The sequence below is a fragment of the Ixodes scapularis genome, unplaced genomic scaffold (genome assembly GCF_016920785.2).
Source record: "Ixodes scapularis isolate PalLabHiFi unplaced genomic scaffold, ASM1692078v2 PGA_scaffold12__126_contigs__length_90152505, whole genome shotgun sequence".
In the NCBI taxonomy this organism is placed as follows: Eukaryota; Metazoa; Arthropoda; class Arachnida; order Ixodida; family Ixodidae; genus Ixodes; species Ixodes scapularis.
Genome location: NW_024609838.1, coordinates 56,591,671 through 56,663,759, shown reverse-complemented (window position 1 = coordinate 56,663,759; position 72,089 = coordinate 56,591,671). Strand labels below are relative to the sequence as shown.

At 46.3% G+C, this 72,089-nt stretch overlaps 2 protein-coding genes across 2 annotated transcripts; both read right to left on the bottom strand.

Moving 5' to 3' along the window:
- Nucleotides 1-49,506: 49,506 nt before the first annotated feature.
- LOC115327994 lies at nucleotides 49,507-58,895 on the bottom strand. Its single transcript, XM_042289209.1, has 5 exons — nucleotides 58,824-58,895; nucleotides 58,471-58,687; nucleotides 57,209-57,429; nucleotides 52,381-52,594; nucleotides 49,507-49,628 (listed from the first exon to the last, which is right to left on the bottom strand). Exons 1-5 carry the CDS (start codon nucleotides 58,893-58,895, stop codon nucleotides 49,507-49,509), a joined length of 846 nt encoding a protein of 281 aa, XP_042145143.1.
- A 4,219-nt stretch (nucleotides 58,896-63,114) lies between these two features.
- LOC121835220 lies at nucleotides 63,115-64,147 on the bottom strand. Its single transcript, XM_042289208.1, has 2 exons — nucleotides 63,896-64,147; nucleotides 63,115-63,362 (listed from the first exon to the last, which is right to left on the bottom strand). The coding sequence occupies exons 1-2, from the start codon at nucleotides 64,080-64,082 to the stop codon at nucleotides 63,115-63,117; spliced, it is 435 nt and encodes a 144-aa protein (XP_042145142.1). The 5' UTR covers nucleotides 64,083-64,147.
- Between the last annotated feature and the right edge of the window lie 7,942 nt (nucleotides 64,148-72,089).

Sequence of the window (72,089 nt, the reverse complement as noted above, 5' to 3'; positions counted from 1 at the left end):
ATCGTCACTGATGACGTCACCGGCATCGACATCGTCATCGTCATCATCACTGATGACGTCACCAGCATCCACATCGTCATCGTCATCATCACTGATGACGTCACCGGCATCCACATCGTCATCGTCATCATCACTGATGACGTCACCGACATCCACATCGTCATCATCATCATCACTGATGACGTCACCGGCATCCACATCGTCATCGTCATCATCACTGATGACGTCACCGGCATCCGCATCGTCATCGTCATCATCACTGATGACGTCACCGGCATCCACATCGTCATCGTCATCATCACTGATGACGTCACCGGCATCCATATCGTCATCGTCATCATCACTGATGACGTCACCGGCATCCACATCGTCATCGTCATCATCACTGATGACGTCACCGGCATCCACATCGTCATCGTCATCATCACTGATGACGTCACCGGCATCCGCATCGTCATCGTCATCATCACTGATGACGTTACCGACATCCGCATCGTCATCGTCATCATCACTGATGACGTCATCAGTGATGTCACTGATGTCGTGACCGGCATCCGCATCGTCATCGTCATCATCACTGATGACGTCATCAGTGACGTCACTGATGACGTCACCGACATTCGCATCGTCATCGTCGTCATCACTGGTGAAGTCATCAGTGACGTCACTAATGACGTCATCGGTACCCGCATCGCCACCGTCACTGATGACGTCATCAGTGACGTCAGTGATGACATCATCGGCATTGGGGGTCACGTGACCCCCAAGGTCCATGACCCACTCCCTGGTTAGTTTAACCCCCACCCCAGTGCCCTTCCCTCCTCCTCCTCCTCAAGAGCTGCGCTCTAATTCGGCGTTACAGGGAGTTGTAAGCGGCTTTCATTTTTTGTCATCGGCTATTCTACATATTTTAGTATGACATATTTTTAAGTGAGAAAAAGTATTGCAAATATGCAGTCCAAATTTGACCATAATACAGAAGTCTGATAAAGATAACAGTTGCCATTCTCCATTTTCCAAATAAGTGCTCCCACCTATCGGAACATCTACACATGTGGTGCGTGAGTGGGTTCAGGACTGAGACGCTAGAAAATGAAGCGCTCACAAGGCTTGTCTGGCCCTTCCAACCATGCGGGTACATTCATCGCAAATCCCAGATTTTTAGACAAAATGATTTAGAATAAGCAAATCTTGTCTACGCCCGAGGTAGAACATTGAATTGTGATTCCCCCATATTGTGCCAACCATCCTTCAACCTGCGGTACCACCTGCAAATGAACTATGTTGTGCTGCGGCACGCGTCCATGCTGCCTGCTTGAGAAGAAAACCACTGCTCGTGTTGAAGACGACATCCCACAATGTACAGGCAACAATGTTTAACGAACTAAAACAAAATTGATATCATTCACTAGACACAGATAGGCTTACAAAGTGTCGACACCATGATTGTTGTTGTGGGTTTTACTCCTGCATACAAACATAAGTGACTTCCCCTTTCCTCCGATGTACAGTAAAACCCCCTTATCTTCGTGGCCCCTATTTCTTCTCGAATCGGTCACAGAGGACATAATCGCAGCCACTGAATTATGCAAAATTAAAGGCCGCGAAAATTAAAGGTTTGCCAACATTAAAGAGTTTACTGTTCTTCCGTGTGTCACATGATGTTAACATTTCAAGGAGGCTGAAGGTATTGGTTTAAGAAAAAATTGACCTATGAAAAAAAATGCCCTTCTCCAGGTTAGGCACGCGAGGTTCTTTTGCACTACCTATAAGGCGGCAAGTTTGTTTCGGCAGAGCTTTTGGTTAAACGGAGTCACAAAAATAGCTATACTTGGAGTCAACTATTTTGTGCTGCATTATAAAGCTAGAGTAAATTCCACTGTGCTTCTGCACAGCACTGTTTGTTGCGAGAGCATATGTGGTTTAGTGTTGCATCCCATTTGCATGATCTAGAGAAACTAGCGCTGACAGAGTTGGAGCACTCAAAAAAAAAGAAACAGCCGACTGTGGAAACATTGAGAGATGCACACATGCGAACTGTGCATTTTTTAAAAGTGGATTTGAGCAAAGGTAAAGACAATATGTATACTTACGGCGGCCATACTTGCCTTTCCCAAGCATGACCACTTTTCCCTCGGTAGCACCATCCAGTAAGCACCAGCAACACGCCCATGAGACGCCGCCGACTCATGGATTGAATGACGACCCGCCTGAGGTCTTGGAAGGAAATCCGGAACACTGCTTAAGGCCAGATGTTGTATCTGGAGGGGGCAGGGACTAAAAGTAAAAATTAACACATTTATCTGAAGCGCTACATTCCTATAGCATAAACTCTAGGATAGCAGTATTTTTTTTAGGTCAGTGATGCATTTTAATTAAACACAAATGGTTGGTTTATATGATGAACCAGCAGCCCCTATTTTCCTTAAGTGTAACGGAGTGTCTAACGTTACGTCCGACGGAACCCGAAATAAAAATTAAAGTTACGCCCAACGTAATTGTCAAGCATTCGAGTTGCGTCCGACGTAACCCAAAATAAAAATTAAAGTTACCGTATTTACTCGAAAATAGGTCGAACCCTATTTATTGGATCCACCAAAAACAACAACAACAAAAAAATGCAAATATAGGTCGACCTTTTTTTATTTTTAAGAACAGGGGAAATTTTGGGCAAAAGAAAGAAAAAAACCTTTATTTACATCACTCTCAGCTAAATCACGGGGCGATGCCAAAAACTTCATCACCGTCAGAACTTCTGGACATGTTATCATCGTCCGAAGCTTCGTCAGCTGGGTAGACATCCTCGCAAATTCGCAGCAATACTTCACTGACACAATTTTAAAATGACGACAAGAAACGAAAAAAGGTGCGAAGCGACGGAAGACAAACTACAAAGACGCAAGCAAAGCCGCCGTGTCGCCATGAGCAACACGCGAGCCGAGCCGCCTCAAGCAACTAACAAAAATAACATTTTTTTTTTTTTGTGCGCGTTTGCGAGGATGGAGGGTAAAGTGCATGGCGCATCGCGTTCCTCTCCTTACCCGTTGCCCAGCAAGGGGAACGCTAGAGGCGCGATGTCGAAATCCGACGCCTGCCGCGGGCGGCGAGCCATTTCGGCAACCAAAAGCTTTTTGAAACAAGAAGCGGCGCGGCTCTACGGCAACGCCGGCTCGGTGACTCGATAGCTTCATACCTCCGGTAGGGTCGCAAAATTTGGTCGCGAATGTAGGTGTCGAAATTCTTTAGTCACAATTTCCGAGAGAAAAAGAAAAAAACAAGGTCGACTTATATTCTAGTAAGCACGGTAGTCAGCCGCTCGACGAGACACACATTATGAAAGCGATTGGTGCGAGCGACCAAGGCGATGAGCGACGTTTTCTAGAACCCCAAGAACCGAGCGGCGCAAGCAGTGAGAGTGAGAAATCGTCGCTCGGCGCCGGCTCTCGTAGCTTCTCGCCGTCGCTCGTCTCGTTGATCGCTATATTGCTAACATGCCCTTCAGAAAGGCGCTCTAAGTGCTTACCACTGCATTGGGACCAGCCTCGCATCCAACCGTAACCAGTCTTGACTTTTTTTTTTTAGCCACCCAGGTAGAAGTTAACATCGTACATACACCGCTTTAAAGCATGGCTCCTCGTTCATTGCTCGATTTACATTTTCGGCAAATGACCGCAATGAAGCACAATTATTCTAGTTCAAAATTGTCACGAACACTTTGCACGCATGCTTATACTGTAGCGCACCTAACGTAATTTAAAAGTAGAACGAAAACGGGACGAGATTCGCTTACCGCTTCACGGATCCTAGGCCTTCCGATCCTAGGCCTAACGGCCGTACTTGGAAGTCGCCTGCGGTCCGGCGATCGGACGAGTCGAGCCGGCCTGGCGCAGGCTGACCACGCCTGGTTGAACTATGAGAGGCGCCGTCCAGTTGAGAGCCAGAGACGCAGTAGAAACGGACCGCAAAACATCTGTCCCGTAACCGTAAACGAGCCAACGAACCCCCACACCGCTCTATCTTCGCCATCTCCGCGACGACCGGAAGTGGAAGCCGCGAAGTTAGAAAAGCCGCGGCAGCGGAAGCCACTGGACGGAAGCTTTCAGTTTCGGTTTCGCTTTTCTCCAACGCAGGCTACGGTCGCTAGGGTTACGGGCTGGTGGGTTTGTCGGGTTTGTGGCTGGTTGCGACGACGCGAGGGGCCACGAAAAGACGCCAAGTTGGCCGAGTACGAGTCACGGCCCACGATACCAGCAACGGGCCGTTTGCAGCTGTCGACCGGCGATGCGGTATCCGCGGCTTGGTGTCACGATCGGTTTGTTGCCGTGCACGTTGACTCAAAGCTCGAAGTTATGCAGTTCCGTTCCGGCACCAGCCGCACCACGTTTTCCGGTGCATCGCACGTGGAGGCCTTTCGACGCATTCACTGAACGTAAAGATCGTGCCCGCTGTCTTCGGTGCTGTGGAAGAAGTTGGGAGACGGAAGGCGTTTAGGACTCCAGGCCGGGCCGCCGGTTCACTCTGAACGAGAGGCGACGTGTGTGTGCACGCTTTGAGGAAGCCTCCACGTTTCGCCGCGCTAGACCTCGCCGATCGCGACCGGACCAACCGGACCCCGAGTCCGAGAGGCTCTTGCGGAGCCAGGAACTGCACCGAGGTAGGAGCTGCTCGTTCTGCGCTACCATGCAGTGCTCTACAGTGCTCGGAGCTCTCGGTGTCATTCGTGCTTGCACCGAAGCCTTTGTGACCCCTTCGGACGCGCAAGTCGTACTTCGCAAAGGTTTGGACGGGGCCGCCCTCACCGAGCAGCTCCGCTACATCCCGCTTACTTATGATCGCAATAAAAGCTTGCGTTCTCGGGAAAAAATTGCGGGACCGCTCTCCGCGCCGCCGACGAGGTTGGCCGCCCCCATGTTGTCAGCTGTTCACTCGCTCCCACAGCGAGCGCCTTCCGATAATCCTCCCCGTTCCAAAATGCGATGCGCTTTGCGCGTTATGCCGTTTACGTGACCGCATATTGAATGCGGCAACTGGATTCAATGCGACGAAGTCGCATTCGTGTAAACGTGGCTTATGTTCTTTTTCGACATGTATGGTGTATGTAACGATAGCGGTGGTGAACGATGGACGTTTTTGTTGAAAGATGGCGGTCGTCTTTCTGCATCTATGATTTGGTTATACCGGTGGTCCTGTGGTATAAGCGTTTTGTTGGAAAGTCGGCAGTCGCCTACGTCATCCGACGCAAAATCATACCAGCCACACCGAATCAGATCGGCAAGCAAAGTGGCTGCCAGTATAGACAGACCCGGGGCCATAGCGGTGCCGGTATCTCCAGTTATGCAGAACGCCAAACCAAACTAGCTGCATCCATAACACAAAGAAATTATGGTGGTGTCATACCAGAACTGAACAAGCAGCAGGTTAGTTTCTTGTACGTTTTTCCAATAGGGAATTGCTAAATCAGTATAGTTTTCTTCTTTTCTTATCTGGAATTGGTCAGGAATAAATTGGTGAAATGCTTTAAAAGTTCTATTAAGTGTACCCCCAATTATATTTGAAAGCCTGCTTCCAAGTTTAATCCGGGGTACAATTTATAGTACTAAAGGCCTGCATAAAAGCATACTAAAATTCTGCTCAGAAGTGTACTAGAGGAAGTATCCTAAAAGGATGGCGAAATGTTACTTCTGAAGTGCGTAAGAAAAGTACTAAAATGCCTCTTACAGGCATGCTTAATAGTACCCTAAAAGGATAGCGAAATGTTACTTTTGAAGTGCGTAAGGAGTATACTAAAATGCCTCTTACACGTATGCTTAGAATTATACTAAAAGTATGGCGAAACGCTACTTTTGAAGTGCGTCACAAGTATACTAAAAACCGGCCAATTTAGATCATCAAGCATACTTCTGGAAGTGCAAATAAAGTATACTCTAAGAGTCCCGGTTTTTCGCTAAGGGGACGGAAGACCAAATACAAAGACGCAAGCAACGCCGCGAGTCGATTCGCCATGAGCCACAAGCAAGCAGAGCCTCCTCTAGCAACAAACAAAAATAAACTCTTTTTTTTTTGAGCGCGTTTGCGAGGATGGAGGGCAAAGTGCATGGCGGATCACGTTCCTCTCCCTCCCCTTCCCCGTTGCCCAGCGGGGGGAACGCTACAGGCGCGATGGCGAAACCCGACGCTCAAGGCCGCAAGGGATGCGCGCGAGCGGCGCGGTTACCGCGGGCGGGACGTCGGCTGCGGCTGTTTTTGTGCACCCAAAGCTTTTGGAAAAACGGGAAGCGGCGCAGCTCTACTGCAACGCCTGCATGGTGACTCGAATGCTCCATGCCTCCGATAGGGTCGCAATATTTGGTCGCGAATGGAGGTCGGAATTCCTTGATCACAATTTCCGGGAAAAAAAAAAAAAAAAGGTCGACTGATATTTGACTAAATACGGTGGTCAAACGCGCGACGAGACACATATTGTGAAAGCGATGGGTGCAAGCGACGAAGGCAATAATCGACGTTTTCTAGAAACCCAAAAACCGAGGGATGCAAGCAGCGACAGTGAGAAATCTTCTTCGCTCGTCGCCGGCACTCGTAGCTTCTTGCCGTCGCTCGTCTCGTTGACCGCTATATTGCTTACATGCCGTTCAGAAAGGCGCTCTAAGTGCTTACCATTGCATTAGGACCAGCCTCGCATCCAACCGTAACCAGTCTTCTTTTTTTTAAGCCACCCATGATTAAGTTAACATCGTACAGACATCGTTTTCAATCATGGCTCCTCGTTCATCGGCTCGATTTACATTTTCGGTAAATGACAAACCGTGATGAAGCACAATTATTCTAGCTCAAACTTTTCATGAACACTTGGCACGCGTGCTTACATTGAAGCGTACCTAACTTAATTTAAAAGTAGAACGAAAAGGGGACGAGATTCGGTTACCGCTTCAAGGATAGACAGACGCCTTCGGATCCTAGGCCTACCGGCTGATCTTCGCATTTCGAAGTCGTCGACGGTCCGGCGATCGGACGAGGCGAGCCGGCCGTGCTGCGCTGACGCTGCCCAGGCTGACCACACCTGGGTGAACTATGAGAGGCGCCGTCCAGTTGAAAACCAGAGTCGCAGTAGAAACGGAGCACCAAACCTCTGTCCCGTACAACGAACGAGCCGACGTCCCCCAGTCTCCGCCATCTTCTCCGTGACGAAGGGAGCTGGGAAAGCGGGGAAGCCGAGCAGCGGAAGCGGAAGTCACTGGGCGGCCGCTTTACGTTTCGCTTGTAGCCGACGCTGGTATCGGTTGAGGAGTCGTGCGGTTGCAGCTGGTTGCGACGAGAGGAACCACGAAAAGACGCCGAGTTGGCCGTGTACGAGTCACGGTACGAGCAACGGGCCGTTTGCTGCTGTCGACCGGTGACGGGGTATCCTCGGCTTGGTGTCAAGATCGGTTTGTTGCCGTGCACGTTGGCTTTGCTATGCAGTACGGCTGGTGCGGCTGTCGAATACTTTCGTTGCTCATTATTCGAGACAGTCGCCCCAAGACATCGCCATGAAGAGTTTACCGAGGAATTTGTGGGAGCTCAGCATCGATCTATGTTCCGTTTCGACATGTATGGCATGTGTAACGACACCGCTGGTAGATGATGGACGTTTTGTTGGAAGATGGCGGTCGGCTTTCTGCATGTATGATTTAGTGATACCGGTGGTCCTGAGGTATAAGCGTTGCGGTGGAAAGAAGATGGTCGCCTACGTCGTCGGACGCAAAATCATACCAGCCACACTAAATCATATCGGCAAGCAAACTGGCTGCCAGTATAGACAGACGTGGAGCCATAACGGGGCCGGTATCTCCAGTTATGCAGAACGTCAAACCAAACTAGCTGCTTGCATAATAACAAGAAATTATGGTGGTGTCATAGCAGAACTGGAGTAGCAGCAGGTATGTTTCTTGTTCGTTTTTCCAATAGGGCTGACAGTGCGGTGGAAGCTGCATGGTCGTTTGACCAGTCAACTGTCGATTCTGCACAACGTGATCACCGCCTCCCCGCATACTCACGCGGGGGGAGCGAGGTCAAGCGATAAGAAGCTTGAATCATAGTTGGCAAAAAAGTAGCCTGCACCGCACTGTCAGCTTTGGCGTGAAGGGAATCTAGGACATATATGTCCTAGATTCCCTTCACATAATATATGTACCGTATTTTACGGGCTATAGTCCGCACCCGGTATGTACTCCACAGGGGCAAAATCGGGGTCGAAAGTAAAAGTTCGTGCTTAGATAATTTGATAGTTCGCACCCTGTGCATAGTCGGCGTGCGGTGCATAGTCGGCATCTTGTGCTTAGTCGGCACGAAAATCGTCTCATAGACGGCACACCTTAACAAATGTCTGCTTTTTTAGCTCACAAAGAGGCGAGTATTATAAACAAATCATCGTCAACATACTCTTTCACTCACAAAATCCATCACATCTCCTCATAATGAACGATCTTGAAAAACAAAACTCGTACATAGTCCGTACGCGTAGATAGTCCGCACAGTCTAAAATTTCAACTTTTAAACATGTACGGGCCGCGGACTCTAGCCCCGAAAATACAGTATAAAAATAAGCAGACTGCTAAATATAAAGTCAGAGCCAGCAGCGAGCTGCAGAGTGGATGTTTACAATAATTAACCCTCCCAACTGCTTGACAAATTTCCCGTCAAATTATGAGGGCGGCCAATATCTTCGTGTACCTCTTGGAGACTCGTGAATTGGGTGCACTGGAAACTTCCGTTTTCGAAGCCGCTAAAACGTCGTTCAATGACATTGCATCGTCACAAAGATGTTAGTCGCTCGCTTATGTTCTCAGGCTGCATGCATATTGATGCAAATTAAAACAAAACGCAGAAACTAAGCGTCTATAAAAGCTCGCACTCACGGGTTCTCCTAAGAGATAAGGCGCAGGACTCTGGGTAAAGGCACCGCCGCTACAGCACGGATAGATAAACACGTGCATATTATAACGAAAACAAAACGTGCTGAAAACAAAAAAAATCCTGATGTGTCGGTGCACGCCGTGTTTTCAGACCGCGGATTTCGAACACGCTCGAACGCTACTACGCGTGCTTGGGGTTTCCGTCTTCAACCGAAAGCACTCGAACCGCGCACATGGAGAAATATGCGATTTCAATACGTAAGCAAGACATTGCAAGGATAAAGTCACATTGCAAACCTTGAAGCGGGCGATTTAGTCGTCGATGAGAGCTGATGAGGCTCTGATGCGTCACAGAACACTACACCGACCACGATGTCAACGGCCACCGAGGCGAGTTTGACGAACGCCTGAGAGCGATAGCTGTGACAACGTCTGTTTGCGGCTGCGCGGTACCGACGCACGACACGGAGCAAAACAACAGATATGGGAAAGAGCAGGCTGCAACAACGAGGTGTTGCAACAACGCACCAACACCTCCATTCTGCGAGAGAGGAGGGTCGAGAGAGAACTGCGCGGCTGCGCTGGCTGCGCGGCGGAGTTTCAACTCCTTGCCATCTGCGCATGCTTGCACTCCTGGTATTTCGGCTTTTCTGAAAGGCTCGGCTCTCGCGCCAAATAAATAATAAGGGCATCCTCGTATTTTGAAATGATGAGGGTGCCCATCTTTTTTAACGAAGGAAAAACACGTAAATTTGACGTCAATTTTTTTACCGTGTACAGAAGACCTGGCCTGTACACATAATTTTTATTCATTGAACAATCATACGCCGGTAATTTTGTAGACGTCTCAATTAACCTATTAGGAGTACCGATGGTGTCTTCAATCTGTGTTTGACGTAAAACGATGTTGTGGCCTACTTTGTAGAGAGTTTGTATCACGGTGACGTAATTGCCGCGAGTTCGACATCAAACGGACACTTCTGTTTTGAATATGTCTCACACTGCCCTCGCAGGTATTTAACCTGCTGCTGTTCATAAAACCCGCCGCTAAGCGGAGCACATAGCTACTCAAGCGATCACGAGTAGCACTATCTATTCATTGCAATCAATGTAAGCACCATTTTCACAAAACCCGACAACTCTTCGTAAGGCTTGTGCAAATAATGGATTTTGAGTTTGAAGCAAATTCAAAGTGAACAGTAGGTTTGGTCGAATAATTTTGAATTGAATATTGAAGAGTTTTTTGCACCTTTCTCCACGCCTTTTCCTACTGTTACACCATGCTTAAACAAAAATTCAGCTGGACTCGCGAAGGTTGTTCCTAATTGCCCACTCATGAGCTCCGTTAAATTTAATCTAGCAATATTTATAGACTGCGGCCTCAGAACGTTCAGTACTTACATTGGGATGGAAAGCAAATGACAGATTTGACATCAAATTAAACCTATAAATGAGCCCAGTCATACCTAATTCAGGAGATTAAATATATTTTCTTCCTATAGGAAAACTTTTTTTAATTCTGAATTTAAAGAAAAAACACAAATAATGAACACATGTTTTTAGAACATCGCTGCCTAACGTATGCCCTTGTATAATAGGCACAGTTAACTTTTGAAGATTTTACTACAATGTAATATCAACGATCACAAAGTTTCGTGTTTTTTATGTGCGTTTTTTATACACCAGGCATGCAAGCACCATACTAGCTTGAAGGTGTGGTTTAATTAAAATTTAAAAACATGGACCTAGCTGGTATCCAAATCTATAGCAACACTAAAAGGTTTTCAGCCTAACAGGAGTACACAAGTCTCTTGGAATACAGAGATAATGCAAAAGCACAAACCATTCTTTTTTCTCTTGATCGATTCTTACAAAGGCGATGCTTCACCTCCACTCGAAATTTTCTTACATCTTCTTGAGAGTCTGAAAAATGTGCAATCTTATATTACATTGTGGCCCATTAATCACAGCACGTTCAATTTCGAATAAAATATATAACATTTGACCAATGTTATTGCATCATCTCCAATGCAGAAGTTCGAAAATGCTACAATAATTTGGAACCTAATGCCGGTGGTGAGGGTTTCTCAGCAATGGTGACAGGTGCTCATATTGAATTCGAACAAGGGAATTTCATCAGCAAGGGCAGCATTTATATAAAAGCTCGCATTCCGAGATGGCCACCTTGGATGGCTATGAAACGGTTCACAAGCCGAGGTGGCCATCTTGCATGACTATGAAACGGTTTACAAGTCCTTAAAATGAATGTACTTCATGACATCAAAAATAAAAAAGTGTGTACCCGTCCTTATTTCCTGTTTTTTTTTCACTTTTGAAATTTGCGTTTTTTAGGTAAAAGGGGCATTCCTTTACAAACGGGCCCACGTGCACCCAAAGCATCGATCGTTTAGAGAAAGGCCCTCGATGTCTAAACCTTTCGGGACGACCGTATACACTTTAATTAACAAAACGTATGCGACTCCGTTAAAGCTAGAGAGCAAGCATGCATGCTACGACAGGCAGCCCTGGCTTCCACGGACGAACGCAAGCAACAGACATATCTGAACTACGCTCGCGGATGCTTTTTGTCTGCGCTCTTCATGAAACAATATTAATGAGCTGCGACACAGCGGTAAGGCCAATAGCCCACACCAGATAGAAAGGTATAAACCTTCTAGCCTAAACCTCTCGGACCTAGTCAAGTGCATTTCAGTATTGCAGCACGTGGTTCCGACAATGAGTGCATCGCTCTAAAGAGTGCTTCGGCTGTATATGCAGTTAAACCAAGCACTCGTACATCAATCGCCGTATTTCAGTTCCACTCACCTGCCTTGTAGAGTACTTTCCCGTCGTAGAATCCTCCTTTCGTTCGAGCGTCTCCGGCCCAGTAGACCTGGTGCACCTTGTCGTCTTCAGCTACGCCGCTAAAGTTCCTTATGTAGTCGGAACTCACGACAGACTGGGTCTTGTCGAGGAGAAATTCCACGAAAACATAAGACAGTGTAGAGCCCGCGGGCAAGCAAAACGGGTCGAGAGCGATCTTTCATGGAAGTTCGGCGAAGCCTCTATGGGCGAAGCGAAAGTGGCGTGTTCGGCGTTTGGGTGGGCAAACTAAACGAGTCGAGAGCGAACGAACTACATGGAAGCTCGGCGAAACCTCGAAGCGAAAGTTGAAAGTGGCGTGCTCGGCGTTTCGGTGGGCACGGCCTTTCGGTGGGCAAACTAAACTAGTCGAGAGCGATCGTACTGCATGGAAGCTCGGCGAACCTCTACAGACGAAGCGAAAGTAGGAGTGGCGTCGGTGGCGTGTTGGGCGTGTTCGGCGCACCGGCAAGGTATATGTACATGGGTAGCGAAGCTTCCATAGAAGCCCACATGTCGAAACAATGGCGACCCTGTATTGTATTGTATTGCATTCTGCGCGCAATCTCTTTGAAACGAGAGTCGAAGTTCGACACGCCAAAAAAGTTAAAAAAGAAAAAAAAAGGAAAGAAAAGAAAAGAAAAAAAAAAGGGGGAGAGGAGGGGGGAGGTCGTCCGGGCCCACCACCACGGTAGTCCGATCGGTACGCGCTGACTTCTTGGTGCGCAAATCACCGTCGCACTTTCCACCACGCCTCCAGTCTTTGCCTAGAACAGGCCATGTGGTCATGTTCATTCGTGAAGCCAAGCGCCTGCTCGATGCGGGAATCCCCGAAGGGCGCTGGCAGGAGCTTCTGGCACGTGAGCAGCAAATGCTCGTTGGTCTCTTCGACGGTTCTGTCTGGTGCGCAGGGCACCACCGCGGGCCTCGATGAGTAGGTGACTTCCCAGCGTGTTTCTGCAGAACGTCATTGGAGCGATCTCGGTCTTTAAAGATGCATAAAAATGCATGCTAGTACGCTGTTGCATTCCCAATATCCAGCGCTCCCTTTCGACAGCCTTTATCTGCGTTTGCACTTTACGCACCCAATCTTTTTCAGCTTGATGCTCATCACTCATGCAAAAGGCTCCAAACTTTGTGCCGAGGCGGGTGACACGATTCCTCCGCGTCGAATGGATGTTCTTGGGGTGAATGTAGATGAAAAGTCGCCGTGCCCAGCGGTCTTCGTCCATATGCCGGAGTCGCGCGAAGTACTCTAGCTTGCTGCTGGCTTCTCGCGCCTCGAAAGATGACCATCCGACGTCACCTTCAACAAGCTCGTTGGCCACTTGTCCATCTTATCCCAGCGCTTGACGTCCGACATCTCTTTGGTGTCGTTCAATATATTCACGAAGCTCGCTGTGTATGCCAATGACAGAGTTTCCAAAAGTCAGCCCGGGTACCGCCACGGCCTTCCAAAGTTCCCTGGTAACGACGTATTGGTCGGAGCTCCAGAGGCACCATCTTCGCAGTATGTTTCGCTTACGCACTGAGGACGTCCTGAGGTTTTGGTGATGCTCAGCGAGGTAGTTTTCCGTAGTTGATAGTGTCACGCTATGGTACCTGTACTTGGTGCAAACAGGGATCGCCGCACCCTGTAGGATGAATGGTACAATGCTCTCCTCATCGCGGGAACAAATAACTGTCGCTGAATTGTCAGCATTGAAGCGTAATTGGAGTTCATCCGCCTCGGTCTCACATCTGGTCATAAATTTCCTCATGTCCCCCACACTGTCGGCTATCAAGACAAGGTCATCAGCGAATGCAAGTCCAGGTAGCCGCCATGTAATCACCTCCCCGTGTTGGAGATGCGTCAAAGAAAAACCGATGGCCGTTTTCTCCGGCGCTCTTTCCATGTTAGATGCATACAACATGTACAGTGTCGGCGACAATGAACAGCTCTGTCGTAATCCTTTTTCAACTGTAACCTCGTCTGATTTCACCCCGTTGAAAGATGCCGTTACAACATTTTTATCGTAGAGCTGCTGGATTAACGTCACCCAGGTTTAAGGCATATTAAGCTGTTTTAATCTTTTCAGAAGTATGGTATGAGGATTGCACTCATATAATTTCGCTATATCAAGGAAGCAAGTAATCATTGGTCGCTTATTCCTCCGTGGAATCTCAATGCATTGCGTCAACTTAAAGAGATTATCTACCAAGCGTCGCCCCACGTCTAAAATCGTTCTGCAACTCCGTCAGTATGCTGCTTTCCTCGGCCCACTGTATTATACGCCCATTAATTATGGTCGCGAGCACCCTGTATGCAACCGGCGTGACCGTGAGTGGTCGGTAGTCTTGTAACAGCTGCTTGTTGCCGCCTGTCTTTCGAATGAAGGAAACTCGACCACGTCTCCAGTTGCTGGGAATCGGGTCATCGCCGCAGCAGATTTGAGTAAACATGTGTGCCAGGTGCTCTCGTGCGTCGGGTCCTAGACCTCTGAGCACCTTGGCCGAGGTTCCATCCAGCCCCTGTGCTGTGCTGCCGTTTAGCCGCCCTAGTGCACGTTCTACTTGAACACACCCCACGACCGTTGCATTTTGGTCGATTGTTGTACTTTGCGGGGCATCCTCTAAATGCGGGATTTCATCCCTCATGCCTTCTTAATTGCAGTTCATTTGTTCCGTCCCAAAGGGAGTGTAGAGATATTCACCCATAAATTCTTTTATGTTCTTTACCTCACTTCCATTGTCCGGATACACCAGTTGGGGGGAGCTGTCTTTTCCATCAAGACTACCATTGTAGCGACAGACCTTCTCTCCGGCTTTTTTTCCGCCCTTTCGGATGTCTGCCATCTCCTTGCAGTCATATGCTTGTTTTTTTTTTCTTTTCAGCAATAGCTTGTGTTAGTGCATTGCGTCTTTGGTACTCCTCCCAGAGCTGCAATGTCTCTGGACCTTTTCGAAACGACTTTAGTGCTTCGCGATGTTCTCGGTTCGCGTCTTGTCGGTACCGAATAGCTCTCCCGATTTCAACGTCCCACCACGGGACAAGCGGTCTTTTTCCTTGCGCGGTCCTTGCCACCGAACGCTTGGCAACTGCCTGCCTAAGTTTCCTGGCGTATTCTTCATACGTTGCGGCCTTCATGCGTTGCTCACTTTCTTCGAAGTATTGACATGCAGCCTCGATATCCCCCTCGCGCAGCCGAAACGTCAATGCGCTCTTTGGGCGACTGCGATGCCCTTAGATTGCTCCGAAATGCAGTAGTATGGTACTATGTTCGCTGCCAACGCTCCGTTCACCATTGTGGTCCACAACTATTTTTTGAAGGCGGTTTGACAGCCTCTTGGAGGCGAGGGCGTAATAATGCAGGTTTTTTTGTCCCGCACCATCTATGTATGCTTTCCTTCACACTCTTCTCTCCGGTTTAATATCTCCAATTCCAAATCTTCTGCCAATTGTCTCAACATTTGTCCATTCTTGTCTTCGCGCCTGTCCAGCTCAACCAGGTGGCCATTAAAGTCCCCCATCAGTAGCACGGAATGGCTTCGGTCCAAACTTTGGACGTCATGTCGAACGCAGTCCAGAACGGCCTTTCTTTCATCTTGCCTGTTATTTCCCACCGACAGATAAATGGCACGTACCGCTGTCAATGCGTTCCCGACTTGTCCTTGCACCCATATGTGTTCTCGGCACGTTTCAAATTTCCTGGCCCATGCATGCCCTTTCTGAGGCCATAGTAAGCCCACACCCCCTCCCCGTCGGTTGACTTCAACCCTGTTACGCCCAGCCCAGCACCTTGAAGGGTCCACTGGGGGCTCTTCAGCGTCACGCAAGTGAGTCCTAGCAACCCCAAATAAAGAGAATTGTTGTTCACTGAGTATTATATATAACTCTTTCCACTTCCGTTGACGTCTTGCACCATTCAATTTAAAAAAAAAAAACAACGATAACACTTCCGTTTCGTCTCGTCCGACCAGGAGACAGCGGTAGTTCGGAAGTCCTGGTCTGCTTGTTATCCATACCCCCTAACACTGCATTCCCGCCAATTGTTGGCGGACTATGCGATTCACCATTTGCGCAACCTCCAGCGGCGTCATGCTTGCGTGGTGCTGGACGTAGCCAGGGAAAAGGGGTGACTCCTGGTATGCAGGTAGACCCATTCTCACTGCTGACATTGGATAACTCTCTCTTTCTTGCATGATCACCCTCGACCCTGTCATCATGCCGCTCTGGTGTACAGGAACAAGGGGTACCCGTATCTCAGGAAAAGTAGGAACCTGGGACAGTTGTTCGCTTTGGGGTTGCAGTATATACTCCGACTGGTTGCTCAGCGGAGGTTGGTGTCCTTTCACCTGAGCCTTTAGTCGTAGATCCTTGACGGGAGGCACTCCAATATGGGGGGTCCAACAGTCATCCCTGGGATGTCGTAAGTGACGCACTTTTTTGCGACATTTCTGCGTGTCCCATTTGTGGGTAACTCCCATACCGCCACGGATCGCTATGATACTGGCTTCCGACCTTGTCCCTTCTTCTGAGACCTAAAAAACGGCTTGCCACTGCACCTAGTCGTTCTGTCACCACCCGGATACCTTCTTCGCCATATTGAAGTCCGTCCTTTTGCATTGCTCCCTTGCTTGTCAGCTCACGGCTCAGGTCGATGAACCCTGCTTTGATGCTCTTGCATAGTTGCTTGCGCCTGGCTCGCCGCATGTATCCGTTTGCCGCTTCTGTCGCTCTCCGACACTGAGCAGATTGCCAAAGATGCCTTCCGGTTGGTCCATTTCATCCTCAGTCGCTCCAATATTGCTTCCGGTTGTTCACCCCTGAGTATGTCATTTACTCTCACATGTAGTATATACAGACGTGGCACGTTTCTAGCTTGTTCTTCATACGTTTCGAACAGTTCATGCACTACCTGCGTCGTGGCAGTCCTGTTCATTACAAACTCCGAGCTTTGGGGGCCTCTGATTTCTTCAATGAGCGCCCTAGCAATCCGTGCAACATTGCCATCTCCAGCGATAATTGTTTCTCGTTGTATTCCCGGCGGAGGTCTGATCTGCTCATCTTTAATTGTCAGCTGTATGCTGTCCATTCTCTTCTCGGCGATATCGGGGACATGTTTCTCCGGGGTGAACTTGACCGTGCAGTCTCTGAGAGCTTCGGAATTGTGAGGGCTTCCTTGCAATTCGTCAGTGTCGCACTGTGTCTTAGTGTTCCTCAGTGCGGAGAGGATTTCATACTGCTGACATCGAGCTAAGTCGGTGTGACTTCCCTCACAAACTTCATCTTCTGTTTCTTTGCCCACATCTGTAGAATTTTTGATTTCATATATTGCTTCAACCGCAGGTGGGTTAAGCTCCATCTCAGCGCTAGGGCTTCACGGCTTTTTCTCCAATTTTTCTACCCGTAGTTCTAGTTCAGCTACCTTGTCTCGAAGATGACATACTTCCTCCCACAGATTCTGATGATCCCTTCTTGCTCCGTCTTCAAGCCGCTGTATCCTTTCGTTCATGCTTTTCTCTAGTTCCCCTAATCTTTGCGCATATGTCCTGTTGACTGCGTCATTCATTGTATCACCTCCGTTCGTCTTGACCTTCAAACCAGTGATCGTCTCAAAAAAAGCTTGTCAGATTCTGGACGATGTCTACTTCTGCTGACCGAACGAGGGGAACCGTTGCGGTCGGCGACTCCGGAGCGGTGAGAAAAGGCATGTCTTGGCTCACCTCGATCCCTGGGTATGGTCGGTCTGGAGTCCTAGGACACTCCGTTTCACTGGCGTCGAGCAACCCGGTGTGAGCCATGCCTTCTGTCAGTGTGAGCAATGTGTCAGGTAGCGGTGCATCTGCGCTTGTTTCATCATGGCTCTCCACGCATGTCGTTCCCACTCTACACCAGCCAGCACATCCTCGGTTCATTCCGTGGCGGCTTGCAACCACTCAAGCAATTCAATCTTCGTGCCGACAGTAAATAGATGGCGCTGCTTTAGCGCCATCTATGAGTCGTGGGGACACTTCCGGCGGAACAAAAAAAAATGGAAATGACGACACTTCCGAAAAAAAAAAACGTGACGTCTTGCGTACGTGCGGTTTCGCGCGAAAATTAAACAAAAAAAATTCCAGAGACTACAGGTAAATTGAACGACATATACACCAAAAAGTCTGAAACATAGCTCTGTGTTTGAGCTTTGTTTGTTACTTCTTAGTGTGTGTCGTTCTTTTTACCAGCGCTCTCGGTTTTTTCATGGGAGTAGTTTACTCTATACTGGATAGTTTACACCCTTATTTGGCCTTGCTTTTATATTGTGTTCGACACTTTTTTTTTTTTCTGGAGCCGACTTTGCTAGCCGACCTGCTATGAGATTAGTTTCATTTCGTCCCAACATCGTGTCTTTGCACTCTGGTTAAACTCGAGCCACAGCGTTTTGCTCTTTGTTCCTCTAGGATCCCTCGGAAATGTGTGGGAAACTTTAAAGCGAATGATGTAATTTCATGAACAAAATGAGTGAATAAAATTGCTGGAGTGTGTTACGTATGAAATACACTACAGTAACTCTAATGACATTCCAACGTCACATTAACAGTCGCGTTTTATTTATTTTATTCACTTGCAATCATTCAATCAGATTACTCGCTAGAATCATACAATCGGTATTCACTTTTTTGAAGGTGTAATGGTGGAATAAAATTAGTAGATTGGTACATAAGGCACATTTACTAATAAGACTATGGACAATCGTCTGGATGTCGTGAGGACATTGACAGTTTACAGGCAGCCACTAATAACTGAGAGGTTTCACAGTGTTCCGAGGAGAACTGTGGTCACCAGAGTAATACACAGAAAAAAACTACACTTGTCTACGCAGCCCTTGGGCATTGTACCATAATACTGAAAATATTTTAACTTGCATCTGCTGGTGCTGCTACACTGCAACGCAACGATTGTTTGGCACGGTTCAAGGAAGTCAAGTGGAGTAGACCATATTGGAGCCCTGTGGTATGCTGCACCTTATAAGCCAGTGTTGCTTCACACCTTTAAACGCTATATATGTGAATCAGTTCGAAGACTACATTACTCCTCAAGAAACAGAAGAAAATCAAAGGCACGAATAGAACATGCCTACACTGCTTTAAGAAGTACTCTGGGTGGTCTCACGTGCGTAGCCCGTGCACTTACTGCCTAGCTTTACACTTCGCTGCTGTATCCATCTCTGGCCAAACCGGCTAACATTGCTCATTCTAAGCTGTGCTCTAACGAGTGCAGCGACAGCAGGATACACAGGAACACGGACACTCTCAACAGCTTCGGCAACTGTCCTCATCTAACGTTGTCGTTGCAGCCTTCTTTGCAGCCTCTTATTACGCTCTTGAAGATGTCGCACCTTTGTTCTCAGGGCGTTCACCTTCTTCTTGTCGATGCTGCGGCTTTGGCCGGGTGCTGCAATTTGACAAATGAACCAGATCAGGTCTCCAAGAAAAACTTGCATTGGCCATCAATTTATTAAATGTGTAATCTATTCACACTCAAAAATACTCCTAAATGATTTGAAGTGTCTTTAAAGAAGACCAGTAAGTATGACAGACTACACATATGCAATTCAATTTAAGGAAAGCAGCAGTACACCTTTATTTCGGACTAGGCGCTTCATGTTGACCAGAGACCTGGTAGTCGTAAAAGACAAGAACGCACACAGAAACATGCAAGTCAGAATAGGCATCCAAACTGTGAAATGCATTTTTTAAAGCTTGACCATACCTTACTTATGCCGATGGCACTGTAAGAATGAAGCGCTCGCACGAAAACAGGCAACTAATGTTTGGCAGACAGGATGGGACAATGACAGGATCAGCATCACACACATATGACCAGGGCAGCTTTTCGACAACTATAAAAAAACACTGCCTTACATGAGGTTTTGCGGGAAGACTTATGAGTCAGTGAAACCGGTTGAGGTGTTTTTATTTCATGGTGTTATTACCTGCGTGTGGAACATTTTTTTTCTGTTTTTGTGTGCTTAACAATGACGATATACCGTGAAACACAAAAATGTGGTGAGCTCTGAATAAATTTTGATTTGAAGCTGCCAGCTGCCCGGTCTTGTGTTGTGTGACCCCTTGCGCCATCAACTCTCAAGATAAAATTTAATATCCGCTGGTGTTTTTCGAGCCTTGGCTTTTTATTTTTGAGGTCTGACCTTTTAAAATTTCGCAAAATAAACTGCAAAAGAAAAAAGTTTGCATCATAGAAAGCACTCGCATTGGTGAGAAGGCCCAGGAGCACAACCAGAGAGAGAATTTCTAGGCGACGGTGAAGAAACCACGATCTCCATGTCAGCCACGTTTCCGCTGGACTATTGAGCAGGAGCAGCACCTTGACGTAAAGCGTAACTGTGATCAACTGAAACAAAAAATAAAGAAAGGTTTTTACAAAATTGTAACTAAGAAAGCAAGTTCAACAAAACGGAAAGTTTGTCGAGTTCGTTGTTTATCTTAGCTGGCAGAAACAGTGCCTCTCTGCGTACTTCTACAGCGCCTGCATATATACTCCTTGTTTCTTGTCCTTCGTCAAGTTACGGTGTTTCTACCAGTTAAAAAAGCAAGCTCACAAAAAAATGGGAATAAAAGGATAGCACAAAGAATATTCGGCCACCACTTATTATGGGCAGGGTGGCCAGTTGCGCTTACTATAAGCGGATTTGGGCTTCTTTTTTCACCGAGTCGCTGGTAGATTTTTTCAATCCCTTTGCGCGTTTTTTGGGCTTACTCGCGTTTTTCCCGCAAACATTGTCATTTATTGCTCGTCATGCTCATTGACAGCGTGTTTGTCGTCAAAAACGCGAAAAACAGCATGATCGTTTGGTGCCGCCATTATGTGGCGCAAGCTACTGTCCGACACAAAGTACAAAACAATTACTATCCAATCACAAATGTTTTGGCGCCTTGCCCATCTCGCCAGTCGGCAGTCGCGGTCGTCGTGTCTTGCCATAGTATTTTGCGCAAAACGCCTTCGAAGTAGTATGTCAAAAGATATTGTAAAGGGTGAGAAAAGGAAACAAGGACTGGCTGCGACCAGTCACCGGAGACGATAAAAAAGGAGCGTGCAAGTGCGAGATCATCAAGCCGACCTCGCTCAGCACATGGCAAGAAAAAAACACGTGAGGAACTCTCGGCCACTTCCCAGTGCACGTTTGACTACCATTGGCTCCACCAAGTCGTCGCCTACAAGAACGATACCAGACGTGGAGCTCAACAATAGCGTGTTACTCAGCGTGCCATGCCAATATACGGCGGATAGTGGCATGGCACGCTGACTTCGTTTTTGAGCGAGTTCGCCTTCGTATTTAAGCCAGTTCGCTTTCTCATTTAATTATTGATAAACTATTTTCCATAATGTGTAAGTTTATTGAACTTCCGCTTGTTTTGGGCTTCTTCACGAAGGTCACGCCGCTTTTTTGGGGCTTGATTGGGGACGACTATTTGCTTATTCGCTCGGCCGTATCTGGTCACTTTGATTATGGGCCCCCAGTGAACTGCTACCTAATAAGGTGCACGACTATGTCTGGCCCAATGAAGCCGCGGAAATCCACTGTGCAAATTCAATGTGAACTTAGCGAAGGACAAGAGGTTGAAGTCCTCCCTGTATCCTTCCATTCGAACGCATAAAAACGAAATTCACCTTCGTTCCATGACAGGGTTATTTTAGAAGACTGGTGGTCAGGGTGGCCACAGGAACTCTACGAGTCTGAGCGGCCGGAGTACATGCAGCTCAATGAGGCTGGCGGACTTCTCTCTGCAAATTTAGCGTGAAGTTAGTCATGGAGCAGTAGTTGAGTACCTTCCTATCTGTCTATTCCAACACACAGCAAGGAAAATCACCTTGTTCCACGAAAGTTCCATTTCCGAAGACTGGTCGTCAGGGTGACCACAGAAGCTCCGTGAGTCTGAACTGCCGAAGTATGTGTAGCTCAGTAAGGGTGACAAACTCGCCTCTGCAAATATACGGTGAATTCGCCTATTTTAACACAAAATGTAAATCACTTTCTTTCATAGGCAGCTTTATTTCGCAAGACTGGGTGCCGGCATGGCGAAAGATGCTCTGTGGACCGATACTGACGTTGATTATGTCACCTCAAATAAAACATGTCATTATAAACGATCCTAAAATGAACTTCTATCAGTACCTCTGTCCATGTTCTACCAGCTTTTTTGAGCTTATCTCACCTACTTCTATTGCAAAATGCTCAGGTCATGAAGACCATGAGGTAATGCAGTGGTGCTGGCAGTTGATACCACTTTATGTTAGTTACAATGAAAAAAGCTCACCCTGCACAACTGCTGAACCTGGAGAGATTTTGCTGGAAATGTCGCAAAGTGTTGTCTCTGCAAATAATATAAAAAATGTTATGAGCCCACAGTAGCCCCATGTGGTAACTATTTTTCTAAGAACGGGTTAATCATGCTTAGTCACAAAGTGCACGGAAAGTTTATTGGTTTGCTTACCTTTTGTGGGAAGCACACGTGACAACGCATTGTGACGGAGGTGTTCAGGCCGCAGGAAAGCTGACACCTCAAAATGTAGGGAGCAAACTACACTGTCTCGTGGCTGCCATGGAGTCTTCCCCTGTAGACTTCGGTTGTTGCAGAACCGAATCCAGGCTTCGCGCCTGCAGATAAGGCATGGTGCTATGTCGGCGCCGTGAATACCTACGAAAAGAAAATGTAGCCAAAGTGTCCACAAACCAAAGCAAATCAGAGCGAGCGCATTAACAAATGCATGACATCAGCGCTCTGTGTACATCATGAAGAGTAAAAACACGAGTCTTACGCACAGATGCCCTACTATATATCTGTGTTGTACCACTGATACCTACGCCGATGATCACGACACTAGGCTGCCCAGAGCCAGGCCGGTACAGGTAAATTTGAATATTGTGGGCAATTTTATAATGACGGCGCACAACGCTGCGAAGTCAACGCTCCTAGTATAACATATTACGCCTCCAGGTGTAGTTTCTTGTGCACATCCAGACAGCCCTAATAATTTTAGGTAAAGCTAACAAGAGTTAAGAGAAGGCCGAACATGCGGGCATGACATCACAAAGCAGGCATGTTACTGGGAGTAGCTAAGTCTCACCTTCGAGAGTCAAGGGGAAACCGGTGCAGCGAGATGCCAGCCATGCGGATGTCACTTTCACATACTTCCCTGAAGCACCGTTTCTTTGCGGATCGCGCTGCGCTCATAATTCACATTGAGCCCCTTGGACGCAGTAATGTCCAAGGTCCAATTGCACGACTCCCAAGTTCCCGCACAAGTAACTTGGCTAATCACGTCCGAGCGAACAACAAAACTTCCCAAACGGTGTTAAATGCCGCTAAACAACTAAAAGCAAAGAGCACATGGAGGCCCAAACACAAACAAGCAGACGGGCGTCAGCAGCCTGTCTTTCCGCGCGCCACGAGGTCAACAAAGAACTGCAAATATCACTATTGCTAGCCGGCCTTTTTGTTTTGCTACTGGCGTATAGAGGACGCCAATAAGAAGTATGCTAATTATTAGCAAAAACAAAGAGCGTTTTGAATTTTATAGTGCGTCAAATATGATTGATATTATCTAATAATAATATTTAGCTCATTTAAAAATACAAAATATACTTCTAGTCGCAAACTAATTAGTTTTAATAATGTTTGTCCCCACCTCCCCTAGTTGCGCTTCAATCGCATCCTTCACGTGACCCTCCAGGCCAATGTCGCTGGCGATTTGTTTTGAACCGCTTTTTGCCGAAGCTTCGCTACCCATATGCATATACCTTGGCACTGGTTCGGCGTTTCGGCAGTTTCGGCCAGCTTGTGATCAGGGTTGTCGGGTGTCCTGATTGTCATATCTCTAGCGTAAGCGGTTTTATTGGCTCACGTCCTGAAATCGTTTTCTCGTGCACAGATTATTTTACGTATCCATAGATTTGACGAAATAGTGGTATCCGAACGAACTTTACGTCCTTTGACCGTACGTCTGTCTGCACGTCAAAGCTTTTAAACGTACAGTCAGAGACAATCGATGTACAATCAGAATCACCACCAAGAAATCTTGACGGCATTTCGCGGCGGCCGACTGCTACCAGTAAACGATCAGAAAGCCGACAAGCGGGGTCTGACTGCAGTTTCACTGTCGGTCAGAGTAACTTATTGGCCAGTCAGACATGCTTGACGTACAGTCAGGCGGAGTCAGCGGTCTAATAGAAAACATTGACTGCCAAACAGAGTTACATTGATGGACTTTTCCCTTCGGGGAGCTTCAGCTTTCTCGTTTACCTTCCACGTTCCGAGCATGCGGTTCGTGATGATTACGTCTACGACATCGCTCGCCTTGTCAAAGTGTTCGACATTGATTGCAGCAGCAGTGAGAGTGATTGCTATCAAGAGACGTTGGAATCTGTTTATTTTGACTGCGACCCGCTGGCGACAAGCTCCAGTGATGGCGAGTTACGGACGAAGTCGTGGTCACTGTCGCCCGGGAATACCTCGCAGGCGCATGCCGGTTGGAAGGTCAACGGTCCGGGGGCAATAGCGAGAAAAGCGTTTGGGTTACCGATTTGCGTGAGCGGTTTTGATAAAACGGGGGGGAGGAGAGCTTGGGCGATTATGGGGGCGCCTGGAATGAGAGAGCGTTCATGGTCACGTACTTTATGGGCACCATGGTGTGACTAACTTGGGCAGTGTTGACTGGTCGCCAGATGAAAATGATAAAAATTCGTAAATTGAATAGTGCAATTACCAGAGCACTAAAATTGCGTAACTTGGTGTATATACTACGTAGTCTATGAACATTCCATTTCAAGAATAATATATCCGTTTAATTTGCATGTCATAACCCATTTAAATCAGTGCAGACTCCGCAGTCCACTTAGGGCCGATTTACATGATGAGCTTATCCGCAGATAAATTTATCAAGTGACAAGACGTCCACAGAACATCAGTCCCCCAAGCACATCCATACGGCGGAGACGAGCAAATGACAGCCAGGACAAACTGAACCTATTCGCGGCCCTGCAATTCCGCAAAATGCCCACATCGGACTGTGGCACCGTTTTCCAAGGTCAGAAGTGATGTTCGCGACTACGATCACTGTGCTATCATGAAAAAGTATCGTTGTGTGCTACTGTTACATGCCGAGCGAGACAAAGCAGGATGACAGGCTCAGCGTGAAGCGCCACTGGCTTTACGAACCACATGACACAAGTATCGCCCTGCTCCAGGAGGCTTCAGCGTCTAAGTGATGAAGTCCTGGGGTTGCGGAGGGGCATTTGGAAATGCCTTCACGCACTGCTTGCTTGTGCGCCACTCTTCAGCACACTACAGCCGTAAGAAAGGTCTTGGCTGGGTAAAAAACTGGGTGGACGTGCAGGGAAGCTTGCTGCTTGCTAGGCAAGTTTTGACAGAAGCTTTTTGACATCAACCCGGAGGAGCACTAGAACCTGCGGCACGTCAGCTGGGCAAAGTTCTTGCAGGTTCTAGCACGAGTGGAAAATAAGAATGGTTCGAAAAAATGAAACAGCGAATGGGCAAAATACAGTGGTGCACTATCTTTGTTCAGCTCATTCGAAAACAAAAATACTGCTGTGCTGTTGGTACTCTACCGTAAACGCTTTTACTGTTACTCGACCGCTAAAAATCTGGGCACGAAGGGGCACTTTGCCCTTACAGTCCGGACTTCCGCTGGCGAGGTGCTAAACGGACGAATAGCCGACATGATGGTAACGTGAGAAACAGTGCACGGATGAAAATTGCGATTCAATCGATCGCGTAAATCTGCCATTATTTGACACTTATCGTAATATGATCAATTGATCCTAATTGAAAAAGAACAATTGTTCTCTGAAACAATGTTACGAAAGGATGTTTTTAGAAACAATGCCTGCTCCTTTGACAACGGAATAGTACGAGCCTTGGTATAACAGAAAATTTGCGTAGATCAAACATTGCGGATTGCACGCTCAGAGCAGACATGAGTTTATGTTGGAAATGCCAACCTCCTGTGTATGATCTGTGAAAAGTCCTTAGTGACCGTGGTGAAGAGAGAGGAGTTTTCGCCTTCAAGGACAGGATGGGGTGAAAGAAAAAGTGTCTCACCAAACAATGAATGCTCCAGGTTACTCACTCGAGCAAGTTTTCTGCAACGTGAACTGGGCTCTAACAGAATGACGTAGGAAAAATACTTTGAAATGTTTAGGATTTGCCAAGAGACGAAATAAATTAAATGCACAGAAATGTAGGGGGAGGAGGATGGCAAGAAAAGTTTCAAGCTTGTGTTCTTACACCTGAATTGTTGGGGCAGGAAGCATTACTTAATTTAGTCCTGGGGCAAAAATTCATTGCTAGTCAAAGTCTGTTTCCAAAGATACACAACAGGTGAGCGGATTTTTTTTTAAACATGATATGCTTTTTAACGTTACCCTCCAAACCCAAAATGTTGTCCATCCGTCCGTGCACTTTGCGGCTAAATTAAGTGAGGACATTGTTGTTGTGTGACCTTTACACAAGTTCAGTTTCCTCTCTAATTTTAGCAGAAGATTTATTTCACGACACCTACATACAATTTCAAGCTCTCTGATAAATTTAGTTGGAAAATCGATGTCACGTGACCTATGCAGCAATTCAGTTCCCCTGCTAAATTTGGCGGAAAAATTGATTTCACCCGATCTGACGAAAGGTGACCTACAGGCAAATTAACGTTCCCCGCTAGATTTAGCGGAAAAATTGATGTCACGGGACCTATACACCAATTCAATTTCCCCACCAAATTTGGCAGAAAAATTTAAATTGCGTGATCTGACGTCATGTGACCTACAGACAAAGTAAGGTTCCCGTTAAATTTATCGGAACAATTTATGTCACATGACGTATGCACCATTTCAGCTTCCCCACTAAGTTTGGCAGAAATATTTATGTCGCGTGATCTGACGTCATGTGCCCTATACACACATTCAGTTTAAAATAAAATTATCAAAATAAAAAAAAACTACCTTTTAAATGCTGCATTTCATGCGTTATAGCACTTAGAAGGTAAAATTGACTTCCAATTTTAGATAATGCTTTTACTTTAAAGAAACAACTTTTCACTAATTGTTTTGATTGTGCACTAGTGCCATAAACTGCTCCTAGCAGCCTTGAACAGTAAAGTTTACACATCAGAAGGGTTGCTAATTCGTAACAATATCTTTTGTCTCTTCCAACTGTACAAAATATGTGCATGAAGGTGAACATTACTTTTGTTTTACAGAGACAGCACTTCAGTTCTGGGAGGAATAAGTCATTGCTGGTCATTGCCTGATTCCACAGGTGCATATTGTCACGGGCGGTGACCAAAAGAACAATAAATACACAAAAAGAAATAAACGTTTAATGTGGCGAACTTGTGCCAAAAATAAACAGGTACAAAAGATAAAAACAGCGTCGAGGGCGTCGAAGTCGGCGTAGCAGCAGAGTCGAACCCTGGTGCGAAAGTGACTCCGCTCGCCTTGCGGAATCCCTTATGTACCCTCGTGGGTTTCTGGATCGTTCGGCGAAGAAGGTTCGGCGCTTAGAACATTCTAACCTCGAATCACCAAGACGGTTCTCGAATTCACCAGAACATCACATTACAGTGTCAACAAAAATGTGTAGCCACGGCCAGGAATCGAACCCTGGCCCTTTGCGTGTAAGGCAAGCGCGCTAACCGTTAGGCCACGCGCGCGCTGCCCACTTGGCCAGCTGCGCGCGCGGCAATATCAGGTGAGCACCCCCCAATGAAACAACTTTGCTCTCATTGTTCTAATTTAACGCTAGTGTGGGAAATCTTGTTGTACAACGGTTCCGGAGGTGAAAACGTATATAGTATTTCAGGCTAATGGAGTACTTTATAGGCACTATGTTTACAGAAAAACTAAAAAAGTCCTTAAATTACAAAAAAAAAAGTTATAATGTGGACACCTTAGAGATGGTGTCTTAAGTTTTCTTTTAATCTTGTTAGTAGGAGCGTCGTAATCATTCATTAAAATTTCAGCGTAGCTCTGCGTGTTGCGGAACACCGAACAAGGCAGACCGCGAGAACAAAAAAAAAAAATGCTAGCAAAAGTGATGTCATCGGGAGGTCCGATAACCCTTGTTCACCAATAGGCTGACTTGGCGATGCAAACAATGACATCACGGCGCTTTGGACAGATTACAAATGGAAGAGAGTCTCACTGCATGTCCTGCCGCAGTTACTGCACACATTTTTAAAAATAAATGCAGTTTACGTTGACTTTCGCCCAAGTTTAGTGCGATCACTGAATTTATGGGACAAAATGCTATGAAAGTCCGCTCTTAACATAAATTTTTTAAAAAGTGCTTCAGCTTCTTTTAATGCTAGTTGACTTAGTGTCACTAGTCGGTTCCAGTTTACATTAAGCCCAAGAAGCTCAGGTATTAATTTGAATGTGACGTACAGTAAACTCTCATTAATTCAAACTCAAGGAAACCACGAATTTCGCATGAATTATCAAAAGCTCGGATTATCAGAAGTTCATCTAAATATGTTGGAAGTTAAATTATGATTTGCTATATGGATGGCTGCACAAACAGTAAAGAGATATATGATGATTTTCTCTACATAGGCCTACTAATCATAAGCAGATATGCCACTCTTGAAACATTGGTGAAATTGATGACACAAGTTTATTCAACCCTAAAAAATGTTGTTTATCGGGGACTGTTTAGATAGCACATGACACTTCAAAACAAAATTTTGTTTAACCAGCAAAAAATTTGTCTATTATACTTGCGTGAACGCTGTGACAAAAAAGTCCCGCCTCCACATCACAGCATCCACGCATGTTGCTGTGGAAACTGCCGTGCAACACCCCTTTTTGTCGCTCATGTGTCCTCTGCTTCAGAGACGTAAATAGAGAGAGTTTTACCATTCATTGGAATTATACGAATCAAATAAAGAAACACCATCGGCCGAAGGAGGGCTGGGCATGTTGTAGAGCATTTTCAGAAACGCCAATGTGGCCAACCAGAAGCTGCCCATAATACCCTCGTCGGTGGTTGCGAGAAACAAAATTAATACGTGCGTCGGGGTAACTCTCGGTGTCTGGCACATGATGTTTCGATCACGTTCATGCAACATCATGGTCGAAGATACATAAATATATAGAAGAAACAAAAAGCATGCGCGAAGAACAGAACGATTGACATAATCCGAGCGCCGGGAATCTGCCGTGGTAGCAGTCCGACTTTGACCAAAACGGAAATCAAGTGGCACAATCGTCTCTTACATCTTTTTGCATAACCATAATCGAAACATTGCGTGCGTCATCACCCCGGAGAGGTATTGCATTTAACCCTTACGCATTTAGTAAAACTGTTTCTCGCTACAATGGCTAGGAGATCCTTTTTGGCTTCTGGTTGGTTAAAAGAGCTTGTCAAGCCCTCTATCTGCGTCCCGGTGTTAGGCGTCTGCATCGCCCTAACTTCGTTTGCGCTTTCTACTCTGTTCTGAACTCCCAAACGTAATTCGAGCCACCGGCATCGATGGCGATAATCCCTCGGTCATCGGTACACCATTGCTCGGTTTTAGGGTACACGAATAACGACAGAAAGCGTTGAATGCTGTCTCAGGGCCTATGTAGCTTGCACGGGATCCGGCAAGGCGAGTGCGGCTGTTTCTACATGACCCCAATCTCCAGTGGAAGTGGTTTGCGTCTGTAAACTGAAAAGACGTTTCCCCAACGCCATCCTCTCGACCGTGCTCGGAACATTTTGTGAATGGAGCGCGCACCGAACTTAACGCTGTACCGTCGATGAACATGGGGTACGCTCGCAAGGCGCGTGCAAGTTTTCTCGCGATAATTGCGGCTTTAGCTTGTAACTTTTTGTAACTGAATTTATCTTAATATTGATATCTTGAAGTGTTGACAATGACTCAATTTTATCAACTACAACACTGAGTTAAAGGCTGATTTCTGCCGGTGAGTGTGGCTGGAAATTGTCGAAAAGCTTGTTCTGTCGGTTTTCCTGAATGGCGATATCATCAGTGATACCAGGGAGCCATGAACCTATGTTGACCGTCACAATGCGACTCGATGCTTTTTACTTTCAAAATTAGTACATAATGCAGCCGGAAAGAAACCTTCAATTTCTGTTGCTGAAAGTTGAAATATGCTTATGCACCGATTTCCAATCATTGATCGATTCGCTCCGGCAATAGACCCATCTCGACTTTGCTGCTTTCAGTTCTCGACAAAAAACACTCGCCGGCACGGGATCCTAAAATAAAACGTTTAGATACACCGATGCATGAGCATTCAACGTTTTTAAACATCTATGCATGAGCATGCTTCAACTTTCTTTAACAGAAATTGAAAGTTCCTTTCCAGCTACATTATGTACTAATCTTTAAAATAAAAGAATCTAGTCGCATTGTGACGGTCAGTATGGGCTCAAGGCTCTCTGGTATTACGCAGGAGATGGCGTTTCAGTTAGAGCGATAAAACAAACTTTTTGACAGTTGCCAGCCACACCCGGCGGCGGAAATCAGCCTTCAACTAAGTGCTGTAGATAATAAAATCGAGACAGCGTCACCACTGCAAAATATGAATATTAAAAGAAATTCAGTTACCAAAAGTTTTAAGCTGAAGCAGCAATTATGTAGAGAAAACTTGCACGCACCTCGCGAGCGCACCTCGTGTCCATCGATGGCACAGCGTTAAGTGTGGTGCCCACTAAATTCACAACATGTTCCGAGCGCAGTCGAGTGGATGGCGTCGGGGAAAAGTTTTTCGATTTCGGGGCGCAAGCCCCTACTGCCGGAATTTCGGGTCACGTGGGAAGCGATGGATCTTAAAGACGCTACAGTCGGACTCGCCTTACCGGATTTCGTGCAAGCTACATATGTTCTCGGACAGTATTCGACACTTTCTGTCGTTATTTGTGCACCGTATAACCAAGCGATGGTGTCCCGATGACCGGGGGACTGTTGCCGTCCAAGCCCGTGACTCTAATTTGGTTTGGGAGTTTAAAACTGAGAAGAAAGCACGAAAGAAGTTCGGGCAACGTCTACGCGAACACCGGCAAAGCCTCTCATCTGGGGCTTTCGCTGTCTTTAACGCTCCAGCAAGGGGAAAAGCGCCGGTAGCCCTTTTCCCATTTATCTCTCGCCCTCTTTTAGTAAAACTGTCGATACGGTTCTGCTCTGCTTTAACCCCATTGAGCGCACTTCTTACCAAGCACCGGTGCACTGCGGAAAAGCAACACCAGCGGAAGCAAGCGCTATGGGTGTTGCTTCTCCGCAGTGCACCGGTGCTCGGAAAGAAGTGTGCTCAACGGTGCTGGAATAACAAAAAGTATGATTTCACCGGCTTATGAATACATTGGAAACGTAGCGGGTCAAGGAAAGTTTTAAAATTTTTTCGACTTAACCAGAAGTATTAAATATCCGAGTTCTAATTATCGCGAGCCTGCTGTATACACTAAGGGAGATCTGGCTCAATCCAATGTGCTCAATATCGCTGAATAGTTGTGCAATTTGAATTGGCTATTTTTATTTCTCAAGCACTTGTGGTGTTCAGTATTCAAATCAATCCAAACTTTTACTTTGGTTGAATTTATAGGGGGTTTATTTTATATGTCATGTACAGGAGAATGGCGGCGAGCTAGGCTAGTTGGTAAGCACGGTGCTCGCTAACTTTAACAATGTCTGTGATATACAATTTGTTGCGATTGTGTATTGATTTCGAATCCTCTTCTGCAATTTACTTCAAGCTGTCCTTACATGCACCATGAAGATACCGAAGATATCTTCAATTGAATAGCAACTACAAGCACAAGCATCGAGGGGCATCTAAATGGCCAGCACAAGGACAACTATAATGTAAATTTTCTTCAAAGTTAAAGCAAGGCATGCCTTCTTCCAATAAAGGTATTATGGCAGAACTTCTTAAGTGGTTCGTTCGTTGAGCTGTCATTTATAGGAACAGCTGAGCTCACACAAACAAAATCCTGGCAATGAGAAGTACAGGCTGTGTGCTCTTTTTCTTTTGCGAAACATGAATTCTTGTTTGTGTTGGCTGAGGATGAAAAATTATTCAAGTTCATATATTAAATGGCGGAGCTATGAACTCCCTACCAATGTGTGCACCAAAAGCTTCATTTGACGTAGGCTTCCTTGAACATGGAAGCTTTTCGCGCTAAATAATGAAGCACTTGACCTTTACGTCTTTTTGAACTGGACTGTTCGTAAAAACAAGGCATATCATTTAGTAGAATGATGAAATGTCTGCAGCCCACATTATGGACAGCTATCCGTACGAAATGTGGAAGCTTTCCGCTGTAAATAACGAAGGACTATACCTTTCCGCCTTAAATAAGGCCAAAGTTTTGAGTCATCCGCACCAATCCTGCACCTCTGTTACGTCAGGTTACACCCCTGGCAGATCTAGAGATCTGCCAGGTGAGTTGCCTGATGTATAGGAGGTGCAGGTGGTACGGATGGCTCGTGGCTTTGGCCTTATAAGGCGGAAAGGTATAGTCCTTCGTTATTTAGTGCAGACGGCTTTCACATTTCCTACGGATAGCTGTTCATAATGTGGGCTACAGACGTTTCGTCATTCTACGAAATTATATGCCTTGTTTTTACGGATGGTCCAGTTTCTAGATTACGGGAAACCATGCCGGCAGTATTGAACCGGCAATTTTTACAAGTAAAATGGAAAACGGCTCACTGTTTGTAAAGTTAACTACGGACGTTTCGTCATTTTACGAAATTATATGCCTTGTTTTTACAGACAGTCCAGTTTCTAGATTACGGCAAACCATACAGGCCATATTAAACCCGCAACTTTTACGCGTAAAATGGGACGAAAATTTTTTACAGTGTACACTAACAGTGCTACCGTGAAACTATACCCAAGAGTGGGTCAAGACAGAGGTTCATTGCCACCCAACCTTAGCCCTTGCCGCAAAATCGGGGTGAAAAAGGAGCAAAAGTAATGAGAAGGAAGTGAGGAAGTGAAGGAAACAGGTAAGGTAAAGGCGAAAGATCGGAGGGAATAGTAGAAGGAAAGGCGACTAGACTGAATCATCCTAGCCGGGCCTTATCAGGGCGCTCGTTTACGAGAACCGGTGGCCGAAGTGGTGTATTACTTCACCCGGGGGGCCCTGAAGGGTCCAAACCTACCCCAAGCTCGGCTCAACCACCAGGATGCCCTTTTCCCCGGACACGGGAAAGCCACGCACAGCCAAACGTGGGCGCGCGAACCTGCATGACTCGAAGTCCGTGGAGACGCCACTCTCGAAACACCTGCTTTCACAAGTGCCCCCTGTGGGGAGTATTGAATTTATAATTATCATCTTTTGCGTAAAGTTAAGCTTTTGTTGCACGCAATTCTTCCAGAAATAAATACTTGCAACCAACTTTACCATGCCACTCCAGTTCGCATCTGCTATTAGTGCTTCTCGAGGAGCTCGGACAAGAGCCTATTGGTGCCCTCCGGGAAAACCCCTATATGAACAGCACATTTTGATATTGGTAAACAATATCTTTTTTTATATTACCATACGATATGCACACTGTATTGGTAAACATGACATTTATTGTATCGTATTACACTAAGGGTTCGTTATGGGATTCTAATATTTATAATACGCTAAAAATATTGAAATCCCATACCGTAAAAACCCTTATCGGATTCCCATGTATCGTATGGGGATCCAGTAACGGTTTACAATCCCAATGTACTTAGCGAATTGTGAATATTGGAATCCAATACATTAGATCGGCTACCAATAAAACTATTTACTAGTAGGAATATCACTTTCCGCACGACATTCTTTTGCAATGCAGTCTCTTCTTGTGCGTATTTCTAAGTGATGAAATAAAAAATGTTGCTTTTATTCAAATTGTGAATGAAGAAGCAAAATGCTGGGCTTATCCATACTAATTATATTTAACATATTTCTGAACTGGAGGATTCGGCATTTACTGCAGAACAAAGTTAATTGTTTAGGACCCACAATCGAAAACTCGATGTTTGAAAACAAAATGTGAAATCCTCACCTTTTAATGAAAACAGCACCTGCTACCTGAAGCCATATAGAAACTGCAAGATAAATATTTGCGATTAGTTTGCGACATATAGCACTTCTTCGCTATGCCGGATAGATCCAAATTATGTCAGTCTTGATTGCGGAAAAATAAGGTTCAACGCTACTGCAATAAGGTGAGCTGGCGGGCTAGTTGGTCGTTCATTATTAGTAAAATAGCACAAAACAACAACCTCGTCCTTCCTTCCTTGTTGTTTTGCGCTATTTTACTACTGATCAACGCTACTGCCCCGGGTATTCCGAGCTCTGTGCATTAAATATATGTATCCGCTCGTCTGGGTTTAGTATTCCCGCTTCGCACCAAACGAGAGCATCTGGAATGCTCACCTTTGAGGAAAAACGAACTGGTGTTTGCTTGTTTGTAGGTCATGGAAACTGGAAGAGAGGTTTGCGATTAGTTGCGTCCAGGTAGCAATTTCATCGAGCAGCCCCGTATAGCACACTAAGTCGGAAAGATTCGAAAATTACATGCGCGGGACATAGATATCCTCCCGCGACGTAACTGTCATACGTCAATGTCGCCCACGTTTAATATGGAAAAATAAGCTTCAATGGAGGAGTTGCCAGTCGTTCTGGGCTTTGTCAATTAAAATGCTGTACCGGTCGTCTGGCTTTAGTATTCCCCTATTGACAAATCCACCAGCCCAAGTCTGGTGTGTTTCTGATGTTTACACCAATGTGGAAGTTCAAACACGGATCTTGGTGTGTTCTGGCGTATTGGCGTGTTCTAGAGCCTTGGTGTAATCTAGTGTCTTGGCGTGTTCTAGTGTCTTGGCGTGTTCTACTGTCTTGGTGCGTTCTGAGGTCCTGACGTGACCCTCTCAAGTGTGTTTTGATGTGACCCGGCCGACCTAGTGTCTTCTTGGGTGACCTGGTCATGCATGGGCAGTATAATTTAGATGCAGAAAGGACTGCTGATGACAACGGCTAGAAAATTGTGCAAAAAGAATACCAATTTTTCGAAGGTTTAGGTATTCATTTCGCCATGAAACAAAACTAAAGAGACAAAGAAAATGAAACTTACCATTTTATTTTTTCCGAACACACACCACCAGCACACATTTCGTCGCAGAGAGGGCTATGCATGGTCCTTTTCTTCCATGCCGTTTTTGCCAGCACATCTGGATGGCTAAAGTGATGGCTTGGGCAAGTTCGTATTGGGTTTAAAACCTGCAGTGCATAAAAAGAAATACACAAGCAATTATCCCTAAAAAACCTTAAAATAATAAAATCAACCCTACAACAGTAAACAAGGAAGTTCTGACGTGTTCATCTTAATAATCAGTCAATTTATCACTCGGCCCGCCCTCCCGCGTTCAATCTGCTTTCTCCTACGTATGGGCAACATAATACAGTCAAACCTGACTATGTCGAACTCTAAAAAAAACCTTCTACCACTCCGATATAGCGGCCGATTCTCTGTAAACGTTTTAAGGAATTTGACAATAAACAAGCACGCCAAATTTAGAAATGTAGTTAACAATCTAAGGGGCATCTGTACGTCATGAGGGACACTGACCGCAGATATTTAGTGGCCGCTTCATCGTATACCGGCTAACCTTCTCCTTCCGCAAAATAGATTTTCTTTCTGGGCGCTCTACGCGGCCGCCCAAAAAGAAAAAAAAGCCAGCTTTTCTGCAAGCTGACTTTCCCCGAAAGAGTAAATTCCGATGTTGGGGGAAAGCCAGCTTGCAGGGCTAAACAGCACTCTTGGCAGATCGGTCTATGCGGAGACGCTGCCATCTTCGTTTGATGTAATTGCATTTTCGCTATGCATTTTTGTTGCAGCTACCAGTTCATTTACAAATAGTTTAAATTAACCGTGCTCGATATCACGTTTGACTGTAGATCAAACCTCGTGACCTCGCTCCCAGTGCGCAAAGTAAGTGCTCCACCCCAAGCGGCATTTCCCCTGGTCTGCCTGCATTTTCCCTGTCTGACCTCATAGTGCCCCTGACTGTACATGTGCGCTGCAGAAGGCAAAATCAACAATAGGTTCATAAAAATATCTCAAATCATAAAAAAAATCGTAAATCACACTATACACATATTATGTTCAGAGCTAAGCACAGCACAGCCACATCAGATCCTGTGCCCTTCCCGGCTGGTCAGAAATACCCACTGTCAGTGCGTCAATTTTTTCGTGTGGTAGGGGCTTCTTTTTCACTACACCCTCCTAGAGAAGACGCCTGCTGGCTTGCCCTGACACACCCCTGTCGAAGAGCTCCGCAGGCTCCGATAGGATTCTGCACACCATTCAGAGAAAACGGCCAGGGGTGGCAGCCTTTTCGGCGGCGTGTGTAAATGCTGCCTCTCGCATTTTAAGGCCAGGTCCAAGATGAATCAGCAGTGAGTAACACTGTCAAGCAAATGCACAAAAAAGTGAAGAATTACAGACAACAGAATTGGGCTCTCCACTTTCGTCTGCAATCATGTTCCTGCTTTGTTTCACTAAAATGCTGAATTGTACATGTATATAAATAAAAAAATGAAATAAATTAAAAAGGCACTCCCTATTATTCCAGGATGGCCTATTTATGTTTCTAATTCAACCTATGTGCTCCAAGCGTACAAATGTCCAAAATTTACAATCATGCGCAACTTATTTCACAATTAAAAATGGGACCAAAGATAGCGAATGTGGTTGAACCGAATCAAGGCGAATAGGGTGGAACGGCGAAAGACACTCGTCAGTGAATTGCAAGCGCGGGCTTCCCGGGCAGGCGAGCAGGACAGGTAGGCTGCTTGTCTGAACTTGAAGCCATCGCTTATGATTGTTCGCCTAGATTCGGCCGGGTTCAGTGGTGCGATTTGTACTTCTCAGATTTACTACTTTTTATCAAATTTTATTAGTGAAATAAGCTGCACATGATTTAACTTTAAATTCTAGGGATGTGTAGAGCATATAGAATGTGTTACGGCCATAAATAGGCCATCTTACGAAGCTCCCGAATTTCAGCTTTGGAATATGCATTAAGAAGGTCCATTATTTCTGTACACATCAAATACTAATAATGATATAAAAATAGCTTCATAAAAGCATGGCTTTTCACATTTATGATATTTTAGGTACCCTTTAATAAACCATTTGACAATCTTTAAATTCAACATCGCAAAGTATGAAGGAAGTATACTGCTGTGCACTCCCATGTTTTGAATAAATATGTGCAGTCTCGTTAAGCCGAGAGATGTAAAAAAAACTTTGGCTCCACTCCATGACAAGACACAAAAAGGAAACACGAATGAGTGTGTCATCACCATAGCTCACTACCTTTCCTTTCTGTGTTCAGAAATAGGCATCGACATGTCTCACCAGTCAGCTGCTGTCAGCTGAGAAAGAGGACGTGTTTTCCAGAGTTCGTGCGAAGCTAAGTGATTATTGGTGTGTTTAGTGTAGTTGCGGGTATGTTTATGGGGTAGCAAAAAGCAGTTTTTCCAGTAGCGTTGGGATAGGCTTGCTTGTTGGATTTGCTTCATTGGTAGTGTTGAGCGCTAAAGGCAAGAGGCACACCCCTTAGGGGCTGATCCTCCAGGTATAGCGCTCTGCTGTAAAGCATTTTTGCTCTAACTATGGTGGTTTTAAGAGGTAGCAGAAAGCAATTTTTAATTAGTGACAGGATAGTTGGGTTAAAGCAGGCTTTTTTAGGTAAGGTCACGAGACCGAACCACCTACCCGTTTGAAACGTTTGGCAGGTTAGTTGGTTGTGTGGGGAGAGACGTACCCAGGCTTTCTTGGTTTTGGTGGGATATTTGTCGCGGGGTCGCGCTGTGTGTCAGTAGTCAATGGTGAATGCGCGACGGAAGAAGGATGCCCAGCCTAAAGTAAAAGGAGGACCCGATGTAGAAAGTGAGGAGTGTGACCGTTTGTGCTGCATGATGGAGACGGAATTCAAAACTGTAGCAGAAGCCGAGGAGAGCAACATTACATGCCGGAGTTGCGAGAAGGCAGTAATTGGTTTTAGGAGAAAAGGAAGGGAATGGGCGGATACGGTTCAGGAGTTAAAGCGGGAGATACGGGTAGAGCGGGAGAAGCGGGTTCAGCTCGAGGCGCAGGTCGGAGATTTGATTAAGAGGGCCGAAGCGGATGAGGAGGAGATAACCAGGGAATGGGAAAATAAGGTAGAGAGCGTGGTGGGAGAGCTGAGACGAGAACGGGAACAGAGAGCCGAGCTTGAGCAACAGGTAGAGGAGCTTAGACAGGGGCAAGAGTGGAAGGCGGAGTTGGAGGAGCAAAAGAAGTGTGAGGAGATGGTGCAGCAACTGACAGGAGTAGTCAATAAGAAAACGGGAGAGGTGACAGAGAAGACGGCGGTAGAGGCGGGAGAAAAAGAGGGCCAGTTTAATAGTGACGAGGTGGATGACTGTGTAGGAAAGGAGCCTGCACAGCTGTATAGTATTGCAGTACAGCAGGGCTTGACAAAGGCAGCAGAAGTTGAGTCAAAGGAAGCACAGATAGCTCGAGGGGGTGGACAGGCAGCTGGGGGTTAAGAGGGTGCTGGGTGGTAGGAGACTCAAATGTAACAAGGGTTAAGGAGGGGCTGCTGGACACGGTGAAAGGGGATGGGAGGGTAAACGTATGGCTCAGTCAGGAAAGTGCATGGTAGACGCTATGGCCAAAGTGAAGGAGGAGGTGTGGAAAAATAGGGAGGGAAGAGAACCCAGTGGTAGTACACGCTCGACTAAATGATGTGTTAAAGGGACAGAGCGAGAACCTCGCAAGGCAGATAGAGTTGGGGTTACGTAAGCTGAGGGAGGTCTCTGAGACTGTGTATGTAAAAATATGCACCGTCCCAGAGGTCTGGGGGCAGTCTTTGTAGAAAGAGAAGCGAATGGTGGAAGCTAACCAGGTGATAAGGGAGTTGAGCCGATGATTTGAGTATGGAGTAATGGCAGTAACTGGCGTGGTTTACTAGGCTCGCTCCGTCCCTTTTACATGGGGCATCCTCTACAGTGGAACACCTTGGGAGCACGGTAGGTGATAGGATTGGACGTAGCATCGTACATGTTTTTGGGGTCCCGGAGCCCTGAGGGCGCCGGTGGAAATGAGGGCCAAAATGTAGATACAGGGGGAGAGTTTGGGAGTGTGAGAGGAAGCCTCGCAGCATCAGGAAAAAGAAAGAGCTTAACATAGGGTACGTAAACATGTAGGGGGGCAGGAACAGAATAAAGTGGGAGGAGATTGAGGAGCAATTAGAAGGCGAAAACTTTGCAGGCTCTGGATTAGCGGAAACACATGTAAGGGATATGATAAAACCACCATACATACCAGTATATCATTGGATGGGATGCAACCGGGCCGATGGGGAACACAAGGGGGGGGATTAGGGGTGTTAGTGAAGGGTCAGGACTATGAAAGTGAACGAAGGGCTGCAGGGAACACATCTGGGTGAAAGGCAATATTAGGTGTTTAGACACAATCCTGGGTTTTGTAGATCTAAAACAGGGAGTGATGCAGAGAAGGAAAATACAGAACATTTGACTTGTTTATCGGGAGACGTTAGGGAAATTGGCACTAACAAGGAGATATTTATCTTGGTGGACATGAATGTACATCTGGAAGACTTTGATGGACATACGGATAAACAGGGAGGATGTTAGAGGCGTTCTGTAAAGTTGTTGATTTGGTATTGGTTAACGCTCACGTGAAATGTCATGGAAGAATGACATGGGAAAGAGAGAAGTCGCATTCGACTATTGACTACTGTTTGATGTCGCGTAAGATATACAACAGATTAGGAGGTATGGAAATAGATGAGAAAGGCATAAAGAGTCTAGGGAGCGACCATAAGAGAATGAAGATCAGATTTGGCACAATACAACCAGAAATGCAAAATCTAATACAAGAGGGTAGGAAAAACTTAAATGATATACTGTTACAGGAGGTATCTAAGTGAATCAAGAACATAGTATCCAAGCCACCGGAGAGACAATGGACATATGAAGACTTAGTGTTTTCAAAAGAGAGTTAGAGAAATATTGAATCAAAGAAGGAAGAAGAAAACTAAAACGCAAGCCCAAAAGCTGGCGGGATAAAGAGGTTAAGGCAGTAATAGCTGCATCGAAAGAACACAGATGGGCAAAGAAAAAGGGTGCCACACTAGCCGAAGTAGCGTCATAATGGGTGGAAGTTCAGGAAAGAAAGCGGGAGGCATCAGCATAATAGAGGCCGAATTTGGGAGAGCAGGGGTGATAGGGAGAAGCCAGTAGGATAGGAACGCGGCGAAAAGGTTCTAGGAACACATCAGTGCAGGGAAAAAAGACCAAGGGGTAACAGTAGACACTAACAACACAGGAATGGACAAAGGTAGAGGGAGAAGAGGCAAGAGAATACATTATACATACAATCGAAGCAGCATTTTTCGAGTTAGAATCAGATCAGGCCGTAGGGAATGGTAGCGTCTACACAACACAAGCGGAGGATCATAGTAAAAATGTAGGATCATGATAAAAAACAGAAGGAAAGATTCCGGCTGGAACTGCGGAAGGTCCAGACGGCATACCAGTGAGATTGAGAAACGTTCTTGGCAAAACAAGCAGATTGAAACTAAGGCTGGTGGCTGACCAGATACTCATGGGAGGGAGGTACCCAGTGACTGGAAATTGAGCAGGATGAGATTCTAATACGAGGGCAGGGGAGAAAAAGACAGTATCGAATTATACCGTCCAATCACAGTAACTTCAGTATTATTGAGACTAGCTAGGCAAGTTGTAAAAAGAAGAATGGAAGAATGGTCAGAGAGAAAATTCAAATTCTGGGGGAGCTTTAATATGGTTTCAGGAGAGATAGACGCATAGATGCTAATTTATTCCTAATCACTCAGTGCATAGATTTTAGCACTGACAAGTCAGAGGCCATTATGGGTAGCATTTTTAGACATCAAGGGGGCATATGACAATGAGAATCAGTAAAAACTCTGGAACCATCTGAAGGGATATGGACTAGAGGGAACCATGTTTAAGTTTCTAGAGCGGGTTTGTACGGAGATAGGGGTGGTTATAACATGGACAGCCGAAATTACAGGACCAGCAGAAATAAAAAGTGGTCTTAGACAGGGTTGCCCTTTGTCTCCCTGCTCTCTGTGATATACCTCAGTGAGGTGGAAAAAAATGTTAGAACAGTGAAACCAAGGTTTTGACCTGACTTACGTGGAGAAAGGACATAAATTAGATCAAATATTGCCAGGGTTAATGTAGGCAGACGACATTGTACTCGTATCAGAAGTCGTGAGACAATACAGGAACTGATTAGGATTTGCAGCAGGGAAGGAGACAATTTAGGACTAAAATTTATTAGGGACAAGTAGGGTGTAATAGTTTTCAACGACGAGAAGTGGGAACCCCTGGAGATATAGGACACGTTGATAAAACGCGTAGAAAAGTAGAAATATCTGAAAGTATCGTTAAGCGAAGGAAGATGGTATCTAAAAGACTGAAGATATAGAAATAAAGAAGGGCAAACAAGACTCAGCTATCATGCAACACAGGGCACTATGGAACTATAATAGATATGAGGTTGTTAGGGGTGTATGGAAGGGAGTCATGGTGCCAGGACTGTCATTTGGGAATGCCATATTGTGTATGAGGTCAGAAATCCAGGCAGGTTTAGAGATAAAGCAAAGGAGTGTGGGCAGGTTGGCATTGGATGCCATAACTCGGCAAACCTCACCCATGAAGGCCCTCACTCACCCTCATCTTCTTGGGTGAGGTGAGGGTGAGTGAGTTTTTGAACCAAGAAAATTCATGAGTGTGAGGGTGAGTGAGGGCTAGGAGGGCTATGAGGGCTGAGAGGACCGTGAGTGTGTGAGGGGCGTGAGGAGGGTGAGTGACATGAGGGCAATGACTGCGTGAAGGGTATGAGGGCCGAGAGGGCGGTGAGTGCGTGAGGGGTGTGAGTGCCATGAGTGCGTGAGGGGCGTGACGGCGGTGAGTGCCATGAGTGCGTCAGGGGCGTGAGGGGTGGGAGGGCTGTGAGGGCGGTGAATGCGTGGGGGGTGTGATGGCCATGAGTGCGTGAGGCCCCCTTCAGACGGAGCAAATTTCTCAGCCATTTTGGTATTGCTGGCGGTTTGTTCGCTAGCTTTCCCTAGATCGACACAAGTAGCTGAAATCGGGTCCGGCTCGAAACAAGCGAGCAACTCGGAGGTTTCCGAAGACGTTTCAAGCGGCTGCATCCAATCAGAGACGCAATATTTAATCGTGATACCTCGTGTCCTTGATGATAAAAAAAAGACTTGGTTCTGGTTTGAAATTGATTGTTTTTGTAAATAAACTGTCTCAGAAAGATGCATTAGTATTCTCAACAAGATTTGAATACATAAAAACACGTTTATAGCACGTAATTGTGTGTCTAAATAGTGCAAGAAAAATAAAATTTCATGATGATGATTGCAATTTGCAGATATTGGTTGCGGCGTGTGAACGCGGGCGGCCCCGGCCCGTGTCGCTGGTGTTGCGACGTCAAGTTTCTTGGCGAAATGGCTCCATCAGAAGCTGGCCTGAGTGGCATGAGGGCTATGAGTGCGTGAGGGCCGTGAGGGCGGTGAGTATCTGAGGGTCGTGAGGGCTATAAGCGCGTGAGGGACGCGAGGGCGGTGAGTGCGTGAGGCGCGTGAGGGCCTCGAGTGAGTGAGGGGTGTTAGGGCATTGACTGGCATGAGGTTCATGAGTGCGTGAGGGCCGTTCGAGCGGTGAGTACGTGAGGTGCGTGAGGGCCATGAGTGTGTTAGGGGCGTGAGGTTCAGTGAGGGTGAGTGAAGGGCTGAAGGGGAGTGTGACTGGGAGGATGACGGTGAGTGAGGGGCTTAAGTTGAGTGTAGCCATAAGGGGAAGGCTGAGTGAGGGGCTTAGATGAGTGTGGCTGTGAGGGTGAGTGACGGCGACCTAAAATTCCGACCTCTGTTGGGGGCACATAGGAATATACCAAATGAGGAAGTAGAGTGTGATATGGGTTGGGCATCTTTCGAGAGTTGAGAGGCGATCAGTAAAGAAAAATTTGAACGAAGACTAGCTGAAATTGAGGATACACGGGGGCAGCGAAAGTGTACAAGTATCTACATATGAAAAGTCTAAACACTAAGTGGACAAACCGAACCCGCAAGCTGAGATTTAAATACATTCAACGAGATGAAGTCGATCAGAGCATATCAGTAGAAAAGAGAGTAAAGGAAACAGAGAAAAAATGTGGGAAGAGAGAATGCAGGGGAAATCAGCTTTAACAATATGCAGGCCATAAAAACAAGAAATAAAGAAGGAACAGCTGTATGATAATCCAGTAGGGATCTTTTTGCTGTTTGAAGTTAGAACGGGGGTGCTACGAACAAAAGTGTACAGGGCTAAATTCAAGGAAGTAGGCACTCTGTGCGAAATATGCAACCGCGAAAGGGAAACTACAGGGCATGTAATTTAAAGGTACACAGGGCTTCGTCCCACCCTATTGGGGTGGTGACTACAAATTTGTAAGCGGCCCTGGATTTTCCGGACATGTATGGACCAATGGATAGGAAAAGAATTGCGATAGCTCAGTTGAGATTGGAAGATTGGTGGAAAAGATCTAGGAAAGGATGAAAAAAGATAAAGATGCAATTTAATCAATTTGAAAAGGGGGTGGGGTTGTGTTAAAACAAAATCTGTACAAAAAAAAGAAGGGATGACGAAATGTTAGTTGAGGTGGCGCAAGCTGTCGCCCGTTACAAACGGTACAGCCATTACCATCCAACCTTCCATCCATCTTCTGTCTTATTTGCTAGTCTATACTGCCACGCACGTTGGAGAGCAAGCGCGTGCGTGGCCACACCACTGTACCGTACGCTGTACAGTGAAGGCCCTGGGCAAGACGTGTTGAAACGAGTTAAGAGAATGTTTATCCCGGCGCACACTAAAACCTTTTTTTTTTTCAAGTTGCATAGCCAAACGTTGCCCGTCAGAGCTTGGCTAGCGGAGAAGGGAGTACCCAATCGCTTAGGCAAACAGCTGCATACTATGTAAAAAAGCCGTTTACAACTCCCTGTAACGGAGTTGTTGAGGAGGAGGACGGAAGGGTACTGAGGGGAGGGTAGACCCCTCCTCCTCCTCCTCCTTCTTCTCCTCCTCCCCTCATTCTCGAATCTGCTCCGGGAGGTCACGTGACCTCGGGGGAGGAGGTCACGTGACCTCGGGGGGAGGGGGTGTCACGTGACTTCGGGGGGAGGGGGTCATGTGATCTCCGGGGGGGGTCCACGTGACTTGGGGAGTCACGTGACCATGGATGTTACGTTACTAAGAGCTGCGCTCTAAAACGGGGAACTATTGAACACGTTTTCTTATACTGCTGGGATGCGGTATTCTTTTGAGACGTTTTGCAAAAGACTTTTAAAAAGGACCACCCACTTACGCCCCAGGGAATTCGGTTTATACCAGTTGAAGAGGACGAAGGTGTGCCCTTAGACACGACCATGCTGTTGGGCCTTCACAGTTCATGGTTGTGCCGCTTGGCAGTGCGTCATGTAGATATAGATGTGTGTCCTGTGCATAGATATTTTGTAGAGCACATGTGTTTTATGCGTTAATTGTATATGGCCCAACAAACTCGGCCTGAGTGGTTGCCACTTCTCGAGGAGCTGGCTAACCTTAAAGATTTTTAGCTTTTGGCGTCAGCCAGGTGGGTTGGCGTCTTTTAACCCGGCTTTGAGCATGTGTTGTGGCTTTATATTACTGCCAAAACCAGGCAATAAAGAAAAGAAAAAACATAGCCTGCGTGGCCGAGTGGTTACCGCGCAAAACTGTCGCGCGGAAGGTACAGGTTCAATTCCAGTCAGCGGACTGTCATTTTATTTACACTTTTAGCTTGGCCTTCCTGTACGTTCGAGAGCACTCTCGCTTGATCGTGTTCCGATTGTTCTACGCACCGAAAGTTCTACGCCGAATGATCCAGAAACCAACGAGGGCTCCTCAAGGCGAGCGGAGTCAGTCTCGCCCCAGCGTTCGACTCTACTGTTACGCCGACTTCCACGCCCGCGACGCTGTTATTTTTTTGTACTCTTTTATTTTTGGCACAAGTTCGGCACCATTAAACGCTTATTTCTTCCTCTTTATTTACTGTTCTTTTGGTCACCACCCGTGACAATACTAGCGAAACTGGCTAGCTTACTTACCCCTATATAGGTATTATTGGCAATGAGAAACAAATTTGTGAGACATGGCTATCAGATAACACTGATGTCACTCTGATCCGCATGTACACTTTTTCGAATATAGTTCACCTTCTCGTCGTCATATGGCAATATTTAAGCATCTTCTTTTATTTTTATTTTATTTTTATTTTTAGGAAGAAAATGGGAATTGAACGACAATAATTTTTGGATATTTAGGATGCTAAGAGCCCGTCGAATGATTTATCACTAAGAACAGACGATCTGAGAACCGTCTTTAGATCACCTTTAGATCAGTTTTAGATCAGTACCTGTGTTTGACTTTTTTTTGTGCCTGCCTCTTTGTGTCCTTGTTTTTTCTGCCCTTAGCCTGTTCTCCTGAATAAGTCAATAAGTGAAAACGATAGACAAAATTCATGTAGGCCCAGGCACGTCCCTCACCAGGTGGCGCAGCCAGAGCAGCACCTAGGAGAGCGGATTGAAGGTTAGAGAGACGAGTAACATCAAGGTCTTGATTTGCTTACAAGCTTAGGATATACACTAGCTTTAATAATGAAAAAGATAGCCACACAACATATCCAAAATGACATGCAATGCAGTATAAATGAAGCACAATATTCTTTCAGAACGTCAATCTAGCCCTCAGCTAAAGAGTTATGTTAGTCACAACATTCAACCCCATTTCGTTGTTGTAGTAATGTCAGGAAGCATGCACATGCCCAAACGAGATGTACTCTACAGTTGATAATAGGGTGAGATTTCAGCAATGCATGCCCTCAAAATGTTTCGTAATTTCACTCCACCAGCAAATCGCTTTCACTTGTTTTAGTATCTTGAGGCCATCAGCCGATCGCTTTAACTTGATTTATGATTTGTGCCGATGTAAACTTGTGGAGGTAATGTCAGCTCTTCCTTGCGGTACCTTTAGTAAGGTGACACAAGGGCTGTGGTAACTACCATAAAAGTGGTATTGCAGCTTATGATGTTGCCACAGCCAGGCTGCTTTATGCACTAAGTAAATAAAGACTACCTTTTGAAATCAAGCCTTTAAGATAGTATTTATTCACGTGGGAGGCTGGCAACCTTACCAACTCCCGTCGTAGCAACTACTCGCATGTCAATTAAACAATGACTGTACTGTGCTATGCTGCATAAAGAAGTCATGAAATAAAGTCGTCCTGTTTTGTCATCAACCACTTGTTGAGTTAAAAGTTTGGCTATAGTGGTATGACAGTGTTGTCCCACCCGAAAGAGAGACTTCTGATCCCTCTGCTCCTGTGTGCAGACAGGGTGAAACACTATTTCCTGAAAAATGGAGGGGCCTGAAGCATGTGCATAACTGTACTGGGCAGAAGTTCTGAACAAATGACTTGCTAACTAGATCCAGATTGTCACTGCCTGCAACTACATTAGCAGTTAAGATTGCAAAAATAAAATTAAATTTGGGCGCACCAGCACTATCGCCATGTCAGTAAATTAATTTCTGCTTTTATACGAACAAAAAAAAAGAGTGAAAGCCGTTTACAACTCCCTGTAACGCCGAATTTGAGCGCAGCTCTTGAGGAGGAGGGGGGAAGGGTATTGGGGGTGGGTCATGTGACCTTGGGGGGTCACGTGACCCACCCTGTATTTTCAGGCGGAATTTTCAACGTACCTTAGGACATACATTTTGTGGTTTCGGTTTCGCGGTCTCGAATTTCGGCCCCGAAGGGTTCTCCAGATACTCCGTCGCTCCGTCGGCTCCGGTGTGCATGGCGTCGCCCAGGACGCGTATCGTCCACGCCGTGCTACGCACTTCGACCTGCTGTTACAAAGGTAAGCAGTACTCTGCTCTGAAATATGCTAATTTTGCCTTTTTATGAGTTCTAGATTCCACGGGGCAGACGTATTTCACCCTGAAACGTATGAAAGTCGGGGCAAAAGATACATATTATATATGCGTATCGTGTAAGAGAGGAATCCCATAGTAGCTCTGTGATTTGAGTGGTGTTCCCTTCCGTACTTATACTAGGCCGTGTTTCGGTAGTTTTGAGAAATTATATCTGTAGCCCGGTAAATATATTGGGCGATAGTTTAGGGGCGGGCGTTGACTCTCAATTTTACATACCTATGCACGAGGAATCAGCGGTAGAAAGCTTCCTGTTTGGCGTGGGTTAGTACATCTCTATGTTGACCTGTTTACTGATAAAATTTAACCCGGTGCTCTTTTATTTTAGGTTTCGTATTCTTCTGCTGCCCGATGCAAATTCCATCAGGATCTTTCTACCAGTGACAAAGTCGCGATCGTCCCTGTGTGGTTTCGATTCCGGAAAGTGGAACAGTGTCCGATGCGGGATCTAGTGATAGTGAAGTGAGTGACGGTGACGAGGAGAAATTCCCAAGGAAGGGCCTAACAACAAAACTTCCAAGCGATAACAAAACTGAAGGCGGAACGCCCGTCTTTCCAGTTCTATCAACGCCAAGAAAGAAACAAATCACCGCCGTAAGTTTTCGGATAGCGAAAGAAAGACCGGTGTTCTGTAAAGCCTGCGGAACCCGTGTTTACGGCCTCTGATGATGTCAAAAGCCCACTGAAATATTTTCACGTTTTCATTCATGACAAGCTGCTGACGATGATTGTTGACGACACAAACCTCTGTTCTGTGCGTCAGGCTGGAGCGTATGTAAACTTTCATTACACTGTGTCAGCATGCTTGCGCAAGTAGATATTATTCTAAGTGAATTGTTGTATCGCCCCTTAAATTAAGGACCTTATAAAATCAAATGTAGTGTTTGAGCTCTATACATCTTATTTAATTCTACAAGAAAACATGTTTTCATTCAACTTTAGACATACATCCGTAATGGATGCACGACAGAGGCACCCTGGTGTGCATCTCAGGCCAGATTAGTGTGCCGTGGTGTGCATTTTTGACTGGTCTGGTGTGGCGTATTGTGCTACCATTCTAGTGTGCTGTGCTTTGCACATCATAGCCGACTAGTGTGTCTTAATGTGCACATTAGACCACACTAGGCTGGTGGGATGGGGACACCACACTAGTTGAACGTGTTCTGCGGGGCACAGTAGAACAGGTTAGGATGGTTTGATGTGCGCACCAGAACACACTAGGCCGGTCTGATGTTAACACCAGAAAACACTAGGACACACGAAACCGATCTGTTGGATTTTTCAATAAGGTCTTGTTTTGGAAATAGGTAACTCTCAGATTTGAGGGTAAACAAACTGGCTCCTGCTGGATCTTAGGCCGTGAAAACTGCCAAATGATTTGCGATTGGTTAGCCCCAAGTCGTTCTGAGCTCCGTCAATTAAAAATCCTGTACCGGTCGTCTGGCTTCAGTATTCCTGTTTCGGGAATCTGGAATTCTCGCCTTTGAGGGAAAACAAATAGGCACCTGCTGGCTTTTAGGCCGCGAAAACTTACAGAAATATTTGCGATTAGTTGCGTCCAAGTAGCAATTTCTTCGAGTAGCCACATCTAGAACACACTAAGCCGGATAAATTCAAAATTGCATGCGCGTGACATATTATGCCTCTTGTGACAAAACTTGGCACACGTTTTGTCCCCTACAGCACAACTGAATTCGGACAAGCGGTACCGCATATTTTCTTGACGCAGCTCGGAACAACTAGAGACGCTTTCACTGAAGCTTGTTCTGCTGCAATACACGCTTGTAGTGCAGCAAAACAAGCTTCAGTGAAAGCGTCCCCAGTCGTTATGAGCTCCGTTAATTAAATATACCGCACCGCTTGTCTCGCTTCAGTATTGCAGCTTCAGAGCAATTAGAATATCTGGAATCATCACATGTGAACGAGAATGAACTGGCACCTCCCTACTGAAAAAACCCGTATAAAAATTCATACGGGTTGACCCGTAGAAATCATACGGTGTTATGGGATACGGGTCTCCCGTATGCTAATGGAAACCCGTACCTGTATGGGTTCAGACACAGGAACCTGTATCTGTACGGGTTGACCCATTCAGATACAGGAACCTGTACCTGTACGGGTTGACCCGTTCAGATACAGGAACCTGTACCTGTACGGGTTGACCCGTTCAGATACAGGAACCCACACCTGTACGGGCTGACCCGTTTAGGTATAGGAACCCGTACCTTACAGGTTGACCCATTTAGATATAGGAACCAATATTTATACAGAATCACCTGTTCAGATAGAGAAACCTTTATCTTTATGGGTTTATCTGTTTGGATGCAGTAATGGGAATCAGCATGGTGTTAATGGTTTGCATATTGACGTATGGATCTATGCAGGTCTAACAATTCACATGCATTTGTCATGCAAAGAATGAGCTTGAGCCAGGTAATTTCAGGTTATATGTATATTCAAGGAAAGCGAAATAGACAATTGGACGAGTTGACAAGAGTCCATCATGACTTACAGCGCGACTCGGACAAGGACAAACAGAGGAGATAATACAGGACAAGCACTGCAGTCGCGCTGCAAGTCATGAGGAAAGCAAATTGGCATACTGCAGAAAATCAACAAGAAGCTTGACCTCTAAGCAAGCCTAGAAGTCAAGCTTTTTGTTAATATCCTGCAGCAGCTCCCGCACATAGTGGTTCATCTGGGCTGCCCTCTTCCCCGGAGATGCCTCCCGTGGATGTCTCCGGATGTACTCGTTGAAGGCATCTGCAAAGGAAAAGAATACAACAATAAGTCATGTATTGCTCTCATGTATATCTATAGTTGTCTGAAAAATTAAATATTTTACTTCCTGCAATTATAATTGAAGCAATTTTCACTATAATTTATGCTTTGTTAATATGTTGTGATACCATGTAACCCCCAAGAGCATCTTAAACGTGATTAGGCAGTCTGCTTAAAACAATACCGTATTTACACGAATGCAGGTCAACCTTTTGTTCAATTTTTGAAAATCTGAAGTGGGGGGGGTCGGCTTATAATCGAACCAAAGCATCCCACCGTTGGAAAAACGAGACAACTGCGATATCATGAATACCTCGGTTTGTTACGAGTTCAGCCGGCTGTAACTCTAACATTGCACTATTCTTCGTGCTCATTTTACAGATTATTTTTTATTCGCGTGAACGAGTATTATTGATAGCGATTCGGAAATTAACTAAAATATATGGCGGTAAACAGCGCACGGCGCGCCCGACTCCCGGGGGGTGGCGGCACTTCTTGTAAGAGCCACTCCGGAGGCCGCTGGAAGAACAGCCTCACCGGCTCACTCACCTCGTGGCTTTTCGCAGTTTTTCGTGCGATTCACGGTAGCACATCGTTTGATCGAGTGACGAGATCATGCTAGAGCGCTAACTAGGTTTCTTTTTGTATTGACACGGGTGATCCGGGCAGTTTAGGTTTTCAGTGCTCGTTCACTCAGAAGCAACCAACAACTGCGCTGTTCGACGCATGTTCGACCCGTAGGAGCGGGTGATGCTCCAGTGGAGTCAGCAGTGGCGCGGGCTCTTAAACTGTGACGGCAAACAAAGAGGCTTCCTTAGGCCAAAGTCTGGTTCCGGAGTTGGAAGTCAGGCTTGCAACGTACGCTGCAAAAGTGTGCAATCTGACCCTACCCGTGACGTCCAACGCGATCACCGAGCAAGCGCAGAAGATGCGGTTGATCCTGTCATTTGCGAAGTGCGAAATTTTGTTGGACGCCGCCATCGATGTGCTTCGAGAAAGTGGCAGTGATGATGACGGGACTGATATCCTCAGTGCGGACGAGTCGTGGTCTAGTCGTGGACGAAGTGCGAACGACAGGGAGCAGCTTCAGTTGTCCCGCCTCCAGCGTGAACTTCCCAGTTTCGATAATCGCCACCGGTCTGCAAACGGCACGGCGCCGTTTCGCACGGGAGACAAGAGATGGCGCAAGCGGTCGTGACGCCAACTGACGCCAACGAACGAGCAGACGACGACGAGAGCCGGCGTATATAGCAGACAAGGAACTGCAGTTCCTCGTTGTCGCATCGCTTTTGAGTCGAAAAGATAGTCTGCTAAAGATGCTGGCTCTCAGCGCCAATTTGCTTCTTCGTTGGCGGCGTTCGTTGCGCCATCTCTTGTGTCCCGTGCGAAACGGCGAAGTGTTGTCTGAAGACCAGTGACTTAGCTATGTTTCCGAATGGCTAAGCCTTTTTCTTTCTTTACTTTTTCCTCAGGTAAGCTCGCTCTTTGCAAATTTTACAAAAAAAGAATGCACCATCTGTGGGCAACGCTGCACAAAGTCGTAGCGCGATAGGTTAAGAAACCGAATTTTCCGGTCGATTTAAAGAGCCTGCCGTCTCCTTGTTTCACCCTGTAGATCGGCCGGTTCAGGCTAATCGAACAGACCTAGTGTGACCTTCCACAACTATGCACTTGAAGTTTGCTTGCAACAGTGTGTTCCTTGCATTTCAGTGCTTGTAAAAATTATAGACCCTGGAACGGGGGGACAAAAAGGAAAAGAAACACACAAAGCTCCAGAGCTTCGGGTCTGTCTGTCCCTTTTTGTCACCACGTTCCCGGGTTACCACGTGTATCCTTAACCAGCTTGCCTGCCTGTTAATTAAAATAAAAGTATGTTCTATAAAACCAATTATCTATTTTCAGTAATGAGCATGGGCCTCCGATTGCCTAGAACCTCGAATATATTTCATGCTCCAGAATGTCAACATGGAAACGAGTGAAAGCAACACTGAACACACAATTCTCGGCCAACATTTTTTGTGCAAAAGAAAGATTGAGGCGCAATTGCTCTTTATGGGCATGTATATATATTTCCAACACAGATTTCACATCAAGAATCATTTAACTAATTTAATATCCGTGTCATGACCCTTCAATGGTCCAGTCATACGAGATACTTCTCTGGTAAGAAAACTCAGCCTGTAATAGACTAGAAAGGATGAACACCCACGACGAGAAGGCGGTTCAGAAAATATGGGCAGTACAAAAAAGGACAGAGCCAGACATAGTTGGGTTGCAGCAGTTCTAGTGATCAAACAGACTGACTTTCACAACTTTTCTAGTGGCCTGTTCGTTACAAAAGAGAGAATAGGTGCCTCCCAGTACAGTTTTTCTAAAAAGATACGAGGGGCACACTGTTACTCCACGAGCCAGCAGGAAGTCCTGCGAGCGGGCCTCTGATATCAGGGACCCCCTCCAAAACTTGTGGGGATTAGCAGATATTTTCAACGCAGAGCATGTTACTATAAAACCTCCACAGTGTGAATACATCAAACCACCAAGCAACCTAGATGACCGTGACAAGATCACTATTTTTCTTCCTAAGGCTAGAGCTAGTCGAACTATGACCCTTCAACAGCCTATAACACTGAAACATCTGAAAGCCTTGGAATATTTTATCCCATTAATTTTGTCTTATTAGCCATCAGGCTCGATTGTCTCAAGTATGAGACACCTGTGAAAAGTGGGCACTTACTCCGGGCTGCTCCCAACTTGGCCGGTGTCAGCGCCCTCTTGGCCACGGCGCCCTTAAAGCGCCGGCATGGCACCCCAGTCGTACTTCGGCCATTCAAGTTTTCCCGGCCGAAGACCAGCTTGGTCGCCTCCTTGATGAACATGGAGTCCCCCCGGGCTCCCATGATGTATGAAAGCTTCTCCTTTTCCACTAGAACACCATGGCCAAGGTGAACCTAGAAATAGATGTATGTATAGGTTAAATAGCATTTACCACAAAAATCTGGTGCTATGATGGCCCTTTGAATGGAGGGACTGGATAAATCGGTTTCCTAACAGATTGATCACAATGAATTTTATCATTTTTTCCCTATAGACCAACACGCGGCTCCGATGTCACGCCTCTGCGGTGGCGCTGTTGTCGCCACGGCGCATGTGCAAAAGCTTCACCTCACGCAGATCTGGTTTCTCCGCACGCGCAGTGCCCACACCTGGTGTGGGCAAATGCCGGATTGTTTGTAAACAGCGTGTCGGTCTATAGTGTGGATGCAAACACCTTACGACATAGACCAGAGGTCTCCAAACCGATACGGCCCGCGGAAGTCTTCCGACCGGCCCTCGGCTGGCTGCGGTTTTCTAACTAAAGCCGGGCTTGCAACCCGCTTCCAGCAAACCCGCCACTAGCGGCACAGAAACAAGTGCGCGCAAAGAAATGATGGTGCGACACACTGTAAATACAAAAACTAGGATACCAGAAAGAACGAAAGAAACTGCATTGCAACAAGGGTCCTCTCACCATATGATAATTTAACATTGTCACCACTAGCATTGCCGTTTTTAGCCCCTGCTTCATGTCTGTGCAACTATGTTAAAATACCATTGCATTCTCAAAGATATCATGCTTAGCTTCCTCTGCCACAACTATTGCATACTCTCAGCATTAGTTTTATCATTCTCTTTAATCTCTTGCCCTGCGTGAATCTGCCAAAGTTCCCGTGCACTTTGATTTATGCCAGGCAAGTTTTCATGGTCACAACTGTTGTGTACTGTCATAATTAGCTAAATATTAAATGGTAATTTGATGTATACATACTCCTCAACCTTAGGGTTTTTCAACAAATTCTGTGTTTAAATATTTATCTAGGTTTATTTATCTGAATTTTCTTCTATTGTAATCAATATATTTTTCTGGCCCTCGGTACTGCGACAGATTGCTCATCCGGCCCCTTAACCGAAAAGGTTGGAGACTCCTGATGTAAGCAAAGGGGAGAAAATGTCAGACAATTCAGTTTCAACCATAGGAAGAAAAAGAAAAAGGACGGACAAACAACCATCTGGGGGGTGTGCGATTGTCAGTCTTTTTCAATTCTCCTCCTCAAGTTTGATTCTTGTTATCAACACGCTTGTCCTGTCCAATAGCCCTTTTGTGAAATCCCCCAAGCGCCTCGGCCGGCGCTCGAGGAATTGTGGGAGACACTGTCCCTCGTTTGGCCGCTCTGCCTTTAGATCGCATTGCCTTGTTGCTTGCCTCCTCTTAATCCTCCGTTTTTCGATTCCATTACCATTTTTTATCTATTCTAGTGTATTTTTTATTGCTTCTAAGTGTTTCTATTCTCTTCTGTGCACGATATTTCTTGTATATATATATTATTTGCATCTTTATTTTGTTTTTTTTTTGACGGGAGTGACGACGGACAATGCGCCGCTTCGCGCATTGTTCCCCGGGTGAGTACTACCATTGCTAACGATTCCTATCGCTCTGTTAGCTCCTCGTTTTGGTTTATTTGACCCGCGTGCAGTCGAGAGGAGCCGTTTATGAACACCCGTGCACATGTCATAGGGGTAGGCAGAGCTCTGAAACAACAATCGCGACGCGAGAGCCGAGTGCGCTGTGATTTGGCCGCCCGCACTCACTCCGACGACTCGCACTGCAGCGTATGCCTTCGAGTGCCGCTTACTTGACCATTATACAGCACGCAGCCTTTTTGCTGCGAACCATTTGTCCGAATGTTTGCGAAGCTGAGGCAAATGCAATGCCAAGGTGCCAGACAATTGCACGCTGCGGCGCGAGCCCTTCGCAAGCGCGGGTGGCCCATCGTCGCTGCTTGTATGCGCTTAAGCGCTGCTCACACATATGCAACCGAATAAGACCGAGAGAGACCAGACCAGTTTTTAAGCCTCTTGCGACGTCTTAGCACCAGCTCTGCTGCAGCACTTCCAGTCCCTAGGCGTCGCAAGAGGCTTCAAAACTGGTCTCGTCTCTTTCGGTCTTACTCGGTTGCATATGTGTGAACAGCGCTATCTGCTAAGCGGTTGTCAGTTGCAAGCACCCTTTTCCAAGTGCTGACAACTGCACGCCGCTGCGTGCAGTTGTCAGGCGTCTCAGTGTTGGATATTCCAAATGGTGTTACGGTTTCGCAAACATTCAGACATATGATTCGCGGTGACAAAGCAGCGTGCTGTATCTTGGTCAAGTAAGCAGCACTCGAAGGCATACACTACGGTGCGAGCCAATGGAGCGAGTGCGGGCGGCCAAATCACAGCACACTCGGCTCTCGCGTCGCGATTGTTGATTCAGAGCTCTGCCTATCTCTATGACATGTGTTCATAAATGGTTCCTTTCAACTGCACGCTGGTCAAATTGAACCAAAATGAACAGCTAACAGCACGATCGGAATCGGTAGCAACGGTAATACTCACCTGGGGAACGACGCGCGAAGCGGCGCATTGTCCGTCGTCCCTCCCGTCAAAAAAAGGAAAAATAAAGACACAAATACTATACATATACAAGAAATATTGCGTGCAGAAGGGAATAGAAACACTTAGAAGCAATAAAAAATACACTTGAACGGATAAAAATAGGATGAGATAGAAAAACAGAGGATTAAGAGAAGGCAAGCGACAAGGCAATGCGATCTCAAGGCAGAGCGGCCAAACGAGGGACAGTCTCTCCCAGAATAGACCAATCTCACCAAGTGTTCCACGCATGCGTGACGCCACCATAACTGTAGTCCGTAGGAGGCAGATGCCAGTTCACGAGACAGCTCATGCCGCCTCGTGCTCTGCTCGCGCAGACCTCCAGCAGGGTTGTGGCGCGTGCAGAAAGACTACAGCTCCCACGATGCATGTCGGCAGTGGTGGCGTACTCAAACTAGGTGTGAAATCGGTCTGTTCCCCGCGTGCGGGCCGGGGTGCTTGGGAAAATAGCAAATCGTCTATTGCATTTCCTTTGCATCCCATGCAATTTTCAGTCACAATAGATGCCACTATGCTACTTTATGGCTTTACTAAAAATAAGCTTAGATGAATGTTCATCCATAAGAAAAACCTTTTTTTTTGGGGGGGGGCAAGATAATTTTTACGATATTTTATTGCCATATCAAAGTTTACCCCAGTTAAAAAATAGAAGCCCTAACGGGAACTCATAGATTCATGCGTGCGTTTTTTTTGTTTTTTTTTGTTTTCATAAGGTGCACTCATATGGGTAGCATGTGCAAATACAATCTTGCCAGGTATATTCCTCTGCATGTGAGACCAGTTGTGAAATCTTTTTCTGACCATCATGAAAATATAAAGAGTGTGTGTGCATAGCTTTGATGGGTGCAAAGGGGTGCGAGAGTGGGGATTCTGAGAACTCTGGGTACGACGTCGCACTCCGCAAAAAAGGGGCTTCAACGCTATGTTGAAAACAATTTCCTAGAAACTCCGTGCTGCGCACCAAATTAAAAAAAATAATTTTGATATCTATTATTCTGGAGGCCAAATGCAGATAGATGATTTGTGTGTTTCTTTCCTCAGATACAGAACCACTTTACCTTCCTTTTAAGTGAGTTCAGAGTAAAGAGAGCAAGCAAAAAGAGGAAAGAAGTCATAAAAACAAACCAGTGCTATTACAGGCCCAGATAGCTCATTGAAGAACTCACTGAAATACAGATGCTCCACGGTACAAGCTTGGCTTTGAAAGCACAGGGCACCATGTTTCCGCTAATGTTTATGTGTGATTACTCTGCCACAACGCGGTTCTGAAATTAAGCTTGGGAGTTTCGATACTCAGGGAACGTAGAGTGATTCTAGCTCACTCTGACCACCTCCCTTTAGGGTGAAACAAAACACAGATGCACTTTCTTGCCGCCGACATCGTCAGTGAAGAGGCCACTTCCGGAAACACAATGAAAACACGACGCTCAACCACACCTGTAAATAACCAAATGGCAACATGGCCGCCAGATGCATTTTTGGATACATTCGGCTTAAGGCTTGGATTGGGTTCTGCAACTTTCCCATGTGTTACTATATCTAGGAGCTCTCTAACTGGATCTAGCCTACTGTCGCACCCTCAATCCAATCCAAGGCTTGGACTGGATTTGTCGGTTGTTCTTTGCATCGGGCAGCACACTATACATTGGGTGAGCAGAGCCGACGCACCGATCTAAGCAGAATTTATAGCCTATGTTTCTGCCCCCAAAACCTCAAGTCTTTGCTCAGGACACTCTACGGCATTTTCGGCTCATTTTCCCTGACTGGGCTCGCTTTTTGACAGTATCTCTTACAATTACCTGATTTTTCCCAGCAATTAAAATTTCCCTGACAATTCCCGGTCACTAGACAGCCTGTGAAAATATAATGAGGACACCAGATAGAAAATGTCACAGAAAAGCACCAATTAATTGGCAAGAAATATCTTATCGATGACTGGGCCTACTTTTTACGTTCATCAGCATTTTGAAGCAGGACGATTGTTCAATTTAAGGAAGCATACAAATAACCATATTCAAGGAGCTGTGGAAACCATAAAATTCAATCACTTGCCCAATATCTGGAATGAATCATCCATGAAATTCTCAACTTACCTCGCCATTGACCTCTCCAAGCACTGCTACACACTGGGGAGGTGCCTCCGGTGGGCCTGCCACATGGTCCGCTGCTGGAGCAGCAACATCAGCGGCCGGCATGGGTGGAGCATGAGCCACACCAGCTCGCATGTGAACTGGAGCAGGAGCACCGGCAGCAGGAACTGCTGCTGGGCAAGCTGGAGGAGCTGGCCCAACACCGCCAGGAGGGGCATTCTCCCCTACAACATAAGAAAACACTGTTTAGAAAAAAGACCAGCTCTCCTGCAAGCAATAGCTCTGCAAATGGGCTAAACACGGTACAGTAGCCGACCGATTTTTCGGATGCCGAAAATTCAGACGTGCTTGATTATTCGGACTTCAACACTTTCCTGGTCAGTTGATGGCATGAGGGCTTCATTTTTCCCGGAACAGAGCGGGACTGGAAAAGATGTTTCTTCGAAAAAATAATTATTCAATACGTCTATAAGAACCTGCAAGCAGGATACAAAATAAATAAGAAAAAAAAAAAGAAAGAAAGAAAGAAGAGAAAAACCGAAATGCGCTAAAGTTTGCTGGCAGTGAACTTGTTTACAAAGAAGTACCAGTAAATAACTAATGAATATTCATGACAAGTATTTCCGACGGTTGGCGAGACGTAAGCTGAATCTTTCGGGCGAAATCCAATGCTGTTAGCAGACCGTCTGGTCACCTTTCGACCAGTTGCCCAGTTGCATCGCTAGCCACAATCTGCCACCCGATTAAAGCTCAGCCTCGGTGATGTGGTAATGCCTACGACCAGCTTCTTCACTCCCTCCTCCTCCTCAACAAAAAAAAACTCCTTTCTCCCCAATGACGAAAGGATGTACTCTGGCCGGGCTTATTGGAAAGTGCATATTACAATGTTGTGACTGACTGCACAAACCTTTTACACTTCAAGGCCTCATCTATGTGACGGACAATAACGTCTTGGTGTGGACATGATTGTTTGACGAACTGCAGAAAAGTATTTCTCTGGTCAATGCAAGAGTGCTGCGGAGCAAAACGGGGTCATCAGCAACAAGGAACAAACTCTCAAAGCTCCATTTGCAACCTAAACGAAGGAAAGAGAATTATAGACACCTCTTGAACTGATTGATACATTGAAGCAAACCAGCAGTATATGCTTAATTTTGTTTGCGACCAAGAAAAAATTAAAGGTTGTTTTGATCTCCTGGATGAAGTGGGAGTACACATAACATGTAGTGTGTGAAGTGGGCAACTGAAAGTGCCTACACGCTTACCCAGCAGTGCCAGCAGCTGCTCCTGCAGTCTTCGTGACAATGCCCTCTCAATCTGGAGCTCCTGCTCCAGGTTCACAACCCTCTGCTTGGCTGTCTTTAGTTTCTCCACGAGTCGGGCGTGGTCCACGAGCGATACACCGGACGTCCCGTCCTCTGTCTTCCTCTTCTTCTTGCTTTCACCCTCGCTGCCCACCGCAGAGGGCGGCGACATTTCAATCTGAAAAAGAAGAAAGGTCCAGGTGTCTCAATATTTAATATAAACTTCCAACACGGGATTGGGACAGACGTAGTTCACAATAAATTGCACCCCTCCCCCTCTCTCTTTTTAGGAGGTGTAGGTTCCAGCCCTCTACCTGTGATTGCTCTCTCTCCCTGAAAAAATGCTTCCAGGTGCCCATGACCATATATCCGATATTCATTGCCATTTCAGGAAATAAGACCTTGTGTGAAACAGCTTGGTGGTCTAACAGCACTGTGCACACGGCCATCTTGGTAGTGTCAAGTATCTTGAGTTTCGGTTTCTCAGCATTTCCCAGGAATGGACACTCTGCAACTAAGTGCGATTCAAAAACTTGTTGTTGTTTTTTTTTACTTCCGATTATCCAACGTGGACATGGGACTAAGCAGTCATACCTTTCATCTCCGAGGACACTTTAATTCCTTTTTTTCAATGCAAATACGCATGAAGCTAACTGTTTAGCGGTAGACTGCTCCATGCCAATACATGCGACTCAAAGTTAGTACAGTATTTCTATTTTAGTTGTTACTGGCGAAATGTTTTTTTTTTAATGCTTTGTGTTTTTTTAAAGGTAACTGTGCTCACGGCAATATTTTTTAGGCGTTGCAAAGAGCTCAAAATAGTTTCAGACAGTATTGACCTCAACAAAGTTGATGGATGTTGCGCTATGAATGAAAATTTGTTCAACCCCGGTAGAATAAGTATTGACTTCCTCAAAACTACCCCCCGAGCTCCTTTGCACTAAAATGTTCTACCTCGGCTGCGGCTGAAGTTGGCAACGCCTGCGTTGCTTCGACGTCCACAACGTAATTTATTTAGCCGCCGCCTACATCGAAGCTTTACCCACTGCAATGAATCTAAGGCCACATTTGACGTAATCGAACGTGGCGTCCAACAAAAAAGGCAGCGAAATCCCGTCTCTGCGTGTGTTCAGGAAACAGACACGTCGTCAGTGTCTATTGTGTGTTTTATTCTACATGACTGTGCTTTAAATATTCAAGAATATATATCTACAAACTCTCCTCTTTAGTTTTAAAGGTGTTTTACAAACATCGTTTACCGACGCCAGATCAAGTGTCACAATCTCTGCAAAGCAATGAGATTGTTTTCTTGCTTTCCAAAGTAATTATTTTTTTTTTTTAAGTACATGACGTTAATATGAGGGCTCTGTGGTGCTCTCAGGTTTTGTCGTTCACTGTGCACCATACATATCTTCAATTATGGTTGGTGGCATAGATTATTAAAACTGTCACCTTTTTACCTCGCTTAACAGCCTTGGTCTCGTCCGCACGCATCGAACTGCTTGCGCATTAAAGGGGCCCTGCAATCATATTTAAGCGTCTACTTTTTTTGCTATTTCCACGTCGCTTGGGGCTCGGGCAAGCCAGTGGGCACGGACTGAGTAACTAAATATCAGTGCGTCATATTTTAACCGGACGACGCTGAAACCTCCTTCAGCGACGGGGGCGACCCACGGTACCGAAAGCGCGCAAAATGTGACGTTTTAGGTCCTGGGCTTACTACTGATCAGAGCCGCTAAAAGCTTCTTTTTAGTCGAAATACTAAATATAAGCGGCGCGAACCGTTTCAATTATTTATAAAAGTAGTTTTTGTTCAGTATTTTATATCCGAAAAGAAACGAATGCAGTTTATAAAGTACGGAAACAAGAAATGACCAGTCGACATACCCGCCACCAAGCGGTGGAAAAGGCGGCGCACACTAGAAAAGAGTAGTGGGATCAGGCGCCGACACGGAAAAGTCTCGGATGTACGAGGCGGCGCTGCGGTCGTTTACGGGCTGGAGGATCCGACCGGCTCCGAGCGTTCCGAAGGCCTTCGGTGAGAAGCTTTGCCTTGCGGTTTGGCCATTTCGCGGTGTGGCAGCGCGAAGTGGCTCCCATTTTGAACTGATCTTTACCCCGTGTTTGCTGTCGTTTGTGGCCAATGAAGTGCCATGCCAAATTAGTCTTTAATCGCGCAGCAAAAGCATTGAGCGCCGCTCTGGCCGCCCGCTACATACAGCCTATCCAAAACATGTTTTAGTGGCGCCCTCTCGCTCCGTTGAACCGGAGTGCGGCAGCCCGTGAGCGCTCGCTAATCTTACTACCCCTCGTCTAGTTCATGGCCACTCAAGCAACCAAGGCAGTCATGAAGGAGGTTATTTTTTGCTTGTTTTTGTAATTTTAATTTGCCAATAACATTTAAAATAAAGCGAATTTCGAGAAAAGAAAAGTTTCATTAAGTTACTACGTTCACTGCACTCAGGTGCGGGGCAAATTAAAAACCAGTAAAAAGTCCTTGCAGGGCCGCTTTAAGAAAAACGCAGGCTGTCATTACAACGTTCCGAAAAGAGAAGAATAAAAAAAGAGAGGAGTTAAGAAACGAATTTGGTACAACTTCGTGAAAAGGTTAGAGCCCATTTCAATAGTAGTAAATGGCTTCATGCTGCGCGATAACGTCCACGTGTTGACACCGATTGTTTCTGTCAAAAATCTCAAATAACAAATTTAAAAAAAAGTGAACCCTGTTTATGTAATTGAAGGTTTTTCACTACGGAACGCAGCAACGCGTTGGCATCGCATCTCTCGCACGAAGTGCGGTCGCTTGTTTACATGACGTCTTTGCCCGTCGGGTCACCAGTTTCGTTTTCTCGCCGCTAGCAAGATCGCAGACGTAGTTCTTGGTGCTCTACATTTTGCATATAGTCTATTGCTGTATCGTCCTTTACAAACTCTAGTACCTCTTGCGCTAAGTGAACCAGTTAACAGAAAACACTGCATAGTCAAACGAAACACTATGATGAAATATTCTGTATAAAGAATACTTCTACATTAGTTAGAAAGCAAATTACGATTATACTACTTTGCACCCAGGGTACTTCCAACCTTAGTTGAAGTACAGTCGCCGGCAAAAGTTTGCGGGGCGCGGGAGCGTCAGCCAAAATGACTGGTTGCGCCTTCAGACGGTGCGGGGCCACTCTCAAGATTCACGCTTCCGAGAAGGTGTTTTTTTTCGTGCTCTAAGTCATGTCTGTTTTGCTCGCTTACGCCTGACGTGCACGAGATAACCGGGACCGGCGCAAGGTGCCACTATATATGACAGCTATCATGCCCCGCGTCTGCCTCAGCCACCGTGATGGGCGACGGAGCTCGCGCATGCTACAGATAACATTTCGCGGCACCTTGCGCCAGTCCCTGCCATCGCGTGAGTGTCGAACGGAAGCAAGCGAAAAAAATCATGACCACGAACAAGAAAGAAAGCGCACGCGCAAAGTGCGGGTCTTGAGAGTGGCAATGCGCCGGGAAAAGGCACAGCGAGTCTTTTCGGCTGGTGCTCCCGTGCTTTGCAAACTTTTGCTCCCGTGCTTTGCAAACTTTTGCTCCCGACTGTACATAACCTCTCAGTTACTTTTAACTTGCAATCAAGTACTTTGAAATACGATAGCATTTATAAGCAAACCCTATGCACTTTAGGCGTCCACTAGTCGGTGGATTTGAACCTGCTTTTGAAATGAGCATATACCAGCATAATATAGTATCAGAAAAGAAAAACATGCCGCCGGCACTGTGTTTCAAAGCCACAACTGTTGGTGTCGAAAGCCGGGCATCGTATCCGTTTCATGAGCGCACATGGGTAAGCATTTGCAAGAGAGTTACGAGTGCAGGCAAGAGCTGTGTTTGTGCACGTGCCAGTGTTTCAACGCCAATGTTACCATAGCAATGACAATGTGTGTAACATCTAGTCGCAGTCGCACAGCTGAGGAGAGCTGTGTGAACCCAACTTGAGCATCATCTATCGTTGTCAATAAGCGAATGCAGGTCTCGCCAGAGGAACGTCTATGCAAGTGTGCTGAAGCACAGCGACAGCGAAGTGCCTAGGACACTTCGGAAATATGTTTGTTGAAAGCTAGACAGGCAAGTGGTAACAAGATGACCATTGAAGTGGATGAAACGGTCCAAGAGAGGTCATTTTGGCTGCAATGCAAGCAGGACACCAGACAAACGAGGACATCTTGCAATAATGGAGAAGAGATGCAACTCCGAGTACAGCAAGATTGAGACTTACGGCAGGCGAAAACATCTCCTAAAACTGAAGAGGGTCAACTTCAGATACAATGCGATCGAGACACCAAGCAGGAGAGCATGTGTCTTGAAATTGAAAAGGGACAACTTCGGCTACAGCACAATCAAGACCAGGAGTGGCCAAGCTGCGGCTCTTTGTGTGTTTGCGGTCTGCTTTCATAGAGCGTATCTACCCTCCGGATCTGTGTATCAGAATAGCAAGCAATTAAAAGAAGAATGTCTATACAAATAGCCCTGACCAGCCATAATGAATTAACACAATTACTCGTGAAGCAAACAAAATGCAAGATACTCCTGAGCATCACCAAGCAATTTTACCCATAATTACTGCCCACTGGGGCCATATGTTGGGCTTTTCTGTCCCCTTTTCCAGAGGTAATGGAAGTGAAGTCTGCAGCCGATTTGAAAAAGGGGCACAAAATACCAACATAAGGCCCCTGGTTCTGAACAGAATAGAAGAACGAGGTAATAAAACAGCCTAAGGCGCACATATACCTCGAACTTGGAATTCAGAATCATGGGGATCGCCATGTGCTTCTTCTTAAGGGCTGCTATCAGGTCGTCCCGTGTCTCTGTAAAACAAAACATGCGCATTGAATTACGTCTCGAAGTCCTTGTGTTTGTCCCCTTTTTTCCCCTCTTGTATCCGGGTTTACAAGTATGGCCGTTCACCAGCTAGCCTGCGCTATAACCCTTATTTCAACAAGACTTTTCGTTGATACCTTTACAAATTAAATGCACCACCTAGTCGAACTTACGTGTAACTTTTGTCGTAGCTTACAAAGCCGACGTGTTACGATTTATTCTAAGTGTGTGGCTGCCATCTGGACCACCCTGTAGTTCAATGTAAAAACCCTTTGCTTTCGCCACCCAGTTCTTTGAAAATCGTGCGCAGGAACATATTCGTGCCTACCGAATTTCGCGAATTCTAGACGCCGGAACGGGGGCGCCAGAACGGGGCCCCACGAACTTTTCGCTTTGCACGTGTCCTTAGATTTCGCTTATTTTAAGGACGCGTGAATTCGGCAAACAATTCGGGGCTCGCGAACATTAACGGTTAGCAGTAAACGTTGTGCTTCGAGCCCTTCATGCATAGAAAACTTACCGCAAAGCATCTGGATTTTAGCTTTGTAGTAGCCTTCCCCGGCGCACGCTCCAGTGGCCTTCCAATACACGCTCTTCAGAGCGTCGGGGTCGAAATCCTCCACACTCGCTGGCTTGAATTTCTTAATGCAGTTTACGCTTACGATAGCCTTTGCGCCATCAAGGTAAATCACGTACGCGTAAAACATAGTGACAATGAAATAACCGTGATGTGTCTTTGTCTGCTTTCGTCCTGAACACCGATCGCACTAGTCCAGAGCTGCCAGAGCATCCAAAAACACTGGCCAGCTGGCGTGGGCGGCGTGGGTACGTAAAGGTTGGACTGGATTGAACTCATTCTGCCTTGTTATATATCAGTACTATTATTACTCGAATAATTTTTAAAACATTTAAAATGATAAAAAATTTACCATGTTCAGTTTATTTGTTGTTAAAAAAAAACGTTGTTTGTCCGACGTTGGTGTCTGGTTGCAGCAATGAAAGCCAATCCAATCCGATCTGAAATAAACCGAAACCAAGGTAATTTTTGCCGAAATTCGAAGAATATTTGAATGGGCACCTTTCCAGTAGGTATCAAACTGATATCGGTCATATTATGTGAGAAACAAAATTGTACGGGCGGCCGCAGTACAGGGTTTAAAACTATACAGATAAAAAAAAACGAGAAAAAAACTCCCGTTTATCTCGGTTTCGCTTTCCATGGCTTTGGCTCTTTCAGAAAAAAAAAATCGTATGTGCGTGCTTTTCGTGCTCAAGGCGCTCAAGGTGTGACGAGTGCTAGTTCCTAGTCGGGTGCATTCGAGACCACGACATTGGAATCAGCGCCCAAGAGAAAGCGTAGGAAGAACTATTTGGAAAAGGGTGAGCCGTTCATAATTCCGAGTTCAACGAAATGCCGAAACCAGACCGAGCGCGGTCGTTGCCTGGAAGGAAGCATTGCGCCCGGCGGCGAGGCTTCACCTTCTCCATCTACGTCTGGATACGGGCAGCCCACATTGTCCACTTCCGACGACCCTGCCGAAGAACTCGGTGACCAACTCGAAACTGGTGCTTGCTTTGATGAGTCATTGGATGAATCGAGCAACATGGAGACAGAACTTGATCATGGCGATCCCTGCCAGCAGGACATCATCAATGAAGAACATGACGTTCCCGGCAGTGTGTCGCCCCCCGCTTACGATGAAGCACAATGTCTCGCCGACAGCTTTGCGGAATACGGCAATTCCACACTACCTCACTCAACGACAACCAAAGCAGAGGCTGTTGCCCTCATTATGTCCTTCCTGACGTCGGAAAACTTGACTTGGTCAGCGCTGGAGAAACTACTGCGTATGGTAAACGCAATGTTCGGTGTTGGAAGTGACGTGCTTCCGCGCAGCAAGTATCTATTCCGGAAGCTTTGGGCGCCCAAAACTGAAGGTGTGGTAAAGTACCATTACTACTGTAAAAGCTGCGGATCGTTGCTTGATTCAAGCGAGCATCAAACCACCCAAGTCTGTGCCAAGTGTGCAATGGCATGCGATCTTGCAAAGGCCAAAAGCGATGGCTGCTTTTTCATCACAATGAGTTTGCAACATCAAATACAGCAGATAATAAGCGAAACAAATCAAGTGCTTTACAAAAACTTGGTAAAGCTCAGGGAAGAAGCCCAGGCTCCCTCTGATATCATTCGGGACATCACAAGCGGAGCAGCTTACAAGCACCTCCAGCAGACGGGTGTGCTTGAGTGGACTGACCTAACTATCACGTTTAATACGGACGGCAGCCCATTGTACAAGTCTTCAAGATCCTGCATCTGGCCAATCCAGCTTATTATCAATGAGCTTCCACCAACCGTCCGGTTCGACCACTGTGCCCTGGCAGGACTTTGGTTTGGCTCAACCCACCCGGACATGGGCCTCTTTATGACAAAGTTTGTTGAAGAAGTGACGTCTCTCGACACCGTAACCTGGGAGAGCGACTCCACTGTCATGACTTCCAAGGTCCATGCTCTATGCTGCTGTGTGGATGCGCCAGCGCGGGCTGAAGTTCGCAACCACACCCACTTCAATGGGTACTTCGGGTGCCACTGGTGCTTGGCTAGTGGAGAGCACTTGGGGGGTAAGTCTCTCGCTGTTACATTCTGTACACTGTTTGCTTCTCTTAACTTCCCGTTGGTTGCGCTCATTGCTTTTAGACTCTATTTAAATGTGCCAAGTCAAACTCTGCTGCTCTTGTTTTACACTTTTAGGAAGCCTGCGTTATCGAGGCGCCGCACCAGATGAAGAGAGGACTCCTGAAGGAGTGCTGAGAGACATGAAGCTGGCCCTCCAGAGTGGGGTGTCGGTCAACGGGGTCAAGGGACCTTCTCCTCTCGCCACCCTGCCCAACTTCGACCTGGTGTGGGGTTTCAATGTAGACTACATGCATTGCGTCTTGTTAGGCGTCGCTCGTCAGTTCACGGAGTACTTGCTCAACTCAACCAACTGCCACGAGGACTTCTACATTGGTAAGTTTCGTATAAACATATTTAGTGTGCGAGTTGCGCGCTAAGTGAAAGAACAGTTTGAGCTGAGATACCATACTACTGGGACGCAAATCTCACAATAGTTGTGAATTAGAATTTATTCTCACAAATTTAAGAACGATTGCAGTTTATCAGAAATTATTTTACATGCATAGGTGACACTGCAGCACATAAGATAGATTAAAACTGTAGTAAAATAAATAGGAGATACACATGAAATATATTTATTGTGCATGGTTTGTCTTTGCCACCATATATCCACAAAAGGGAAGTGTTATCATGGCCATTGGTTACACTCCTATTAAGTCTGGTGTAGCGGATTGTGCTGTACCCTACATATGCCAGTGTTTTTGAAGCATCTATCAAAGGCAGAGACTTTAGTTATAACCATTTCACGCCAAGGTTTTGAACCTCAGCGTTCGAAAACCTGCTCGCATCCAGCTTGGTGTGTAAGTTCACCTGCCAACTGTGCATTTTTTACAGCCAGTATCCACCAAGGACGATGCATGCTTAGCTGCCTCGTCATTATATATGCGCTTTCTGCACTTTCTTTATCATGCCTGTTGATTGGCGTGCTCCTTTTTATATATTTCTGCATAGGCAGCCGGCAATGGCCAGGCGGCGCCACGATAGTACTGCATTCAGCGCCACAAGCGGCGGCGCCTCTGTTACTGGGGCGGCCTATCTGCCCGCCGGGCCGTTGCGGGCGGCGGCGACCCCGATTTCAGCAGTCCCCGTGTGCACCTGCGTGCGTCCCTGGTTTTTTCGTGCGTTTTTTTAAGACCATCGGGAGCCTTGATAGGTCCAAGTGTTTAGAGAATATTCTAGAGTCGTCATCTGGACACCAGTTTGAGTTGTCTTCACTACTTGTGGCCGCCCGATCGGTCTGTGCTTCGCTCGTCTCCCAGGAAGTGACACAATAGAACGAGAAGGCAGCGAATAGGTTTATTGTACATTCCGGTTGCCCGTCTTCGAGAGCCGGCAGTCCGGACCCGCCGACCCTAGTTGTCGCCCGTCGGTCAGAACTCGCAGTCGGAGCCCGTGTCCAGGCCTGCGGATCGTCCTTCCCACGCGAGTACGGCGTAGGCTAGCTGTTCCGGGCTATCTCAGTCAGTTTCGCTGCGGAACCACTACGGGATCGTCATGGCCCAGGCCGGTATGGCCAGGGCTCGCCGCTTCCGCCAGTCCTGACCGGAACTTCGCTGGTGGAATGCTCCCGGGAATCGCCATGGGCCAGACTAGCCAGAACAGCTCTATCGTTCCTGCCCGGTCCCAGCCTCGTGCAGCACGCTCTTCCTCTTTCCTCGCCGGCTGGCCCCGCTGGCGCCTTGCTCGGCCTTCCTCTCCTCCCGACGGCCACACACACTAGAATAAAATTTGGAACTCAGCATGCTACATAACCATACGCACATCGCAAAGCCTGGTGTAAAAAGGCGACAGGCAACGAAGAGTATACGTGGAAGGATATTTACCCTTCGCACAAACTTTTTCCAAACAAAAAATATTAGCAGCCTGTTTCTGCACGCCGTCACATTTGTTACTAGACTCGGCATTAAATTTGGTTGCTGAAACAAACAAAACTTTGTGCTACGAAAATCCACTCGCAGGTTTGGAAGGTTTTGGTTGCGACCACGCATGCCGTACGGCATTAGCGGTGCCGGAACGGGCCGACGGGCCTTTCGCTTGAAGACCTGATCACCCGATCCTCGACGTCACACCGAAGCAGCAATCGGCCCGATTGTTCCTATCGTATTTCCCTATGTGGCTGTTAAAGCGACTTGTAATATAACTTGTAATATGTTATTTTGCCGAGTAGTCTGCAAAACGAGTTCGTCCGACCACTTTCCGAGCCTGCACATATATTTTCGTTCACTTCCCCCCAAAGAGTTTCTGTAAAATTCACTTACTTGATGCGTCGCACTGCAGTAATCCACTTCTGTCGCCGTGTCGCTTCCCAAGATCTCGAAGGGAAGCGATGAAGTTTGACGCTTGAGTCACCTTCGCGACTGTGGCCGTGTTTCACGCAGCAGTAGCAGCGTTTATTTTTTGGGGGGGAACTCTAAGAGGTAGGCGAGATGTTACAGGAACCCGGTGAGGTCGTAGAGACTTGAAGTTGGGACTTACTTTTACGAAAAACGGTTCCAAAAAAAGCTCACGCCGACTCGGAATGCAACGTTCACACGTGGTTTATGGATGCGACCGCCCGCTGCACCCGCGACCCGCGCAGGCCTGACCTACCCAGTTTCTTTATTTTGCAGCCGCTAGATGGCGCAACGTGTAGCGCCAAACTGCATTGCAGGTTGCCTATACTCGTGCGCGAAAAATAATTTTGGTACACTTGTGCGTCATATATGTGTTGCTTTGTCGGGGTTGCCACGTGATAAGAGGTGCCAAAGTAGGTTTCATTTCAGTGGAAGTGCAAGCATAGCAGAAGCTACGAGAGCGAGTTCCACGCCTTGGAAGTGCCTGTCAGCTACGCACAAGGGCTTATGCAGTGCAAGAGTCATTCAGGGCGACATGCACACACGTGTAGCTTCTGCCTCACTCGCACTCGTGCTGAAACCGTGGCTGAAACACTTCGTAGGCAGACGACTCTGGCTAGGTGTAGGCTTTGGGTGCAGTCAGTAGGGTTGCAAATACACCCACACTTTTGGCAGGGCTTGCTCAAATTTTCTCAGATTGTTGGAGCAAGTAAGTGGAGAGGGGGAAGGTGGGGAGACATAAAGTGCAGGGGGTCAAAACTGGGGTGTTTTACTGAAATAACTCCGCATTTCACCCCACTCGAGTACTAATTTTGGCGGCTATCCCTTCGAGCTTATGCATGACGATGTTTGCATCCACGAAATTCGTACCAAGTTTATTTTCTGCCACACATTCTGTGTTACCAGTGCCATTATCACAGTAGTGCAGTAAAGGGGTTAATTTTTTTATGTTTTTGGATTCACTTGAATGCACTTTGCCTTTAAGTTTTTGCTACTGCCTGCTCATGCTTATTTCTAGCTTTTCATTATGTAGGTGCATGATGTTGCTTCAGCTAGAGCAGTGTTTGTATGATGAGGCTTATTCAGCTTGCACTGAGGCCACATTCTCGTCTGCATGCCCTTTCTGGCTGTACTTCAACTCCTCATTGCAAGTATGTCTCAGTCATTGGTGTTCATTTCTGCCTATGTTGTTTAAGACTCTACAAACATTACATATTTGGCACGAACAAGCAATTGTTGACCATGATGAATTACCCTGATGCTGGTGGGAAAAGAAAGCTTCGAAAAGTGAAAGGAAAAGGGGTCAATGGCTTAGCTAGCTTGTACTACTTAGCCTTGGTTTTATAAAATCACTGCTTCATCTTTGCAGCTTTAAACGGGGGGTGCAACGATTTTATGATTAAAAGAATTTGCTTCTCGTCATTGTTTACGTTGTTTATTGTGTCCTGGAGGATAGAAAAAACACCTCCCTCATTAAAAATGTTGCGGTTCCGCTGCATAATCGTAAAGCAAAAGTTGAGCTTTTTCCCCCACCTGCGGCCGCATGGTGGCAGCCGAAAGAACTACAGCGAGAAGATTACGTGACCTCGCTCGACTCTAAGCTGCAGCATAACGCCCGCTAATGTCAGCAGAGAGAGGGAAAGGAAGCGTCCTACGAGAGAGCACACGGGAACCTACACGGTACCCCGAATGACTTGACTAGGAGGGGGACCAGGTGTGACCCTGAAGACTGGGAGTGAGTTGAGGGTCGCTCGAAATGCCAATATTGATCTTTTTTTTACGCAACAACTAGGACGCGCAGGCGAAATCTGTTTTCTGTTCTTTACTTCAGAAGTGTCAGAGGGCAACTTCCACAAATTTTTGACCGAAGTCTGGAAATCGTTGCACTCCCCCTTTAATGACTATCCCATTTTTTTTGCAGGTAGCCCATCCATGGTGGCAGAAATCAACCAGCGACTCCTGAGAATTCGGCCACCACACTGTGTGACTCGTCTTCCCCGACCTGTTGGCGACAGGAACTTTTGGAAGGCCAATGAATGGAGGCAGTGGTTGCTCTTTTACTGCCTCCCATGTACTCTCGGCATTTTGCGACAACGCTACTGGAACCATCTCTGCTGCCTGGTGGAGGCGATTCACATCCTTCTGTCGCAGGAACTTTCCCAAGGACAGCTCAAGCATGCTGGTAAGCAGTCCGCTTTTATGGCAGAGGCCGAATGTGCCTTGTAATCCCAGCCGATCAGTGGCGTGTGTGACTGTGTGCTTGTTGTCATGACCGATTGGGTTGCCCAATCATCAGCAAACTTCAACTGTAATGGTGTTGGTTTAAAGGCGTGATGACTTCATGCTTCCACTGTGCTCAGTGAACATACCGTATGCATACCTGCCAAGTTTTATGATTTTATCGTAAAGTGCCCGCTTTCCAGCGCTTTCTAATGGTTATCGTATTGGCAACAATATTTGTAAGATTTTTTCTGATCCTGTGTAAAAAGATGTAGTAAATCGCTTTTGCTCGAACTGCATCTCTCCAGTTTGCAATTCGGTGTCAGCCACACTGATACATCGACTTGTACGCTAGGGGGCATAAGCTACCATTGTTAGAAGGGCCGCTAACACGCATTCAAATCCAAAATGACTTTCTGTTTAGAAAATCGTCCTTTTGGCAATTTTGGTTGTCGCTCACGTCGTGCATTGTGTTACCGGAACTTTTGCGCATGATCCCTTGAAACCGCCTGTACAGCAAGATGTCGGCGGGGAAAACTGTTTTCAAGTGTTCATTCCCAGCTATTCGACCGACTTTCCATTTATCAAGACATCGCGAAAGGTGCGGATTTTGTAGTTCGTGCCGTGGCAATGTACTGTGTCGCCTCAGTACGAACATTCTGTTCGTACTGAGCCGGGACATTCTGTGTCATCTCGGTAGGAAAAAGCACAAGGACTCTGTCAAACTAGTTGAAACCAACGAGAAGCTTGGAGAGTACTTTAGCCGATCAATGGATCACGAAACTATTCGAGCAGAAGGCCTTTTTACGGCATTTTTGTTGAACAGAACGAGCCATTTATGGCAGCTGATCACACTGGAGGCCTCTTTCAGAAAATGTTCCCAGCCTCAAAGGGAAGCTACTAACTATGCTTGTGCTCGAACCAAGACAGCTGCAATAATGAAAGGAATGGCTGTAAAAGAGACCGGCGATGTTGTTAGTAGTTTCAGGAGCGTACCATTCTTGGTCGTGGCTGATGCAAGCAATGACATTGGCAATGATGCCAAGCTTTATCCCATCATAGTCACGTTTTGTGACTGAGCTTTGAAGAATAAAACAGTTTTCGTATTTCTTCACACAATTGTGTCTTCTGGCATCCCCTGTTATAGTCTAAGCATTGTAGGGTTGGCAGGTCTGCATATGGGGCCACCTCTCACAGCACGGTAGTTCGAGCACTAGCCGAAGCTCTCGCCAAGAGACGCCAGAGAGCCATGCCACTTAAAAAAAAACTGTAATACCACCACGGCTATCGCCAGCACTTTATTTGCGGGATATAGACCAACACGCGGCCCTGACGTCACGCAGCTGTGGTGGCGCTGTCGACGGCACTGCGTATGCGCAGACGCTTCACATCTCGCGAATTCCGTTTTTGCACACACGCAGTGCCCACACCCGGTGTGGGCAAACACAAGCTCGTTTGTAAACAGTGCGTCGGTCTATAGCAATGAG

What these genes read in the sequence shown, in the direction of transcription:
- LOC115327994 (XM_042289209.1), bottom strand. Translation starts at nt 58,895, where the DNA reads ATGGCAATGAATATCGGATATATGGTCATGGGCACCTGGAAGCATTTT. An exon ending in GCAGCTGCTGGCACTGCTGG is followed by an intron (nt 57,430 to 58,470) that starts GTAAGCGTGTAG and finishes CTTATGTTGTAG; the next exon opens with GGGAGAATGCCCCTCCTGGC. An exon ending in TTGGAGAGGTCAATGGCGAG is followed by an intron (nt 52,595 to 57,208) that starts GTAAGTTGAGAA and finishes ATCTATTTCTAG; the next exon opens with GTTCACCTTGGCCATGGTGT.
- LOC121835220 (XM_042289208.1), bottom strand. Translation starts at nt 64,082, where the DNA reads ATGTTTTACGCGTACGTGATTTACCTTGATGGCGCAAAGGCTATCGTA. An exon ending in TAAAATCCAGATGCTTTGCG is followed by an intron (nt 63,363 to 63,895) that starts GTAAGTTTTCTA and finishes TTTGTTTTACAG; the next exon opens with AGACACGGGACGACCTGATA.